Below are 57,541 nucleotides of genomic sequence, written 5' to 3'. Positions count from 1 at the left end.
AATCCCAGCACTTCGGGAGGCTGAGGCGGGCAGATCATTTGAGATCAGGAGTTCTAGACCAGTCTGACCAACATGGTGAAATCCCATCTCTACTAAAAATACAAAAAAATTGGCCAGGCGTGATGGTGCATGCCTGTAGTCCCAGCTACTTAGGAGGCTGAAGCAGGAGAATCGCTTGAACCCAAGAGGCGGAGGTTGCAGTGAGCCGAGATCGCACCACTGCACTCCAGCCTGGGCGACAGAGCGAGACTCCATCTCAAAAAAAAAAAAAAGAAAGAAAGAAAAAAATCGCTGGCTAGGATCTCAGCTTGTCTCCTCCCCCCACACCTCCCATCCTCTCAATCCCTCAATTCCCTCCCAGCCCACCCCCTGGGGTCCTGGACTGGGACGGATGAGTCACAAGGACCTAGGAGCTGGCAGCGCCACGCTTAGGGCAGGCTAGTCTGGAGGGACAAAGGAGCGATATTTCCGGGATACGGAAACAAGGGCGAGAGATGGTCACCGCAGGAAGCGCTCTGCTGGGGCTCTGCCAAGACAGAGTAGGGGGGTCAGCCCGGCCAGACCGCCCAGACGGGCTGAGCTGGAGGCCCCAAGGAAGCGGGGACATCCCTGCCCCTAAGCCTACTGCCCAGACAGCCCAGAGTCCTTAGAGGGAGATATTGATGCCAGTCAGTCCTAACCATCCCCAGAAGACCTGATTTAGGATTTCAGAGCCAAACATCCCCGGGTTTGAATCTTGGCTCAGTCAATCCCAGCCTCCATTTTCTCATCCAAGCATTGGGTGTAATAATAATAATTCTAAGGCCAGACATTGTTTTTGTTAAATAAAGTTGTATTAGGGCTGGGCACAGTGGCTCATGGCTATTATCTCAGCGCTTTGGGGGGTCGAGATAGGAGGATCGCTTGAGTCCAGCCTGGGAAATTTAGCAAGACCCTATGTGTACCAAAAATTTAAAAATTAGCTGGGCATGGTGGTGCGTACCTTTGGTCCCAGCTACTTGGGGGGCTGAGGCAGGAGAATCACTTGAGTCCAGGAGTTGGAGGCTGCAGTGAGCTAGGATTGCACCACTGTACTCCAGCTGAGGCGACAGAGCAAGACCCTATCTCTAAAATAATAATAGTAATAATTCTAAACTCTCTAGACACATGGGCACAGGCCTCTGGTCCTTTGTCTGTTTTGCCTTCCAGAGCATTCCAGGAGCCATCATCCCTCTAATCGACCCCAGTGACCTGGCCCTGGCTCAGCCCCTGTACACTTGCACCTCAGCCGCTGCCTCTGGTATGGCTCCTGTGCTGGTCCAGAGGAGTCTTTCCATTACAGACTCTGTCCAAGGCCCTCTCCTGCTCACACACCCTCCATGGCTCCCTATTACCCTTAGAACAAAGTCTAACTCCTTAGCACATCTGTGACTCCCCTTTTGCCTCCTGCTATCCTGGACTTTTTAATTCTTTGTAAAAGACTCAACATGCATTAATTTGTGCTGTGCCCTTGGATTAGAAAGCCTTTTCCATGTCTAATGAACCCTTCTTCCTCTGAAGCCCAGCTCCAGAGACCCCCTCCTCCAGGCAGCCTTTCTTGATGTCCCAGATATAGCCCTTGCTTCCCCTTTTGGAAACCTCCCTCCCAGCCTCATCCCTCCCTCTTTCCAGCCCTGACCCTAAAGCTCTGACTGTCCCAGGCTGGTGGTTCCTCAGGAACCGGGTGGGGGCAGAATACAGGGGGGTGGGGGTCGAGCAATTGGCGGATCAGGCCCCCTTCCTGACCCTGAGGTCCAACCGCCCGGCAAGTCTCAGACTCTTTGGGGATTTCCTGCAGCCTCTATAAATAACCCCCATGGCTGCTTCCCACAAACCACCTCACCCTTCTTGGAAAAAAGGGAATGTAGCCAAGGACCTCAGGCCAGCTGTGTGCCAGGGCCCCGGGGAAGGCAGGCGGGGCCCCAGCATCCTGTCCAAAGAGCATCTCCAACCCCACCCAGGCACAGGCCCAGCTCACCCCTCCTGGGAGCCTTCAGGACCCTCCCCACTTCAAGCCCACCCCTCACCCGCAGATCCACATTATTGCTTTTCTTCTCTGGGCATCGGTTTGGTTTCCTGATGGGGGCAATAGTAACATCTGTGGACTCAGCTCATGGTGTGATCCCTCCCACTCTGGCCACCGCCCCTCCAGCCCCAATTTGTTGATTTGGTTGAACAAGCAAGGAAATGAACAAATAGTGACATATTGCCAGGAACCCTGTAAATAAAATCAGGCCTGGGTCTCCTCTAGCTGGGTGGTCGGGAAACTCTGGTGGCCTCTTTAGGCCCTTGTCATGCCCTCTGTCTGCCCGGGATGTCTCCCAGGCTCTGTGTCCCCTGAAACCAGAGAGTTTCTATCTTCAACCACTGGAGGTGGAGATCTTTTTCTTTTCTTTTTTTTTTTTTTAATGTGAGGTGGAGTCTCACTCTGTTTCCCAGGCTGGAGTGTAGTGGCACCATCTTGGCTCACTGCAACCTCCGCCTCCCAGGTTCAAGCGATTCTCCTGCCTCAGCCTCCTGAATAGCTAGGATTACAGATGTGCACCACCACGCCCGGCTAACTTTTGTATTTTTAGTAGAGATGGGGTTTCACTACGTTGGCCAGGCTGGTCTCCTGACCTCAGGTGATCCACTCACCTTGGCCTCCCAAAGTGCCGGGATTACAGGCGTGAGCCACCGTGCCCGGCCCTGAGGTCTCCTTTAGTTGGGTAGTCGGGAAACTCTGCGGGCCTCCTTAGGCCCTTTTCGTGCCCTCTGTCTGCCGCGGACGCCTCCCAGGCTCTGTGTCCGCTGAAACCAGAAAGTTTGTATATTCAACCACTGGAGGTGGAGATCTTTTTCTGATTCCAGAAAAGACCCTGATTCTCTTCGCGACTCAGTTTCCACCCCCTGTCAGGGGAAGTTAACCATTCACATGCCACCAGGTGAGTGCGGGAGGCCTAGATCCGCTGAGGGTGGGGCACCGGGAGCGTTGATGGGAGGATTGCTGGGGACCGCCTCTGTTAGCGCGACGCGCCCTCTGCTGGTCGGTCCCCGCCACGTCAGGCTCCCCCAAGAATCTCAGACGAACCTCTGCCTATCAGACCCCTCCATCCCTTCTCCAATGGTCTCCCTCGTCTCTCTCCTCCCTTCCTCTGCTCCAGCCACTCTGACCACCTCTGGCTGGGCGCGGTGGCTCTCGCCTGTAATCCCAGCACTTTGGGAGGCCGAGGCGGACAGATCACTTGAGGTCAGGAGTTTGAGACCAACCTGGGCAACATAGCAAGATCCTGTCTCCATGAAAAAATTAAAAAATTAGCCAGGCATGGTGGTTGTGGTCCTAGCTATTCAGGAGGCTGAGGTGGAAGGACCAGCTGAGCCCAGGAGGTTGAAGATTACAGTGAGCCGTGATTGTGCCACTGCATTCCAGCCTGGGTGACAGAGTGAGACCCCCCCAACCCCCCCCACAAAAAAAGGCCACGCATAGTAGCTCACACCTGTAATCCCAGCACTTTGGGAAGCCAAGGCAGGAAGATCGCTTGAGCCCAAAAGCTTAAAACCAGCTTGGGCAACATAGTGAGAACTCATCTCTAAAAGAAATTTAAAAATTAGCTGGGCGTGGTGGCGCATGCCTATAGTCCTAGTCCTAGCTATTCAGGAGGCTGAGGTGGGAGGATCACTTGAGCCCAGAAGATGGAAGCTACAGTGAGCCATGATTGAGCCACTGCAGTCCAGCCTGGGTGAAAGGGAGAGGGCTTGTCTAAAAAAAAAAGGTCGGGCGTGGTGGCACACACCTGTAATCCCAGCTACTTGGGAGGCTGAGGCAGGAGAATTGCTTGAACCTGGAAGGCGGAGGTCGCAGTGAGCCACAATCACACCACCACACTCCAGCCTGGGCGACAGAACAAGACCCTGTCTCAAAAAAAAAAAAAAAAAAAAAAAAGGCAAACAAACCAACAAAAAACCTGACCATCTCACTATTCCTTGAACACACCGTGAAGTTCCTGCATCAGTGGGATATGTAATCCAGTGAACTATGTGTCAGTGGGATATGCATATGAAGGGATTTGCATATTCAGTGCCCTCTGCCTGGGGTGCCCTCCCCAGCCTCCTCCATCTGGCATCCTTACCATTCAGATCTCAACACTCATCACCTCTGCCAGGCAGCCCACTTTAAGTTGCCTGACTAGGTCACGTCTCCTCTTTATGAGCTCCAAAGCAGCCATCAGGCCAGGCACGGTGGCTCACACATGTGATCCCAGCACTTTGGGAGGCTGAGGTCTCAGGATCACCAGAGGCCAAGAGTTTGAGACCAGCCTGGGCAACACCGCAAGACCCGCATCTTTACTTAAAGAAAAAAAAAAAAAAGGCTGGGCACGGTGGCTCATGCCTGTAATGCCAGCACTTTGGGAGGCTGAGGCAAGTGGATCACTTGTGGTCAGGTATTTGAGACCAGCCTGGCCAACATGGTGAAACCCGTCTCTACTAAAAATACAAAAATTAGCCAGGCGTGGTGGCACACGCCTGTAGTCCCAGCTGCTCGGGAGGCTGAGGCAGGAGAGTCGCTTGAACCTGGGAGGCAGAGGTTGCAGTGAGCCGAGATCGTGCCACTCCACCCTGGGCAAAAGAGCAAAGACTCTATCTCAAATAAAAAAAAAAAAGCAGCCATCAGGCCTCACTGTAATGACCTCTTGTCTCTTCTTTTCGTTGTTGTTTTGAGACAGAGTCTCGCTCTGTCGCCCAGGCTGGAGTGCAGTGACGTGATCTCCGCTCACTGCAACCTCTGCCTCCGGGGTTCAAGTGACTCTCTTGTCTCACCCTCCCGAGTAGCTGGGACCACAGACGTGTGCCACCATGCTTGGCTAATTTTTGTATTTTTTGTAGAGATGGGGTTTCACCACGTTGGCCAGGCTGGTCTCAAACTCCAGGCCTCAAGTGATCTGCCCACCTTGGCTTCCGAAAGTGCTGGGATTACAGGCATGAGCCACCACACCTGGCCTCTTGTCACTTCTTTAATGTGAACAGGGACCAAGCCTGTTGCTCCCCTCTGTGACCCCAACATACTGCCTGCTGCACAGGAGGCCCTCAGCAAACTCAGATTTGGAGTCAAACAGACCTGTGTTCAAACCCCAAAGCTGGGGAAACTCCAGGAAGTAACTATTCCCGTGAGCCTCAGTTTTCTCATCTGTAAAACTGGAAGAAAATAGCCACAACATCGTGCTGTGGTGAAGATTCAATAAAATGATGTGTACGATGCTGGATGCAGGAGTTTGATGAATATTCATGGAGTGAGTGAATGAATGAATGAATATTCAGCTTATAGAAGGAGAAAGGCCCCTCGGTTTTGCCAGTCAGATTTTTGTTTGTTTGTTTTGAGACGGAGTCAGAGTCTCCTTTTGTCACCCAGGCTGGAGTGCAGTGGCATGATCTCAGCTCACTGCAACCTCTGCTTCCCAGGTTCAAGCAATTCTCCTGACTCAGCCTCCCGATAGCTGGGACTATAGGCACGTGCCACCATGCCCAGCTAATTTTTTGTATTTTTAGTAGAGATGGGGTTTCACCATGTTAGGCAGGCTGGTCTCGATCTCCTGACCTCGTGATCCGCCCACCTATGGCCTCCCAAAGTGCTGGGATTATCGGCATGAGCCACTGCGTCTGGCCTTGCCAGTCATTTTTAAGATACAAGAGGTTGTCCTGGTGTGGTGGCTCACACCTGTAATCTCAGCAGTTTGGGAGGCTGGGGTGGGAGGATCGCTTGAGTCCACGAGTTCAAGGCCAGCCTGGGCAACATAGGGAGACCCCATCTCTATAAAAAATAAGAAATTAGCCAGACATGGGACACGGTAGTGCATGTCTGTGGTCCCAACTACTCGAGGGGCCAAGGCAGGAGGATCCCTTGAGGCTAAGAGTTCGAGGCTGCAGTGAGCCCTGAATGCGGCACTATACTCCAGTATGGGCAACAGAGTGAGACCCTATCTCAAAAATCATTAATTAATTAATTAATAATTGAACTAATTAAAGAAATTTTTAAAGATACAAGAGGCAAGGTTGGGTGCTGTGCCATGTGCATGCAATCCCAGTGCTTTGGGAGGCCAAGGCGGGCGGATCACGAGGTCAGGACATCAAGACTATCCTGGCTAACACAGTGAAACCCTGTCTCTACTAAAAATACAAAAAATTAGCCAGGCATGGTGGTGGGCGCCTGTAGTTCCAGCTACTCGGAGGCTGAGGCAGGAGAATGGCGTGAACCTGGGAAGTGAGCTTGCAATGAGCCGAGATCGCGCCACTGCACTCCAGCCTGGGCGACAGAGTGAGACTTCATCTTAAAAAAAAAAAAAAAAAAAGTGGGTATGATGGCTCACGCCTGTAACCCCAGCACTTTGGGAGGACAAGATGGGCAGATCTTTTGAGGCCAGGAGCTCGAGACCAGCCTGGGCAACATGACAAATATCCCATCTCTACTAAAAATACAAAAGTTAGCCAGGTATGGTAGGGTACACCTATGATCTCAGCTGCTTGGGAGGCTGAGGCACGAGAATGGCTTGAGCTCAGGAGGCAGAGGCTGCAGTGAGCTGAGATGGCACCACTGCACTTCAGTCTGGGCAACAGAGCGAGATTCTGTCACACACACACACACACACACACACACACACACACACACAGAAAAAAAAAAAGAAAGAAGACTAAAGACTAAAAAAGGAATGAGGCCAGGCACAGTGGCTCACACCTGTAATCCCAGCACTTTGGGAGGCCAAGACAGCAGGATGGCTTGAGTCCAAGAGCTCAAGACCAGCCTGGGCAACATAGTGAGACCCCCCATCTCCATAATTCTGTTTTTTTAAAAAGAAATGACAATTTGTAGAGCAATGAACACAATACCATTTATATATGATACACAAGACAAACATATTTGAAAGGCACATCCACAAGTATGCAAACATTCAAAGTTCTGGAAAGACACACATTAAGCCATGACAACTGGAGAAGTGCTAAGGAAAATTTCCATGTTGAAACACTTCTGGGGCCAGGCGTGGTAGCTCACGCCTGTGATCCCAGCACTTTGGGAGGCCGAGGTAGGCAGATTACCTGAGGTCAAGGAGCTCAAGACCAGCCTGGTCAACATGGTGAAACCCTGTCTCTACTAAAAATATAAAAATTAGCTGGGCATGGTGGTGCATGCCTGTAGTTCCAGCTACTCAAGAGGCTGAGGCAGGAGAATCGCTTGAACCCGGGAGGCGGAGGTTGCAGTAAGCCGAGGTCGCACCTCTGAACTCCAGCCTGGGTGACAGAGCAAGACTCTGTCTCAAAAAAAAAAAAATTAGCCAGGCATGCTGGCACATGCCTGTAATCCCAGCTACTCAGGAGGCTGAGGCAGGAGAGCCGGGGAGATGGAGGTTGCAGTGAGCCAAGGTCACACCACTGCACTCCAGCCTGGGCAATAGACAGAGGAGGGAAGGGTAGGGGAAGGGGAAAGGGAAAGGGAAGGGGAAGGGGAAAGGGAAGGGGAAGGGGAAAGGGAAGGGGAAAGGGAAGGGGAAGGGGAAAGGGAAGGGGAAAAGGAAAGGGAAAGGGAATGGGAAGGGAAGAAAATAAACACTTCTAGATCACCTGAGGTTTTTTTACATTCCTTTGGTATTTGCAAAATAAATTAAAAACTACGAAACAAATATACTGAGATCCTCCTATCTCCATCCCAACCCGGATGCCACAGCATCAAGGGTCAAACGGGACCTCCATTCAGCCCCATTCCAGGGCCTGAATCTCCAGGGAGTCCCTGCAGGGCTCTCACTACCTCTCAGCTGTGTTGCTTCACTGTTTGAGAATCAACAAGTTCTTTCCCAGGTGAATGAGAATCCCAATTGGCCTAAACTGTTTCCAGATCCCCTTAGGCTCCTGGGTCTCCACGCAGCTTGGGTGCGACTTCCCTGGATCCTGTCACTTGCCCACACAGAAGTCCCGGAAGATGATGTCCAGGATCTCCTCAGTACCCCCTCCACCTGTGAGCCGGGTCAGGTGACCCCGGGCCACCCGCAGCGCCTCTGCCGCCAGGGCCAGGTCTTTTGACTGCTTGTAGTGGCCGAGGGCATTCAGGCAACCCTGGAGGTGGTGCTGGTGCCTTGCTCGGGTCAGCAGCGGGGGATCTGTGGACGGGTCCCCACACCTGGAAGAGACAACAGACATGGTCTCTCCCGACCTTTTACGACCATCCCTTGAAGGGGAAATGGTTGTACCCATTTTGTAGGTACAGAAATTGAAGTTGAGGGAACCACAGTTAAACTGTGGGTCAGGGGAGGCTGGGAGTGGGAGGGGGGCTCACACGGCAGCTAGCTCCTTCCTCAGCGCCTCCAGGAGGCCGTCCAGCCCCTCTCCCGTCAGACAGGACAGCAGCAGGTGCGGGGGCAGGTCAGGACCGGGACCTGGGCCCTCCGGGGACAGCAGGTCCGACTTGTTCAGTACCAGGAGGAGGCGCTGGCTGCTGTCACTGGGGCTCTGGGTTCCCACAGAGGCTACGACGGTGGCCAGGAAGTTGCAACTGGAGGGAGAGGCCAGGTCAGAGGCGTCCAGCATGGCCAGAATGAGGTCAGCCTGCTCCAGCCTACGGGAGCAAGGTCAACTGAGCGGGGATCCCAAGTTGAGCAACTGAAGAAGGCACTGGGTGGAGGGACAGTGAGAGGGGCCAGGCAGAGCACTGGGGGAGCTGCAAAGCGTGAGGTGGGGAGGGAGGAGTAGAGTACCAGGGGACCGCAGAATGTTGGGGGCCCAAGCCAAGCACAGGAGGTGGGGCAGAGCAAGAGGGGCGGGGCACAGTGCAGGGGGCAGGGCAGAGCAAGAGGAGCAGTCACGGTGCGGGGGCGGGACACAGCAGGAGGGGCTGGGCACAGCGCAGTGAGTAGGGCAGGGCAGGAGGGGCGGGGCACAGCACAGGAAGGCGGAGCAGAGCAAGAGGGGCGGGGCACAGCACAGGAGGCGGGACAGAGCAAGAGAGGCAAAGCACTGTGCAGGGGGAAGAGCAGAGCAAGAGGGACAGGGCACAGCACAGGGGTTGGGACAGAGCAAAAGGGGCCGGGTACAGCACTGGAGTGGGGCGACCATGAGTGGCTGGGCAGAGCAAGAACGACCAGACACACCACAGGGGACGGGGTAGAGAGCACGAGGGGCGGGACAGAATGTAGGGGGTGGACAGAGCACAGGGGATGGGATAGACCGCAAGGAGCAGAGCAGAGTGCCAGGGCGGGACAGAGCACGAGAGGGCGGGGCAGAACGTGAGGGCTGGGCGGAGCGCTTAGGGATGAGAAACATGTCCGGAGGGCTGGGGGCAGGACTTAATCAGAAACAAATCACTGGCCGGGCACAGTGGCTAACGCCTGTAATCCCAGCACTTTGGGAGGCCGAGGCAGGTGGGTCACCTGAGATCAGGAGTTCGAGACCAGCCTGGACAACATGGTGAAACCCCTATCTCTACTAAAAACACAAAAAATTGGCCTGGCATTGTGGTGGGCACCTCTAATCCCAGCTACTCGGGAGGCCGAGGCAGAAGAATCGCTTGAACCCGGGAGGCGGAGGTTGCAGTGAGCCGAGATCTTACCACTGCACACTCCAGCCTGGGCAACAAGAGCAAAACTCCGTCTCAAAAAAAAAAAAAAAAAAAAAAAAAAAAACCAGGCCAGGTGCGGTGGCTCACAACACTTTGGGAGGCCGAGGCTCAGGAGTTAGAGACCAACCTGGCCAACATAGTGAAACCTCATCTCTACTAAAAATACAAAAAAAAAAAAAAAAAAAATAGCTCGGCGTGGTCGCTCCCGCCTGTAATCCCAGCTACTTGGAAGGCTGAGGCAGGAGAATTGTTTGAACCCGGAAGACAGAGCTTGCAGTGAGCTGAGATCCCGCCACTGCACTCCAGCCTGGGCGACAGAGCAAGACTCGGTCTCAGGGGGAAAAAAAAAAAAAGAACCAAATCCCTGAGATCCATGCTTGATAGGGCTTAGCAGGTTCTCTGATTCAGGAAGAACGAAAAGTAAACGCAACAGGGAGAAAAGGCAGAGAAAGGGCCCCGCGTTCCCCTCCCATCACCACCCTGTCCGCCCACCTCTCCTGGGCGCGCCGCACGCCCTCCTGCTCCACGGGCCCCACGCCCTCCCGCAACCCAGCCGTGTCGCTCAACAGCACAGGAAATCCGGCCAGGTCGACCGGGGTCTCCAGCACGTCACGGGTGGTCCCTGGCTCCGGGGACACGATGGACACGGGTTTCCGACCTGGGGGAGGGTCAGAAGAAGAGGAGAGGGTGGAGACAAGGGAGCTCCTCCCCCAGGTTCTACCCCACGTCTGGAGGGATCTTTAGACCTGACAACTCAATTACCCAGCTCTTGGCCCCGCCCCTGGCACTAGGCCCCGCCCCCTTCCCGCTTCCTACTCACTGAGCAGGTTCACCAGGCTGCTCTTGCCCGCATTGGGGGGTCCAGTGACCACTACGTGCGCCCCTGAGCGGAGCCTCTGCCCGCGCCTGGCATCTCGTAGATGTGCACCCAGGGCCACCTCCAGTGCCCGTACTTCGATGTCGGCTGTGGGTGAGAGAAGGCAGGCAGAGAGAAACAGTGAGGGGAGCCTTTGAGGGCTGATACGAGGTGTCTTCCTCCCCCACCACCAGGTAGACCCACCTTGCTCCAGGACCCCCTCCTCCAGGTTGTCATCCTCGCCGAAATCGATATAGGCCTCCACGTGGGCAAGAGCCTGGCGGGGCAGGGAGACCAGAGGTGGTGTGTGCACCCAGAAACCCACCTTCCCACAACCTATTTGTCCAGCCCGACTTCAGGGGCCAGATTGGCGGCTCATAGGCCGGAAGCTTTCACGCAGGGAATGAATGCGGGATTGAAGGGGTGTCTCATGCAGGGGTTGCACAGATGGGGTCTCTGAGGGAGAGAATGGACAAATGGGGGACTTGCTTTGGTGAGGGTCTCGGCCCAGCCACGGCAGAGGTGGCCCAGCTCCCCGTCCAGCTGCCTGAGGGCCTGCCGCCGCTGCGCCTCGGTTTCTGCGTGGATAAGGTCCGCCAGCCCCTCCACTTCGGTCAGGTTCAGCTTCCCATTGGCGAACGCCCGCCTGGTGAACTCGCCTGCCTCCGCCGGTCGAAGCCCTGGCACGCTGCCTGCAGGAAGGTCCCAGTCTGACACCCCCTGGTCCCCACCCAGGCCCATTGGGAGGACCAAGCATCTCACCCAAGGCTGCAACTCACCCAAGGCCTGCAGGACGCCGCTCACCACTGCCGGGCCTCCATGCACGTGGAACTCCACGCAGTCCTCACCAGTGAAACTCTGGGGACCTAATGTGGCAGACAGCTGACAGTCAGGAGGACAGCACAGCCAGTGCAAACCCTTGGAAGGGGGAAACTGAGTCATGGGACCTATAGGAGGCTCGGAACCTGGGGACCCTCACCTGGGAACCAGAGTACCAGTGCGCGGTCCAGAGGCTCCCCGGAGCGGGGGTCTCTGAGGAGGCGCAGGCTGGCGTGGCGAGCAGGGGGCAGGTCTCGGGGTGCCGTGAGAATTCGGAGGGCGTGGCCGCTGGCGGAGCCGCTGGTCCGGATCACCGCGATGCCGCAGCGGCCTTGGCCAGAGCTTAGCGCGAAGATGGTGGCGCCGGAGCCGGGGGCTGGTGCGCCGCTGCTCCGGCGAGTGCACAATCTGGAACCGGAGGGGAGGCGAATCAGCGCACCTGGGAGGCTCAGCCTCATTGTCAAGTAGACCGAGGGCTCGATGATCGCGAGATGCCCCAGGTGGGGGGGTTCTGCGGCTGGGGGATGCACAAATTGGATGTTCTGAAGGCCGAAGGGTGACCGGATTAGAGACTGTGAGGCCAGAAGGAGACCCAGATATGGGCTCTGCGGCAAGGGTCATGGACGATTGAGGCACGGAAGAACGCGAATGATTGCTCTGCCGCAGGGAATTGGGCCCCTAAAACCCAGGGAGTGGGTCTGGGGTCCAAGCAGCACCCCAAGCTGTCACACCCCTTCCCCTGTAGCCCCACCTGCGAGGCCCACGTGCCGCTTGGGCCGCCAGGGTCCAAAGCCCCCGCCACATGGATTTACAACCTGCGACCCGCCTGCCCGACCTGCCTGTGTGGCTTCAAGTCTGGGCAGGAGGCCCCGCCCACTCCGCGGCTTGACTAGGAAAGTGCTCAACTATTCTCGACCATCATTGGGTATTTTAGGATACGTCCCGCCCACCGTCTGAAAATCCTCGCTTCCACTGGCTGATGCAAGGGAGAGACGGAGCGGGAGGCGCTATGGGGGTAGGTGTAGCGAAATGTTGTTCCCCGGGCAACATGAGACCAAATTTTTAGGGTCCTAGAGCAGCGAGGCTGACAATAGGAATAAGGAATGGAAGAAAGGACAGAGCTTGGCACAGGGCAGTGCAAATTACAGCGAGGGGAGGTTTTGAGTCCCGCATTTTCCATCTGCTCACTCCGCAGCCTTAGGCGTGGCAAGTACGTATGTGCGTTCAGTTTTCCCGTTCAAGAAAGGAGGGACTACACCTCTTTATGTTCAGGTTCAGACCGGAAACTCAGAGCATCTCAGTGACCGGGAGGGACGAGTACTGGAGAACCCACGCCCTGGTCCAGGGAAAATCTTGCCCAAACTTCTGGAAAGAGTCCTACTTGCTTTTTCTGGAACTCTCCAGATTGTCTCCCCTCCCCAGCGTTCCCTCCTGCCGTTCCCTCGGCTTCGGATGCCCTTCCTCATTTGACAAACTCGTCTTCAAGGCCTAGCTCCAAGATCCCCTCCTCCAGGAAGTCTTCCTGGAACCCCCAGCACAGCCCTCTCTCCACTGTGGACTTCCTTGGCTCTCTCTCTCTCTGGCCCAGGTCTGCACCTGCAGAGCCAAGTGTCCGGTCAGTCTCTGGCTCCCCGAAAGCCAGAAAGGGGAGCCTCGGAGATTGCTTTCAGGTTAACCCAGGACAGCACTGAAACTCGGAATAAAGCGCTGATGGTGGAATTCCAGGCACTGGCTGGGCGGGGTCTCCGGGAGCGCCTTCGCATGGCGGATTATCTGGTTCTGGATCAGAGCGGGCGGGCGGCGCACTTGCGTGTTAAGAAAAATCTGTCGGACGGAATAGAGTTCTAATACCCCCTTACCTCGCCCTGCTCAATATTTTTATTTACTTTATTATTTTATTTTATTTTTGAGACAGGGTCTCACTCTGTCGCCCAGGCTGGAGTGCAGTGGCGCGATCACGGCTCTTGCAACCTCCAACTTTTGGGCTCAAGGGATCCGCCCGCCTCAGCCTCCTGAGTAGCTGGAACCACAGGCGCAAGCCACCACGCCAGGCTAATTTTTTGGTGGTTTTTTTTGTTTGTTGTTTTTGTTTGTTTGTTTTGTTTTTGTTTTTTTGGTAGAGACGGGGATCTCACTACGTTGCCCAGGCTTTTTTTTTTTTTTTTTTTTTTTGAGACGGAGTCTCGCTTGGTCGCCCAGGCTGGAGTATAGTGGCACGATCTATACTCATTGCAACCTCCGCCTCCCAGGTTCAAGCGATTCTCCTGCCTCAGACTCCCGAGTAGCTGGGACTACAGGCGTGCGCCACCATGCCTGGCTAATTTTTTGTATTTTTAATAGAGACAGGGTTTGGCCATGTTGGTCAGGCTGGTCTCGAACTCCTTGCCTCAGGTGATCTACCCGCCTTGGCCTCCCAAAGCGCTGGGATTACAGGCGTGAGCCACTGCGCCCGGCCGAGGCTTTAATATTTTAAGTTGTAAAATAGGAACAAATGATGACATATTTATATTTCATCTGCCATTCTCTAGTTGTTACATCTGTGACAAGTATACAGCAAGTGCCTACTGTGTGCTCGCATTGAGAACCAGACCTGGCCCCTCGTTCCTACCCTCGCTGGGCTTTCAGTCTAACAGACTGAGCTACTCAGGATGGTCAGGGGTTGGCCAAATGCCAGGTAAAACCCAGGTTGCCCAGCTAAATATGAATTTCAAATAAACAATGAATAATTTTTTAGTACTACTATGTCTCATGTAGACATAGGACATAGAAACATTTATGTATGTATGTATATATGTATGTATTTGAGAGAGGGTCTCCTGTCGCCCAGGATGCAGTGCAGTGGGTGTGATCTCAGCTCACTGCAGCCTTGACCTCCTGAGCACAAGCGATTCTCCTGCCTCAGCCTCCCAAGTAGCTGGGATTACAGGTGCGCCCCGCCCAGCTAACATTTATTCTTTTATCTGAAATTTACATTTAACTAGACGGCCTGTATTTTTATTTGCTAAACTTGACAGCTGTATGGGATCCTCTCCGAGGTTACATCCTGAAGGGAGTCGGTGTTAACCAGACGAAGAGTGCATGAGGAGTGTTCTAGGCAGCTAAATGGTGCGTGCAAAGTTCCTAAGCAGGGCTTGCTGTAATTATCTATCACAGCCCTACTGGGGTGGTTGAAGTTATTGTCACCAGGAATCTTCCCCAACCAGCCTGCCCCTCCCATGTCCTCCCTTAGTCAAATTACTCCCATCTCACATTCCAAACAGCGTCTCCAGCGTCCGGAGTTTGCAGATGGGGAAACTGAGGCTCCGAGGCGGGGACCAGAAGAAAGCATGGGTGGGGACAAGTTGGAGAATGCACCATCAGTGCGGGCGGGGACCAGCAGCAGGGAGCGAGGTAGGCGGGCGAGAAGGAAACCCGGAAAACAACACGGGCGGAGACGCGAACCAAAGAACTAGGCGGGCGAACTCAGCTGAGAACCCGAGAGTGACGTGCATCGGGCCGGGAAGGAGAATCGAGGTTTGGCTCGGGCGGGGACGAGAAGCAGCGCTCGGGCAAGCCAGGACCGCGGCCGGCGCGGGCGGGCGCGGCCTTTGTCTCCTCCTCCCGCGCGCTCGGCGGCTGCACCGGCCCCATGAGCCCGCGGCCCCCCGTCGCCCGGGCCGTCTGTAGCCCCTGACCTGACCTCGCCATGGCCGAGGCCGCCTCCGGCGCCGGGGGCACGTCCCTGGAGGGCGAGCGTGGCAAGAGGCCCCCGCCGGAGGGCGAGCCTGCAGCCCCGGCGTCCGGAGTTCTGGGTATGTGTGCGGCTGCTGGACCAGACAGGGTTGCAGGTGCCTGGGGAGCCCGCGTCAACTACACGGGGAGGAGGATCAGGGTGAAACGTAACCTGGCGTGGTGTCTGGACGAGGGGCCGCCTCCTCCCGGCACTGCGGCTGCGGCCCGGCGGGCGGGGCTGGGACGGTGCTTCGGGCTGGGGTCCCGGCGCGGAGACGCGGACACGCCCCTCCGAGAGCCCCAGGCTTGGGCTGCGCCCTGCCACCCCCGGGCTGCGGGATCGCGGCGGGCCAGGGATGTGCTTGAGAGAGCCTCTCCGCGAAGAATACAAAATCATACGGTCCTGGGTTCAAATCCCAGCTTGACTGTGTGACCTTGGGCGCGTGACTTAAACGCTCCGGGCCTCAGTTTCTCACCTGTGAAATGGGGGTAAGAACCGCACCTAGTTCCTGGGGCTGCTGCAAGGACGGCGCTGTCATAATGTGGTGAAGCGCTCAGGGCTGCTAGTGAGCGCCCCATCGATTGTGGTTTTGGAGGCGGAGCTGGGCCTCAAGAATGAGTAAGATTTGTAAGGGAGGATCTGGGGGAAGGGCATTTCTGGAGGAAGGCCTGGCTGGTACAAGGACGTGGAGGGAGGAAAATAAGCCAAGCCCAGAGCTCCCGGGGCCTTGAATGCCAGGCGGAGTGGTGAGGAGCCCTGGCGGGGGCCGGAGGAGCCACGATTGGAGGCTGGGTCCGGATCCCAGAGTGGCCTGACCCGGGCCTGCTACGCCGCCCCCTAGATAAGCTTTTCGGGAAGCGGCTCCTGCAGGCGGGTCGCTACCTGGTGTCCCACAAGGCGTGGATGAAGACGGTGCCTACAGAGAACTGCGACGTGCTGATGACCTTCCCAGGTACCCACGCCCGCCCGCCCGCCCAGTGCCCAGATGCGGCTCTCCTGAGCTCGGCTTCCCAGAGCGGGAATATATAGGAGGCCTTGGGCCCCCTCGTGGCAGGAGCCATCGGTCCCTGTGCCCCTTGGCAGACACGACCGATGACCACACGCTGCTATGGCTGCTGAACCACATCCGCGTGGGCATCCCCGAGCTCATCGTGCAAGTCCGCCACCACCGCCACACGCGTGCCTACGCCTTCTTTGTCACCGCCACGTATGAGAGGCGAGTCCCCTGTCCCTGGCCTCTCGCTGAGCCTGCCACCCGGCTCCCCGCTCTACCAAGTGCCAACCATGCTATGCAGCCGCCCTGCGTTTGTCCCAAAGGCTGCCAGGTGCACCATCCTCAGCTCCAGGATGGTGGGCCAGGGCCTCCCTGTGAGCCCACCTCCTCTGCCTTCTTCACAGCCTACTCCGAGGGGCCGACGAGCTGGGTCTGCGCAAGGCGGTGAAGGCCGAATTTGGCGGGGGCACCCGCGGCTTCTCCTGCGAGGAGGACTTTATCTATGAGAATGTGGAGAGCGAGCTACGCTTCTTCACCTCCCAGGTGAGGCCGGCTCTGGGCCCCCACATGCATCCTGTGCCTATGAGTTCCCTGAGCTCACGCCCTCTTCCTCGCAGGAACGCCAGAGCATCATCCGCTTCTGGCTGCAGAATTTGCGTGCCAAGCAGGGAGAGGCACTCCACAACGTGCGCTTCCTGGAGGACCAGCCAATCAGTGAGCAGGGCGGGGCCAACACCAATCACAGGCAGAGAGTTGGGTGGAGCTCTTCAAAGACAGCTTATCGGAGCAGGAGGGCGGGGGCCAGATCCAACCAGTCAGGGGTTGGCAAAGAGTTAGGAAACCAATGAGCTAAAGGGGCGTGTCCTTAGCAAAAGGGTGGAGCTTATCTCGAGTTGGGTGGAGTTCTGAGAGGACAGCTTATCAGGGCAGGAGGGCAGGGCTTATGTCCAGCCAGTTAGGGGGTTGGCAAAGAGTTGGGAACCAATGAGCTGAGGGGGCGTGGCTTTGACCAAAGGGTGGGGCTTATTTCTGGGAGGTGGGTCCAGGAGAGGCCCTTTTCTGGGTTTGGGATAAGGTGGAGGCGGGGACCATGGACAGCACTCCACTTACAGAATGGTGCGGCTCTGGGCGCTGGATTCCCTTCCAGGAAACTAGCAACCCAAGTTCACCTTCCTACAGCAAGTTTTTACCATTCCTCAGACGTTCGGGTCCACAAACTGAGCTTTATTTAAAGCAGGGGAACAGGCGCAGTGGCTCCTAGTACTTTGGGAGGTCGAGGCGGTAGCATCACTTGAGCCCAGGAGTTCGAGGTTGCAGTGAGCCATGGTAGCGTCACTGCACTCTGTCCAGCCTGGGTGACAGAGTGAGACCCTGTCTCAAAATAAACAAATAAATAAATAAAGTAAAAAATAAAGCCGGGCGCGGTGGCTGACGCCTGTAATCTCAGCACTTTGGGAGGCTGAAGCGGGCGTATCACGAGGTCAGGAGATCGAGACCATCCTGGCCAACATGGTGAAACCCCCATCTCTACTAAAAATACAAAAATTAGTCAAGTGTGGTGGCGCGCGCCTGTAGTCCCAGCTACTCGGGAGGCTGAGGCAGGAGAATCGCTTGAACCCGGGAGGCAGAAGTTGCAGTGAGCTGAGATCGCACCACTGCACTCCAGCCTGGTGACACAGCTAGACCCCATCTAAAAAAAAAAAAAAAAAAAAAAGCCGGGCGCGGTGGCTCACACCTCTAATCTCAGCACTTTGAGAGGCCGAGGCAGGTGGATCACTTGAGGTCAGGAGTTCAAGACCAGCCTGGCCAACGTGGTGAAACCCCGTCTCTACTAAAATACAAAAATTAGCTGGGCGTGGTGGTGGGCGCCTGTAATCCCAGCTACTCCGGAGGCTGAGACACGAGAATCGCTTGAAGGTTGCAGTGAGCGGAGATCATGCCACTGCACTCCAGCCTGGGCGACAGAGTGAGACTGTCTCAAAAAAAAAAACATGGTTCCTCACCAGGACCCCACTCTCCCAGTTACTTTACATTCTCCCCACCTGCCCCTGCACCTACAATTTCTGAAGGAGAATCAGATCTTCTATCCGTCTATAACTTCTTCCCTGGAAAGAGCTCTAGAGGTTTAAGAGCAGGCAAAAAGCTGTGATTTGGGTTTCAGACAAAGAGGGGCTAGCCAGGCTAGGCACAGGTGGAGGGGCGGGGATCACCTGTGCTCCTCCCTCCACAGTCCCCGAGCTGGCAGCACGTGGGATCATCCAGCAGGTGTTCCCTGTCCACGAGCAGCGTATTCTGAACCGCCTCATGAAGTCATGGGTGCAGGCCGTGTGTGAAAACCAGCCTCTAGGTGCTGCCTCGGCTGGGGGGTGGGAGGGAGTCCCAGCAGACAGGCAGGGGGTGACTGAGACCCACTTGTCCCCTGACAGATGACATCTGTGATTACTTTGGTGTGAAAATTGCCATGTACTTCGCCTGGCTGGGCTTCTACACGTCGGCTATGGTATACCCAGCTGTCTTTGGGTCTGTCCTGTACACATTCACAGAGGCTGATCAGGTACTGGGCAGGGACCCTGAAAGGTCTGGGGGATCCAGAGGCGCCCTCCTTTCTGGACTGGCACAAACAATGACTCAACTCTTCTCTGCCACTCACAGACAAGCCGGGATGTTTCCTGCGTGGTCTTTGCCCTCTTCAACGTGATCTGGTCAACGCTGTTCCTAGAGGAATGGAAGCGGAGGGGGGCTGAGCTGGCATACAAGTGGGGGACGCTGGACTCACCTGGGGAAGCCGTGGAGGAGCCACGCCCCCAGTTCAGGGTCAGTTGGGGGCTGGGTCCAGGGTCATGGATACAGGGCAAAGGTAAATGGTGGGGGGCACTGCAGGAGCAAAGGCAGAGAGGTGTGAAACAGGGTTGTTCCATCAAAGAGGGTATGCCAAACTGAGGCAGGCTCTGTGTGCTCCTCAGGGGGAGGGGTGGAAGTTGGATTTGAGGGACTGGGAACAGTGCCCTAGGTGGGTGACCTGAGAGGGTCACCTCCGCATGATGGAGGGAAATTGAGTTCTGAGGATAGGGAGGGGTGCAGGAGGCAGAGGTGGCCCCTCTGAGCTCATGCTGGGCCTGGCCCTTGCCCACCATCAGGGTGTGCGACGTATCAGCCCCATCACGCGGGCCGAGGAGTTCTACTACCCACCCTGGAAGCGGCTGCTCTTCCAGCTGCTTGTGAGCCTCCCCCTGTGCCTGGCGTGCCTCGTCTGTGTCTTCTTGCTCATGCTTGGCTGCTTCCAGCTGCAGGTGACCCCCCATACCCCCACCCGCCCTGTCCTTGGTGCCCAGCTCCACCTTGGGCTGAGCCCTGCAGCTGGGATGAGCCCTGAACCCCCTTCTCCCGCAGGAGCTGGTGCTGAGCGTGAAGGGGTTGCCCCGTCTCGCCCGATTCCTACCTAAGGTCATGCTGGCCCTGCTTGTCAGTGTGAGTGCCGAGGGCTACAAGAAGCTAGCCATCTGGCTCAATGACATGGGTACGGCCTGCCAGGGGGTCTCTGGGAGGAAGGTCTCCACTGCCCCTTGGGATCCCTGCCACCCTTGGGGGACCGCGGCTGCTCCCTCACTCTCCCCCTTGGCCCCTAGAAAATTACCGGCTGGAGAGCGCCTATGAGAAGCACCTCATCATCAAAGTTGTCCTGGTGAGTCACCACCATCCGGCAGGCAGGGAGACAACGGGGAAGCTGTGGGGTCTGTATGGGGCACAAGGAAGGCTCCAAGGAGTGGGGTGGGGGTGCAGGGTGACCACCGCCTGCCTCCTTCCTGCAGTTCCAGTTTGTCAACTCGTACCTGAGCCTCTTCTACATCGGTTTCTACCTCAAGGACATGGAGCGCTTGAAAGAGGTGAGACCCCCGCCCCAGCGGCAGTCCCCCCTGCCCCCATGGCGGCCAGCGAGGGGCCAGACCCGGCACAAGGGGTCCAAGGGCTCTCCAGCCCCTCCCTCCCCTCCTCCATCCTTCTCTCCTGTCTGTCCGTCCGTTGTCCGTCGTCTGTGCGTCCTCTCTCTGCCTGTCGTCCCCCCATCTGTCCGTCCATCTGTCCGTCGGTCCCTTCACAGCTCCTGCTCGTCCTGTCCCTGTCCCAGAGCCTCGAGCGGCAGCTGCGGGCGGTGCTGGTCCCGCTCGCGGCCCTGCGGTTCCGCCTGCTCCTCCTCTCCCTCCGGGGCCTCCTGCTCGCGGCCCGGGCCAAAGTACGGGCAGGTGGCGAGCCCGTGGGGCCTCGCCGGGGTGGGCAGCGTGGCTGTGCTGGGGGCCTGGCGCGCCGAGCTGAGGGCGCATGCGCGGAGGGAATCTGGGGTCGGGGGCAGCCAGCAAGCAGGTGCAGGCGGCGGGGGTGCACGCGGCCCAGTGCACCGACAGAGCCCGCGGTGGGGTGGAGATGCGCTGGGCCTGCCTGTGAGGTGGGCGAGGAGCGCTGCGCGTGCCAGGCTGTAGTTTGTGGCTGAGCGCTGGGGGCCTCGCGTCGAGGCGCGTCCAAAGCAGCGGAGTTAGGAACCGGATTCGGCGTGTGTCTGGGCACGGTGCTCCGGCGGGGCGCCCAGGGAGGGTGAGTTCCCCGATCCCGGCGCCCCGCTTGCCCCCCACGCGCCTCTCTCCTTCCCCTTCCTGCCCCCAGATGCTGGCCACGCTGCTGATCACCCGCCAGTTCCTCCAGAACGTGCGCGAGGTCCTGCAGCCGCACCTGTACCGGCGCCTGGGCCGCGGCGAGCTGGGCCTGCGGGCCGTCTGGGAGCTGGCCCGAGCCCTGCTTGGCCTCCTGAGCCTCCGGCGCCCTGCGCCCCGCCGCCTCGAACCCCAGGCGGATGAGGGCGGGGGCGGGGGCGGCGGCAGCGGGGCCGGGGGCCGCAGGTGCCTCAGCGGGGGCTGCGGGGCGCCGGAGGAGGAGGAGGAGGCGGTGCTGGTGGAGCGGCGGCGGGCGGGGGAAGGCGGGGAGGAGGAGGACGGGCCTCCAGGGGGCAAGGAGGAGGACGAGGACGACGAGGAGGAGGAGGACGAGGAGGAAGAGGAGGACGAGGAGGAGGGCGAGGAAGGGGGCCTCCTGGACTGCGGGCTCCGGCTGAAGAAGGTCAGCTTCGCTGAGCGCGGCGCGGGGCGGCGTCGGCCCGGCCCAAGCCCGGAGGCCCTCCTGGAGGAGGGGAGCCCCACTATGGTGGAGAAGGGGCTGGAGCCGGGAGTGTTCACCCTGGCCGAGGAGGACGACGAGGCGGAGGGGGCTCCCGGCAGCCCCGAACGGGAGCCCCCGGCCATCTTGCTCCGCCGGGCCGGGGGCGAGGGCCGAGACCAGGGGCCCGACGGGGGCCCGGACCCGGAACCCGGCTCCAACAGCGATTCGACCCGTAGGCAGAGACGGCAGAACCGGTCGTCTTGGATTGACCCGCCAGAGGAGGAACACTCGCCCCAACTCACCCAGGCGGAGCTGGAGAGCTGTATGAAGAAGTACGAGGTGAGAAGGGGGCGGGGCCCCGCAGGGGGCGGGACACACCGGCCTAGGGTGAAGGCCGTGGGGGTGGGAGTGGTGATAACCGGGCCATTGGTGTTGGGATGCTGCAGGAGAGGAAGGCCTAGTCAGATAGGGGAAGCCTCTGAACTGGCTGAGGATGGGGCCAGGCCCTGGGTCCATATGGGATAATCTGAGGGAGGCGTGCTCAATGGGAGAAAGATTGTCCGAGGGAAGAGGCTTCTAGGTCTGAGGCCCGCCCACTCGCAGGACACGTTCCAGGACTACCAGGAGATGTTCGTGCAGTTCGGCTACGTCGTGCTCTTCTCGTCCGCCTTCCCCCTGGCGGCGCTGTGCGCCCTGGTCAACAACCTCATTGAGATCCGCAGCGACGCCTTCAAGCTGTGCACCGGGCTGCAGCGGCCCTTCGGCCAGCGCGTGGAAAGCATCGGCCAGTGGCAGGTGGGGGAAAGCCAAGAGCTCCGAGCTGAGGCCCAGAGGGAGCCCAGGTGCAGCTGGGAGGAGCCTGGGGTCTGGGGAGGCCGGCTGGACCCCGCCTGAGCCCTCCTGCCGCCCTGCAGAAGGTGATGGAGGCCATGGGTGTCCTAGCGATTGTGGTCAACTGCTACTTAATCGGCCAGTGCGGGCAGCTGCAGCGCCTCTTCCCCTGGCTGAGCCCGGAGGCAGCCATCGTGTCCGTGGTAGTGCTCGAGGTGGGGCCGGCGACAGGGGCGGGGGCAGCTGGGAGGCGAGAGGGCAGCCCCAGCGTCTGCAGCCTGCAGCCTCCTCTCTGCCACCCCTGCAGCACTTCGCTCTGCTCCTCAAGTACCTCATCCACGTGGCCATCCCCGATATCCCGGGCTGGGTGGCCGAGGAAATGGCCAAGCTGGAGTACCAGCGCCGCGAGGCCTTTAAGGTAGGGGGGCCAGGCTGGGCTCGGTGTTCTCATTGGTGGGGCTGCTGGTGGATCTCTGATCTTGGTGGCCAATTCCTTAGCTTGAGGGCAAATGCAGAGACTGCACAGAGCTGGGTATAATAATTAGTGCTCCCTGGCTGGGTGCAGTGACTCGCTCCTATGATCCCAGCGCTTTGGGAGGCCAAGGTGGGAGGATCGCTTGAGCCCAGGAGTTTGAGGCTGCAGTGAGCTATGATCGCGCCACTGCACTCCAGCCTGGGTGATGGAGCAAGACCCCGTCTCTAAAAAGAGTAATAATAAGCAACAATAACTAGTGCTCACAACGGGTCCAGTCGCTTCTGGAATCCTGGCAGCATCCAGCACCAGGCTGGCCCTTCAGAACCTTCAGCCATCCACCAGCTTGCCCGATTGCATCCTGTTAGGGGGCCAGGGACATAGCGGAGGCTTCCTAGAAGTGCAGCTTCTTCCACATTCCTCAGAAAGCTACAGAATGGGCCAAGGAGCTCCCCAGTGCCTGCACAGGAAACATTCCTCGAGGATGACAATATTCTTTGTCTGCACTGTCCCTGCAGCCTTTAGCTACAGGTGATAAGTGAGCACGTTGAAGTGGGGCTGCTACGACGGAGAAACTGAATTTTTATTTTATTGAACAGAGCCTCGCGTGGCTACCTGGGTATAGGGGTATAGTCTGCTGCAGCCATAGTCCTTTTTTTTTTTTGGAGACAGAATCTCTCTCACTCTGTCATCCAGGCTGGAGTGCATGGAGTGCAGTGGCACAATCTCGGCTCACTGCAATCTCCACCTCCCAGGTTTAAGCAATTCTCATGCCTCCCAAATAGCTGGGATTACCACGCCTGGCTAATTTTTCTATGTTTAATAGAGATGGGGTTTCACCATGTTGGCCAGGCTGGTCTCCAATTCCTGATCTCAAGCAATCTGCCCACCTCCCAAAGTGTTGGGATTATAGGTGTGAGCCACCGCACCCAGCCTGCAGCCACAGTTCTGTCTCTTGCCTGTTCTCTGGGAAGCAGGGGATCAGTTGAGGCTCAGGATTGGTTTCCACTTTACCAATTCCTAAGACGCTGTCTGGCACACAGCCGGGGACAGAGTTGATGGCCAGTGAATGTTTGTTTTCTTTTCAATTCCCAGAAAGTACCGGCGTGGGTCCAGGGATTCATTCAGTTACACCCAATAAGCCTTGGAATCTCTCTCCAGTTCCCCAGAGAACCTCAGTGTGGGCCCAGAGATGAAGTTGGCGCCCAATACGCTTTTTTTTTTTTTTTCTCTTTTTTGAGACAGTCTCACTTTGTCCCCAGGCTGGAGTGCAATGGCACAATCTCAGCTCACTGCAACCTCCGTCTCCTGGGTTCAAGCGATTCTCCTGCCTCAGCCTTCCAAGTAGCTGGAATTACAGGCGTGTGCCACCATGCTCAGCTAATTTTTATATTTTTGGTAGAGACGGGGTTTTGCCATGTTGTCCAGGCTGGTCTCGAACTCCTGGCCTCAAGTGATCTGCCCACCTCAGCCTCCCAAAGTGCTGGGATTACAGGCGCAAGCCACTGCGCCCAGCCCCAGTAAGCATTTAAGCCTCCCTCATTTCCACAGAGAGGCTGATCATGTACCTGGCAATGCAGTTGGCACCCAGTAAGTGATTGGCTCTCTCCCACTTCTGCAGGGAGCCCCCATTGTGGGTGCAGGGATACAGTTGGAGCCTAGTAAGCATTTAAGTCTCCCCCACTTTTGCAGAGAGCCCTGGCATGCACCAGCCTCAGCTGGCACCCACTAACACCCTTTCTTCTTAGTCCTGTAACGGCTTGGCTCTACCTGCAGAGACACGAGCGCCAGGCCCAGCATCGCTACCAGCAGCAGCAGCGCAGGCGGCGGGAGGAGGAGGAGCGACAGCGCCATGCGGAGCACCATGCCCGGCGGGAGCATGATTCTGGTGGCCGGGAGGAGGCGAGGGCCGAGGGCTCTGGGCTGGACCCTGCCACCTCCTCCGAGAAGGCCTCTGCCAAGGCCAAGGGCAGCACTGCGGTTGGCCATGGGCCTGAACGGCCCAAGCGCCCAGGGTCCCTGCTGGCACCCAACAACGTCATGAAGTTGAAGCAGATCATCCCACTGCAGGGCAAATTCCTCTCGTCGGGGGCAACATCCTCACTGGCTGCTGCAGGGGCTGGAGCCACCACCCGGCCTCCCCCTGCCCAGTCACCCATGGGCAGCGACACCCGCCTGCCTGCCTTCCTCAGCTTCAAGTTCCTCAAGTCACCAGAGACCCGGCGGGACTCTGAGCGCAGCCACTCACCGCCCAAAGCCTTCCACGCTGGCAAGCTCTTCCCCTTTGGTGGCACCCGGGCTGAGCCTGGGTCCAACGGGGCGGGCGGGCAGGCCCGGCCAGACGGGACCCCCAGCAGTGGCAGCAGCCGGGTTCAGAGGAGTGGGCCAGTGGACGAGGCCCTGGCTGAGGAGCTGGAAGCCCCCCGGCCCGAAGAGGAAGGCTCAGGTCACAAGCTTTAACTCAGGGGTGGGGACGCCGGGCCGGCTTTGGGGATAGGGTAGGGTGGCCAGGCCTTGGGAGAGGGGCTGAAGGGGACAGGGGAAGCCCGGTCTTGGGTCCTGGTGGGGACCTGGGTCAGTGGTACGTGGAGCCTCTCAGTTAAAGCCTGCTTAGTATCTCCAGGGCCTTTGTTAGCCTGGAGCCCCGTGCCTGACCCTCCCCAGGGAGGGATGCCAAAGCCCCTTGTTCCAGGACTGCACCCAGGGACCCCCCACCATGCTCCGGTGCCAGGAGAGATGAGGGAGGCCTGTTTCCCAACCAGCCCACCCTTCTCCTGCTCCAGCTCACTCTTGGGGGGGACTTGACCCCCCAGGCCTCTATGCAAATCCACACCCTACAGCCCAGCTGTTCAGGAAGGCCTTCCTCCAGGTGCGGCTGGGGCTGCCCACCCAGGGAGCTCCCACATGTGCTGAGCAGAGGTGCAGGCCTCACCCCTACCCTCCCACCCCCACCACCTCCCCTACCCCAATCCCAGCCTGGGCTCCAGCAACCCCGTCCCCAGGGAGCCCAACAGGTGGCAGCTGCAGCACAAGGGCCATAGGTCAGAAGCCAGAGGGACTTCCTCAAACTGTCCTCCCCCTGTGACCGGCAGGGGCCGTGCCCAGAGGCAGGGTATGCACCGGAAGCCGCCCAGGGAGCCGCCCCACCTCAGTCTCTGATCAGAAGCAATAAGGCCTTTATGTGCCTGGATGCCCGGGAGGGAGTGCGGGCAGGGTCGCCAGCCCGGCGGGGTCCGGCGGGGTCCGGCGGGGGCGGCATCCCCCCGGAACGGCCCCTCTCGCCTCCGCAGGGACAGCGCTGGCCCCCGTGGGCGCCCCTGCCCTCCGCACCCGCCGCAGCCGGAGCCCCGCGCCGCCGCCGCCAATGCCGCTGCCCCGGCCCCCGACACCGCCCGCCGGCTGCTGGCAGTGGGACGGGCCCTGGGGCTGCGGGGGCGAGGGTGCCGCCCCCCGCCAGGCCCTGGCCGCTGCCGAGTGCCCACCCTGTGCCATGGCCGGGCCCCCACCCGCCCCCCAGCCCCTGCCGGGGGACGCCAGCTTTTACAGCCTCCCGCCCCCACTGCTGCCGCCCACCTCGGATCCCCTCGAGACCCCAGCGCCCTCCCCTAGCCCCAGCCCCAGCCCCCAGGCCGTGTGCTGGCCCAGCGGCTGGCATTAGCTCTACCCACCCTGCCTTCTCTTCTCATATGCAATATCAGTCATTCACAGGGGCGGCCAGTCCCCAAAATGCAAGATGCGCTTCAGCCCCCGACGGCCCCCAGTATTGGCCGGCGCCCCCCATCTGCCGTTTTCCTTTCCAAACGAAAGGAAACCCACAAAACCAACAGAAAACACACACACACACACACACACACGCAGAATAGGCGATTATTTATTTGTTTTTAATTTATTTTGTCATATTTTTGTAAAACGGCAGAAATGCAATAAAAACTATATTTCAACAGTGCCCGAGATCAGAGCAGTGGAAAAGGGAGTGGGGGTGGGGGAGTCTGGGTGGCTGGGGCCTGGGTTGGGAACCCCCCTCCCCCCATCCTGGTACAGGCTGGCTTGACCCGTGGAGGCCTCCTCCCAAAAACTGGGTCTCGGCCACAGATGGAAAACTCCAGGCCGCGCTGCCTCTGAGACGGCCCAGATTTGGAGGCCAACTTCAGCCCTGGCTTCAGCCACTAGACAAAGGAAGGAATCTCTAAGTGCTGAAAAGAGGCGACAATGTGTGCACAGGCCCCAGTCCTGAGTAAGACTCCTTCTCAAAGAGGACAGCGCGGTGGTTTGCAAGACGTGGCCCCTTCTGGCACACCCGCCTCCTGGAACATCGTCTGGGGAGCCAGAGACAGTGGGAAGAGCTTGTGGCATGAACATCAGAAGGCACCTGGCACCTGAGCCTCCTGCAGTCCCCGACTTGTGATACTGAGAGAATGGCACATTTGGGTGTCCCCAGGACACGGGGTGGCATTGGGACACAGCAGGGATGTCTCACTGTGGAACGGACATCAGACCCAAGTCACTGGGACTCTGTCGTATGACTCAGGAACAGGAACGTGGCTTCTCAGACCCTCACGTTTTTCAGGAAGAAGAGGACAAATGTGTCCACATCCAAAGGCTTAATTAAGGCTCAGAGACCAACATAGCCATGCTGCAGGGCTGGGCCAGAGGGCCTGGCTGGGGCCAGTGTGAGCAAGGGGCCCTTCGGGAGGCTGTGGTGAAGTCAGAGTTCACTGGAGGCAGGAGAACGGCCTGAGCAAAGGTGGAGAAGGTGGAAGGCAGTTTGGGGGAACAGTGGGGTAAGGGGGACCCCAAAGGCAGGAGGGGTAGGCAGAGGCCGGCTCAGGGGCCCAGCGTCCTCCCACAGGCAGTGGGAGCCACACAGGGTATGTTGCCAGGTGGGGCATGTCCCGACAGACCCAGAGGTTCTAGGGGGAGGCCACAGGGAGGCAAGCTGGGGCACAGCCCTCAGACCCCATCGGAGGGAGCTGAGGCAGGGGAGGGGAAGGAGGTGCCCGCCCAGCAGCCCTGCAGAGCCACGGGCAGACAGCACAGGCAGGAGACAGCCCCCAGCCACTCAAAGCAGAAACCGGGGACCGGAAAGGTCTAGACGGGCTAAGGGGAAAGGCGGGAGTGCCCCCTGCTCCCACTCTGGCCCCTGGCCTTGGAAGCTGAAGTCCCACCATCTCAGTCAGTCACAGATGGGACACCGCAGGCCTGCCCAGGTCACACCAACCCTGGGGACTGGGACTCCCCAGATGGCCTGGGAGCCTCCAGGGCATTCAGCCGGACCCGGCACCACCGACTGCAGTCAAGTGTGCATTTCCTGACCACCGGCCCTGTGACCACATGGACCCTACAGCACCATCACTATGGTATAGACACTGCTGGGAGCTGGGAGGCACAGCTGGGTGGCTGTGCTGTGCCTGGGCCTCGTCAGCCACTCCTTGTGTAGGACGGGAGCCCACCCTGGCACTGTCCGTCCTTGGGAGAGACGGGCCACCTAGGCCCGAAGGTCTGACACAGGCAGGGCCCTCCACAGTGGAATCTGGGGCAGGCGGACCCTCCATGGCCCGGAGTCTCTGCTAGCTCTGTGGCCCAATCCGACACCATCCCAACGCCCTCAGACTCAGCTCTCAAAATGGAGACCTCTGCCAGGCACGGTGGCTCACGTCTGTAACCCCAGCACTTTGGGAGGCTGAGGAAGGCGGATGACTTGAGCCCAGGAGTTTGAGACCAGCCTGGGCAACATGGCAAAACCCTGTCTCTACGAAAAATTTTAAAAATATTAGCCAGGCAGCCGGGCACAGTCACAGCACTTTGGGAGGCCGAGGCAGGTGAAGCACCTGAGGTCAGGAGTTCGAGACCAGCCTGGCCAACATGACAAAACGCCATCTCCACTAAAAATAGAAAAATTAGCTGGGTGTAGGGGTGCACACGTGTAATCCCAGCTACTCAGGAGGCTGAGGTAGGAGAATCGCTTGAACCTGGGAGGCGGAGGTTGTAGTGAGCTGAGATCTTGCCACTGCACTCCAGCCTGGGAGACACAGCGAGACTCCATCTCGAAAAAAATAATAATAATTAGCCAGGCATGATGGTGCGTGCCTGTGGTCCCAGCGATTTGGAAGGCTGAGGTGGGAGGAATGCTTGAGGTCGAGGTTGCAGTGGGCTGTGATTACACCACTGCACTCCAGCCTGGGCAACAGTGCAAGACCTCAACTCAAAAAAACAAACAAAACCAAACAAACAAAAGAAAACTGAGACCCCCACCACCGCCAGTGGGGACGGTAAGGGGAGAAGCGGTGTTCCCCCAGCCCCAGGCTTAGTGGTCAGGGCCACAAACCTTCTGCCCAGAGCCCGAACACCCCCTACATACCCAAGCTCAGCCCCAAACCCAGCCCAGCTGGTGGAGGAGGGGTCCCCATGAGTGGCCATGGCACATGCCAACGGCCAGGTGCCAACCTTCTGTACAGCTCCTCTATGACCCAGCAAGGGTGAGGCCACCACCTAGGACAGCAAGACCGGCCAGATGCCGTCTGTACTGTTACCATGCCTCAGGGGAGCGGCAGAGGCCGGAGACCCCAGGCCCCCAGGTGAGGCCGGCCATCTCTGCGGTGGCTGACAGGTGCGCTGCCCTGCTTGGTGGTATCCCAGGCAGGGGGCTGATCCCGCTCCATCCTTGGCACCATGGACCCGTCTCTCAGGAATGACCTGTCCTTGGGGTCACCTTGACAGGAGAGGTAGAGGGGATGGTCCAGGCAGGTCTTGGCCTTGAACATGGTGGCCTCAGCAAGCCCATGAGAGAATCCAGCAGGTCCTGGGGCCCCTGGCGTGGGGGGCCCTTCTCACTCCTCTTGGTGACAACAGGGATGACTCCCAGGGGCTCCGTCCTCTGCAGCCAAGGTGTGTGGAGCAAAGACGCGAGGTCAAGTAGGAAAGACCCTTTTATTGGGGTGGACACGGAGCACGCACTAGTCCATGATAAAAATAAAATGACTCAAGAGAAAGATCCCAAGGGCCGACTTCTCCCCAACGTGCGCACACGCTGAGTGAGGTCTGGGCATGGGAGAGTTCCGGGCGAAGCGTGGGACAAGACCGAGTCTCAATGGCCTGGACCGGTGTTGGGGGGGAGAAGGCCACTCAGCTGTCCCGGTGGGTCAGGCCGCCCCGGGCCCGCCCCTGTCGCCCCGCCACAGTAAAGCCCCCGCTAGAGACCCTCACAGACACGCTCTGGTTCTCTGGAGAACTGGGGGCAGGAATCGGGGAACTGGCCCGATGGAAGGCAGGGGTCGGGGGGACAATGTTGTTTTTTCTAAAAAGCATCTACCAACATCACACTACTGGGTCTGATGTCCCCTTTAACCAACGCTTGATACAGGTTACAGCATAAATAAAAACTCAAGGAAAATAAATACATCGGCTCCTATGAGGTTGAAAGTGGTGTGGACGCAGGGTGTGGATGGGCCGGCAGGGAGGCGGGCGGGCGGGGTGCTTACACATGGCGGGCAGGCAGGTGGGCGACCGAGGAGCAGACCTGGCAGGAGGCGCCTGTGGAGTTGAGAGTCTTAAGTGTCCTCGTGCATGTCTGGGCTGTCGGTCCGCGCCACCTTGCGGGGAGGTGCGGAGCTCTCGCCTTCCAGCTCCACTTGCTCCTGGTCTCTCTTCTTGGCAGCGTTCTGGGGCACAGGGAAAAGAGAGGGGCTGTGAGTCTTTTTTTTTTTTGGACAGCCTCAACCTTCCGGGCTCAAGCAATCCTCCCAGCTCAGCCTCTGGAGTAGCTAGGACTACAGGCACATACCACCACACTTAATATTTTCACTTTTGGTAGACATGGGGGTTTCACTATGTTGCCCAGCTGGAGGCTGTGAGTCTTCACGTGGGTGAAGCTCCCAGAGTCATAATGCCAGCCCAGGCCCCTGCAGCAGCATCACATTGGTAGGCCTGGAGTACAGTGGGGGGCCCCGGGGTCCCTGGCTAGGCAGCCCCTCCTACCACCAGGACCTGCCCCGCTAAGCCCTGCCCAGAGCACTTCCTGGACCCATGGCTGGTGATAGACAGGTGTTTCCTGGCACCCGGAGGAGCCACCCCCACCACGTGCAATGACCCACACAGGGCTGGTTTCTCAAGCACTCAGAGGAGCAATCCACCCAGCCTGGGAATAGAGGGCCTTTGGAAGCCACTGGGGATGCCGCACATCAACCCAAGAGAGAAGCACACGTCTCCTTCCCCGCTGTGGAAACCAAGGCCTGGGGGGCAGGAGAAGGGGTGGGGGTGGGCCCAGCAGCTTGGATTTTCAGAAGCAGTCACTTTGCCACAGAGTCCCCCGACCTTCCAACTTTGCCCAGAGTAGGTAGCCACCCACTGTTCAATGTTAGGTTAAAAAAAAAAAACAAACTTGCCGGGCGTGGTGGCTCATCCTGTGATCCCAGCTACTCTGGAGGCTGAGGCAGGAGAATTGCTTGAACCCAAGAGGCGAAGGTTGCAGTGAGCTGAGATCACGCCACTGCACTCACTCCAGCCTGGGCAATAGAGAGACTCCGTCTCCAAAAAAAAAAAAAAAAAAAAAAAAAGAAGGCCGGGCGCGGTGGCTCACACCTGTAATCCCAGCACTTTGGGAGGCCGAGGTGGGTGGATCACTTGAAGTCAGGAGTTCGAGACTAGCCTGGCCAACATGGAGAAACACCGTCTCTACTAAAAATACGAAACTTAGGCCAGGCATGGTGGCTCACACCTGTAATCCCAGCATTTTGGGAGGCCAAGGCGGGTGGATCACCTGAGGTTGGGAGTTCAAGACAAGTCTGACCAACATGGAGAAACCCCGCCTCTACTAAAAATACAAAATTAATCAGGCATGGTGGCACATGCCTGTAATCCCAGCTACTCGGGAGGCTGAGGCAGGAGAATCGCTTGAACCCAGGAGGCAGAGATTACAGTGAGCCAAGATCACGCCATTGCACACCAGCCTGGGCAACAAGAGCAAACCTCCATCTCAAAAAAATAAATAAATAAAATAAAATAAATTAGCTGGGCATGGTGGCGCATGCCTGTAATCCCAGCTACTCAGGAGTCTGAGGCAGGAGAATTGCTTGAACTTGGAGAGTGGAGCCTGGGAGGAGGAGGATGCAGTGAGCCGAGATCATGCCACTGCACTCCAGCCTGGGCAACTCCAGCCTGGGTGACAGAGCAAGATCTCATCTAGGAAAGGAAAAAGAGGGAAAAAAAAAGGGAAAAAGGGGGGAAGGGCAGGGCAAAAGAAAAAGAAAAAGAAGAAAAAATGTCCCGTGTGCAGAGGCAGCCTTTGGGAAGGGAGTTGGGGCACCAGAAGCGGGAGGCAGATGACTCTTCACTGCAACTACATCCTCTTATTTTTATTTTTTACAGACAGAGTCTGGCTCTGTTGCCCAGGCTGGAGTGCAATGGCACGATCATGGTTCACTGCAGTCTCAACCTCCTGAGCTCAAGCGATCCTCCCACCTCAGACTCCTGAATAGCTGGGATTACAGGAACATGCTACAGCCAGCTAATTTGTTGTTTTGTTTTTTTTTTTAGTGACCGGGTTTTGCTATGTTGCCTAGGCTGGTCTCAAACTCCTGGCCTCAAGCCATCTGCTCGCCTCAGCCTCTCAGGCAGTTCCAGGTGTGAATCACCACACCCAGCCACACCCTCTCATGTTGCCTAGATTTCTTTTTTTCTTTCTTTTTTTTTTTTTTCTTTTTTTTTTGATATGGAGTCTCGCTCTATCGCCCAGGCTGGAGTGCAGTGGTGCGATCTCGGCTCACTGCAAGTTCCGCCTCCCGGGTTCACACCATTCTCCCGCCTCAGCCTCCCAAGTAGCTGGGACTACAAGCACCCGCCACCACGCCCGGCTAATTTTTTGCATTTTTAGTAGAGACGGGGTTTCACTGTGTGAGCCAGGATGGTCTCGAGCTCCTGACCTCGTGATCCGCCTGACTCGGCCTCCAAAGTGCTGGGCTTACAGGCATGAGCCACCACGCCCGGTCTAGATTTCTTTTTTTCTTGAGACTGCCCAGGCTGCAGTGCAGTGGCATGATCTCGGCTCACTGCAATCTCTGCCTCCCAGGTTCAAGCAATTCTTCTGCCTTGGCCTCCGGAGTAGCTGGGATTACAGGCGCGCGCCACCACGCCCAGCTAATTTTTGTATTATTTTAGAGATGGGGTTTCACCATGCTGGCCAGGCTGGTCTCAAATTTCTGACCTCGTGATCCACCTGCCTAGGCCTCCCAAAGCGCTGGGATTACACATGTGAGCCACCACGCCTGGCCTAGATTTTTAATCATGTGTACACATTTCACCATTCAGAAAAGATTTTTTGTTTTTTTAGACGGAGTCTCACTCTGTTGCCCAGGCTGGAATGTAGTGGCCCTATCTCAGCTCACTGCAAGCTCTGCCTCCCGGGTTCACGCCATTCTCCTGCCTCAGCCTCCCGAGAAGCTGGGACTACAGGCGCCCACCAGCATGCCTGGCTAATTTTTTTTTGTATTTTTCAGTAGAGACAGGGTTTTACTGTGTTAGCCAGGATGGTCTCGATCTCCTGACCTCATGATCTGCCCACCTTGGCCTCCCAAAGTGCTGGGATTACAGCCGTGAGCCACCTCACCCAGCCTTTTTTTATTTTTTTGAGACAGTCTTGCTCTGTCACAAGGCTGGAGTGCAGTGGTGCGATCTCGGCTCACTGCAATCTCCGCCTCCCTGGTTCAAGCGATTGTCCTGCCTCAGCCTCCCGAGTAGCTGGGATTACAGTCACACGCCACCACGCCCAGCTAATTTTTGTATTTTTAGTAGAGACGGGATTTCCCCATGTTGGCCAGGATGGTCTCAATCTCCTGACCTCGTGATCCGCTTGCCTCGGCCTCCCAAAGTGCTGGGACTACAGGCATGAGTCACCATGCTCGGCCTCAGAAAATATTCTATCTAGTTCATACCAATACAGTCTACCCAATGCCAGGGCCATGGAAAGCTGGGCCTGGCGGCTGCTTGGGCCTGGCCTCCAGCCTCCTGAGCACTGGTGTCCTGTGGCCTCTGCACAGCGGTTCCCTCCACTGGAATGCTCTTTGCTCTCCTGGATCGCCCAGGGCGCTCCTACCCAGCCCTCAAGGCCCTGCTCCAATCATTAGAGTCCTTCCTGTGCTCAGAAGCCCCTGTCAGGTGCCCCGTCTCTGTCCACCCACAATCCCCGCACCTGAGCCCTGTGGGCCTCACCTTTTTGTCCCATTGCTGATGCAGGTAGCGCAGGAGGATGTTTGTCTTTTCTGTCACGATGACTAAGGAGGAAAGATAGAGAAAGTCGCAGATGCCTCCCCTCCCCAGGCTCCTCCCCTGACACTGCCCTGGGAGGTCTTTTTGGGGCTGGAACTCAGTACCCCCAACTCCAGAGATCTCTAAAAGTCCCATGTTTTTGCTTCTGAGCACACTCGCAGCCACTCCCAGAGGCCTGAGCCAGCTGCTTTCAGGGTCCCGGCTCCCTGCAAGGGAATCCACCCTTGGGTGGGGGACCAAGCCCCACCACTGAGACTCTCATGCCTATGTTTCTCCCAGGCTGACTAGGAGCACATACCGCATATCTGCGCCCAGTGACCACACAGTCCCACCCCACAGGCTCCAGATGGATAAATGCTTTAAGAGCAGGGTCTCACTCTGTCATCCAGGCTGGAATAATCATACCTTACTGCAGCCTGGAGCTCCTGGGCTCAACTGATTTTCCCACCTGGGACTATAGACGCATGCCACCACGCCCGGCTAATATATATATATGGTTTTTGGTGAAACGGGGTCTCACTATGTTGCTCAAGCTGGTCTCGAACTCCTGGCCTCAAGCAATCCTCCTGCCTCAGCCTCCCAAAGTGCTGGGATTACAGGCGGGAGCTACCCAACCTGTGTGGAGTCTTTTTGAATAGTTAAACTAAGACAGCAGGACCAAGTCCTCCTGTGCTGTGGGCCCCTTCGCCTGGACCCCCTTCCCGTCACTGCCACCCAGGCTTGGCTGGATCCCCAGCCCAGGCCCCTGTAGCCCTCTGCTGCCTCTCTGCCCGATAGTACTTGTCTTAGAACCAGAGTTCTCGCTTGACCTCATCTGACAGGGAGGGGAAGGGGCCAGTGAGTGGCAGATGAGGGACAACTTGGGGGCCCCTTTGGGCTGGCTGTGAATCCCAGTGTATCCCAATCAAGAGATACCTGGGGAAAGCTGTTTCTGGCTGTCCCCAGGGGCTGGGAGTGGACAGGCATCCACGTGTGCATCCCCAGGCTGAAGCCCCCAAGTTTCCCCTCCTGCACCTCCCTGGAGGCCCTTCCTGACTTAACTGGATTCAGGAGCCAGCGTGTGAACCCAAGCCAAGTCTATGGCCTGGGCCGGGGTTGAAGATAACCTCCTCGTGCCACGCTGCAGTCACCAAACCCCGCCCCTCAGCAGCCACAATGGGAAAGACTGACAGCGGCCACTTACTCTGTTCAGACGGGTATTCTCGGGTGGGCAGGTAGACTGAGGGCCGTCGGTTCTGCAGGAGGGTTGACAAGGGGTGGGTTAGGAGAGTGCATGGGCCTGGGGTCTCCTCAGCCCTCCACTCAGCATCCACCCTTCAGTGCAGATTGGAAAACACTCAAGAATGTGGATGGGGCTGGGCTTGAAGATCGGCCTCTGTTCCAGCCAAGACCCCAATCGGGGGACACAAGCTGCCCCCAGGCCCCCTGGAAGCGCCCAATCCCTCCCAGCCCTAGGAAGACACACTCACCGAGGCTTTGCACACGGAGTCCGCGTGAAATCGACTAAAATTGCTTTTGTTGTAGACAGGCAGTCCTTTCAAAAAATCTGCCTAGAAGACATGGAAGATGGTACATGAGAAACCAGGCAAGGGCCGGCTCATCCCTGGAGCACCTGCAGGGTGATTGCTGGGTTCCTTCTTCCCACTATTCTTTGTAGTTCAAGTTTTCCAGAACACACCCTTGAGCTGGCTGCTGGATACACTGCCGGGACCAGAAAAAAGTAACCAAGCCAGGCTATGTGCACGTCCCCCACGGGATCCTCATGACAGCCCCCTAACTAGGCAAGAGGTGGGGAAATTGAGGCTGCAAGAGAACAGGCCACTGGTTAAAAGTCATACCGCAGTGGGCTCATGCCTGTAATCCCAGCACTTTGGGAGGCCGAGGCGGGCAGATCATCTGCGGTCAGGAGTTTGAGACCAGCCTGGCCAACATGGTAAAACTTCATCTCTACTAAAAATATAAAAATTAGCCGGGCGTGGTGGTGCACGCCTATGATCCCAGCTACTTGGGAGGCTGAGGCTGGGGAATCGCTTGAACTCGGGAGGCAGAGGTTGCAGTGAGCCGAAATCATGCCCCTGTACTCCAGCCTGGGCAACAGAACCAGATTCTGTCACACACACACAAAAAAAAGCCATTTTCAATCCAAGTCTGTGAGTGAGGTCTGGAGTGGGCCAGTGGTGGGACTGTCTGCTGCGAGTCTCCCCACATGGCTTGCCCTGAACGGGGCCCTCCTGAGCTCACTATGTATAATCTCCTGACTCAACGAGGCAGAAGGTAGTGTCTCCCTATCAAAGGCAAGGACACCGAGGCAGAGAGGTCACCCAGTCTCAGTCAGAAAGCCAGGGGGCTGATTTGAACCCACATGTACCCCCCCACAGAAGCCAAGCTCCTTCTCTTCATCACACGCCTGAAAAGCAAGGGCCAGAGCCCCTGCAGGCTACAGAGCTGGAAGGGAGGGCCATCCCCTGATGCCTGAGGCCCAAGAGAGCTGCCCTGGGAGAAGCTGCTGTTCAGACAATTTCCCACCACCCTCTGGGACAGGCAGGAGCAGCAGTGTCCCCAATTCTATGACATCTGGCCCCTCCTCTGCTGGTCCCTCTCGGGAAGCCGGAATGTGGCTGGGTGGGCCTCCCCCTCCCACCCGGGAGGCAGCTGTCATATCTGGATGACCTACTGCCCCAGGACCAGTTCAAAGTCCCTCAAACCTGCCTCCCCCTCCCACCCTAGGATGCCAGCCTCAGCTAAGCACCCGGCTCTGGGGCCAGCTTCATTCATTCAGCAAGGTCTTCTGGGGCCCTAGCAGGCACCAGGGCACTGGACTCAGCCACCATGGACGCACGCCTGGCCTTGGGATGGTGTGGGGCAAAGAGGTGCACAGTGCACAGGAAGCGGCTGCAGGACAGGGTGCCTCGAGGGCCCAGTGTGAGGTGTAAGGCAGAGCTCTGGCCCATTTGGGGGATAAGGGAGGGCTGCCCAGACGAAGGGATGCAGGCACTGAGACCTGAAGGGTGAGGAGGTGTCCCTGTCCCCCTTCGCAGCCCTGGCCCAGCTTGCCCCTGCTGGACTCCCATCACACACACCCTCTGCCACACACACCCTCTAGGAATGCCCCTCATGCCTCCATGTGGCGAATACCTGCTAACCTCCCCACGAGCTCCAACCCCCTCCCCGGCCCCTTTGTTCCCCCAACACCTCGGGAGCCTCTCCCAGAGCCTCCCTCACACCCCGGCGAGGTCATCTGTTTACAGGTCCACCTCCCTGGCTGGACTGGTACTTCCTCGAGGGCAGAGGACAGGACAGGGCTGACTCAACCCTGGCCGGGCTCGCATGGGGCCCGGTGGCTGAGTGGCGAGAGGTGCATTCTGCTCTCAATCCTGGCTCAGCCCGTCCCTGGTTGTGTGACCTGGGACGAGGGACCTCCAAGCCTCTGGGCCTCCCTGTGAAGAGAGGCATTCCAACAGGGTCACCTCCCAGGGTTACTCTGAGTCATAAGACAACAAGGGGAATGCTTTGCATGGAGCTCCCTCGGGGGCAGCCTTTAGGATCAACATGCCTGCATTGGACAAATGAATGAAGGCAGGGTACGTGCAGCCTTCCTGTCATGCTAAGCTGGAAAACAAGGCCTTGAGACATGGGAGGCAGGGGGTGGGGGAGGCCTCATCCCAGACAAATGCCAGCCACGGCTGGGCCCTCACAGGTGCCTCAGCAGACACGCACTGGACACCTGTGTGCCAGTCCCACTGCAGGTAGCCTGCCAGGGACCCAACAAAGAGATGAGAAAGAGAAGCACTGCACTAACAGCAGAGAACTGGGGGCCCCCCAAAGTCACGAATGGCCTCGATCACAGGAGGAAGAGTGTTCTGAGCAGAAAGAGCAGCAGGTGTAAAGGCCCTGGGGTAGCAGGAACCTGGAGTGTGAGGAAGTGAAAACAAGGCCAGGGTGGCTGAAGCTCACAGACAGAGTGGAGAAGAGAGTGGAGATAAGGTCATAGAGGTGGCCAGGGGCCTCAAGGTGAGGAGGGGAGCCGCCAGGGTTCCTGGAGCATTTTATTGGCTGGAAAGTGGTATCATTTGATGCACATCTTTAAAAGCTCCTTCTGGCCGGGCGCAGTGGCTCACACCTGTACTCCCAGCACTTTGGGAGGCCGAAGCAGGTGGATCACAAGGTCAGGAGTTCAAGACCAGCCTGGCCAATATGGTGAAACCCTGTCTCCACTAAAAATACAAAAATTAGCCGGGCATGGTGGTGGGTGCCTGTAGTCCCAGCTACTTGGGAGGCTGAGGCAGGAGAATGGCTTGAACCCAGGAGGCGGAGGTTGCAGTGAGCTGAGATCATGCCACTGCATTCCAGCCTGGGCGACTCCAGCCAGCCTGAGCAAGACTCCATCTCAAAAAAAAAAAAAAAAAAGCTCCTTCTCAGGCCCCATGCAGTGCCTCACACCTGTAATACCAGCACTTTGGGAGGCTGAGGCAGGATCACTTGAGCCCAAGAGTTTGAGACCAGCCTGGGCAACATAGGGAATCCCCATCTCTCCAAAAAGTACAAAAATGTGCCAGGTGGGAGGATCTCGAGCCTGGGAAGTGGAGATTGCAGTGAGCTGTCATCACACACTGCACTCCAGCCTGGGCGCCAGAGTGAGACCCTGCCTCCAAAAAACAAGTTCCTTCTGGTTCAGGTGAATTATGAACTGCCAAAGGGGTGAGAGCAAGGCTAGGAGACCAGGGAAGAGGCTGGGACAGGTATGCAGGTGGGAAGTGGCAGTACCTGCAACAGGGTGTGAAGCCATGGATGAATTCAGGTGTGTTCGGAAGGCAGAGACAATCTAATCCACTTATGATTGGCTGTAGGGATGAGACTGTACCAAGGTATCAAGGACAACACCCAGGCTTGGGGACCCGCACACTAGGAACCCACCTTCCCATTTCCTTCCTGAAAGGGAGTCTTCCTTTCATCCCCACCACATCCCAAGGACTGTGGATTGTGGCTGGGACTCTGGGTCAGGGGACAAAGGAGACTTGAGGTATCTTGACCAAGCTTCCCATCACCCTTCCCAGCCCTGAAGACGCCAACTAGTGGGGGTTGGGGAGAGGCTTTAGCTCCACTCTGAGAGTGGGTCACCATCCCACTTTTCAGGTGGGGAGACTGAACCCCGGAAAACCACCAGACTCAAATTCCAGGATGACTGAGGAACCCTGAAGGAATTTCAACCTTCCAACAGCCAGGTGGGGACGATCCACACTTCATGATGAGGGGACAGCTAGAAGAGAACGTCACTAGCCTCGAGTCACCCAGCTCATCTGTTGAGCATTCACTATCCTGAGTCCTTTACGACGTCAGTTACCTAAATTGTCACTACCCTAAGAGGTTCAGACTACTGCTACCCTCATTTCACAGGGACAATCCATGCGGATCGGAGATAAAAGTTTTTCATTCTTAGAGGCGGGTAAGGGCTCAGAATGGCGGAGGTGGGGTCATGGCCCGGGGGACCGGGACAGTCGGTGATGTCGCACTTCCTTTGGCGACAAAGCCCTGCATATCGCGGTGCCAAGCCCCCTCCCCCGCCCCGGGGCCCAGGCCGGCCTCCCAAATCCTCCTGAACTGAAGAGATCCAGGCCCGGCGCGCTGAGAACGAGGCCAGACCAGGGGGTCTTACGGAACCCCATCCCCACCCCAGACGATTTCCGGGGGGACCCGCAACCCGGAAATGAATGAGTTGTCAGGGCCTGGTATCCTGGATGGGGTCAGGGGTCGGAGGAGTGGCAGTGGGATCAGCAGGAAGCTCTCGGTAGGGTCCGGGGGTCGAAGGTCACAGGTGAGTGGGAGGGGCGGGCCGGGCCTGAGGGGACCGGGCAGAACGGAGAGGGGCCTAGGGGGATACTAGAGGTGGGTGGGACCACGGCGCCATTTTGTCGAGCAGAGAGGGAGTACCGGCTTGGAAGCCATCCTCACCATCTTCTGTTTCCTCCGTCGCCGCCTCGGCCGCCGCCTCAGCCTCCACCGCCGCCACCAGAGCCGCCTTCCTAGCCGCCGCCTCACAGTAACTTCCAGCCACGGCACAGCCCACACTGATGGCGCCACCACCTCCCCGTCATTGGTGCGCAGTCTATCCCCGCCCCCACATATGAGCGCTTTACACGCTTCCATTGGCCGCATACAGCTAACTCATGCGCCCATTGGTTGCCACGCCTCCTCCCATTGTGGTCAAGTTCGGTTGACGAAGCAAAGCACCGCCCGGTACTTGGAAGCAATGAAAGTGAGATCCGGAAGTGGGCGGAGGCCTCGGCCGCGAAATCTCTTGGGAGCTGTAGTTTACAACTCCGCGAGGCTCTCTAGAGCTTTTGTGTGTCTGTGTGTTTTTAAGATGCGCGGCTCGGCCAGGTGCGGTGGCTCACTCCTGTAATCCTAGCACTTTGGGAGGCCGAGGCGGGTAGATCGCCTGAGGTCAGCAGTTCGAGACCAGCCTGGCCAGCATGGTGCAACCCCATCTCTGCGCCTGTAATTCCAGCTACTCTTGGAGGCTGAGGCAGGAGAATCGCTTAAAACCAGAAGGCGGAGGTGTCAGTCAGCCGAGATTAAGCCACTACAGTCCGGCCTGGGCAACAAGAGCTAAACTCCCCCTCAAAACAAACAAACAAAAAAGACACAGGGGTCTCGCTGTTTCCCAAGCTGGTCTCGAACTTCTGGCCTCAAGCAATCCTCCAGACTTGGCTTCCCAAAGTTCTGGGAACCATCGTGCCGGCATCTTCTTGTGTTTATTACGTTTAGAAGATAAGAACCATAACACTCCCTATCTCCTCCTCGAGACCGTCTTGCTCAAACACCTCCTGTAACTCCCTAGTATTCAATCCCACCTCCTTGACCCCATTTATGGGCACCTGCGGTCTTCATTGCCCACCTGTGTCCTCACCTCTAACCAATTCCTTCTATGTCTGGGCTCTCCCAGACCTTGCCATTTCCTCCAAGACTTCCCTGACTGCATTCTTCAAAAAGGCAAGTCAGGTAACTTCCCTGAGGTCCTACAGCCCTCACAATCCCCTTCCCAGCCCTGATACCTCTGTGTCCAAACTGCCTTCCTGACTTCCAGGGCAAAGAATGGGCACCCAGCACACAGCAATTGCACAGTGAAGTTGCTAAGTGGAAGCTACTAAGTATTATTACTCCAACAGCAACAGAGCAGAGGAGAAACCAGCACTGCATTTTATAGGCGACAAATGCACCTCACAGTGCTAAATTCTTGCTTAAAATCAAACATCCCCAAGGGACAGGTGGAAGATTCAAACTCCTTATGGGCTGGAGTTTGAGACCAGCCTGGCCAACATGGTGAAACTCCCCTCTACTAAAAATACATAAATTAGCTGGGCGTGGTGGCACGCGCCTGTAATCCCAGCTACTTGGGAGGCTGAGGCACCAGAATTGCTTGAACCCAGGAGGCAGAGGTTGCAGTGAGCAGGGATCCAACAACTGCACTCCAGCCTGGGTGACAGAGTGAGACCCTGTTTCAAAAACAAACACCCCCCCTCCACACACACACAGTTTTCCACCAGCCTTCCTAGACCTGTAAAATTTATGACACAGGCTGGGCATGACGGCTCACACCTGTAATCCCAGCACTTTGTGGGGCCGAGGCAGGCAGATCACCTGAGGTCAAGAGTTCGAGACCAGCCTGGCCAACATGGTTGAAACCCCGTCTCTACTAAAAATACAAAAATTAGCCGGGTGTGGTGGTGGGCGCCTATAATCCCAGCTACTCGGGAGGCTGAGGCAGGAGATTGCTTGAACCTGGGAGAGGGAGTTTGCAGTGAGCCAAGATCGTGCCACTGCACTCCAGCCTGGGGGACAGAGCGTGGTGGCTCCTGCCTGTAATCCCAGCTCTTTGGGAGGCAGAGGAGGGTGGATCACCTGAGGTCGGGAATTTGAGACCAGCCTGACCAACATGGAGAAACCCCATCTCTACTAAAAATACAAAATTAGCCGGGCGTGGTGGCGCATGCCTGTAATCCCCGCTACTCGGGAGGCTGAGGCACGAGAATCGCTTGAACCCAGGAGGCGGAGGTTGCAATGAGCCGAGATTGCACCATTGCACTCCAGCCTGCCTGGGCAACAAGAATGAAACTCCGTTTCAAAAAAAAAAAAAGGCGGGCACGGTGGCTCATGCCTGTAATCCCAGCACTTTGGGAGGCTGAGGCAGGTGGATCATCACCTGAGGTCAGGAGTTTGAGACCAGCCTGGTCCACATGCTGAAACCCCATCTCTACTAAAAACACAAAAATTAGGCCAGGCTCAGTGGCTCACGCCTGTAATCCCAGCACTTTTTGAGAGGCCGAGGCAGGCAGATCACCTAAGGTCGGGAGTTCGAGACCAGCCTGACCAACATGGAGAAACCCCTCTCTATTAAAAATACAAAATTAGCCGGGCATGGTGGCACATGCCTGTAATCCCAGCTATTCGGGAGGCTGAGGCAGGAGAATCGCTTGAACCCGCAAGGCGGAGGTTTTAATGAGCCGAAATCCCCCATTGCACTCCAACCTGGGCAACAAAAGGGAAACTCTGTCTCAAAAAAAAAAGAGTTATTACACATATAAGGCAAGTGGAACTTTGAACATTTATTACACGTTTAATAATATTTCAAAATTATTGATAATTCTTTTGGATGTGATAAGCTTTGTAATTATCTTTTAATGAGCTTTCATCTTAGAGCGATACATTCTGAAATATTTACAGAAGAAATAATCCGATGCCTGAGATCGGCTTCAAAAGAACTCAGGATGGGGCAGGGACGGGTTGTAGGTCGTCGGTAGTCAGGGCTGTGTACTGGGTACACGGATGTTCGTCGTACTGTGCTTTGGTCTGTTGCGCAGGTTCGAAATGCTTCCTAATTCAAAAGCCTAAAAAGTGACTTGGCAAGCTCCTATCCAGACTTCAACCCCACAATATGGAGAGCACTCAAGTCCGAAGCGTTCCTGCTCCCCAGCTCCCTGCAAAAATAGCGCCAGGCAAGGTCCGAGGCGAGGGCGATGCTTCTATGGGGGTCCCGCCGACTGCGTCGCGATCCTCAATGGCTCAGCGACTTGCGGCCCTTGAGCATTCGGCGAAGGATGACCTGGACGCCGGCCGGCGTGCTCAGGCGCCGGACCCAGCCGTGCTTGTTCTTGCGTTTGATGTTGCTCGGCTGATACTCATTCCCGCGAGCCTTGCCCCGGGCCTGCTGCGGGGTGGGGAGGCCCCAGGCGTCCGGGAACCCCAGCCAGGCCCGGGGCTGGAGCCACCTGCGTGGGTAGAGGGACGGCGAGAAAGGTCAGACGGGGCACTGGGTGACCTCGGCGCTCAACCTCTCTGAGCCTCGGCTCCCGGAGACAGAGCCTGGCTGCAAAATGCGCAAGGCACTGGCAGGTCACGCGGGCAGTGAACAGTGGCGCCAGCCTCCGAAGCCACCCTTATTGCCAGATTTGGGGAAGGGTCCCCCTGAAGACTTACCTGCCACCCAGCAACGCTGCCGACCTACTCGTGGGGCCCAACAGGGATCCAGCCAAGAGAGCCATGTCCGCAGTGGGTCCCGCAGTACCGGCCGCGGGCGATTCCGGAGCCCAGAGGCGCACCAGCCCTGGAACAAAGGATTATGGGAAATGTAGTTTCTCCTAACGTGTAAAAACAGGCCGTTGGAGAAAACCCTAAAGTTGTAGTTCTGCGCCTGCGCAACAGAGGCGCGCCAGTGTATATCCGCAGGGTTGTTCTTCATACAAACCAACAGGTAGCCGGCGAACGGCGCCTTCTCAGCACGCGCGTGCGCACAAGGCATTATCTCCCGCGGTCAGCTGGGAGCTGAGCTGTAGTTCTCTCTCCCATTGACCGGCAGAGGGTGCCCCGCGGTGGCCGGGCGCAGCTGGTGGCAGCTGCAGGAAGCGGCTGGTTGGTCTTCCCACCCCCAGCGGGAGCTGGGCAGATGGCACACAGCTGGCTGGCAGCTTGTCCTGGCTGCAGCCAAGTCTCCGCCTCTTGGCAGGAAGCCGAGGAAGCCTGAGTTCAAGCTGGCTGGGTGTCCTTGGGGTGGTCCTTGCGCCTCTCTGGGCTTTCTCAATCTGTAAACTCATGGATTGCAAGCTTGTCTTTGGCAATCTTGCCCCCATTTTGGGCCCTAGAAGAATTCTCCTCTGTTGTTAGAACCAAAAAAAAAAAAAAAAGGAAGAAAAATTTTCTGATACTCACATCTGAACCCCTCCCCTACTCACACACTATCCTTGGCTCCCCAGTTCCCCAGGTTAAACCTGCTCAGCCCTTCCATCAGGCATGCAAAACCCTCTACACACACCATCTTACATTTCAGCCACACCCTCCTCTCTGCCTGGTGTTCCCCTATCCGCCTTTTAAAAATCCTTTCCTCTCCTCCAAGGGCTGAGTGAGGTGTGGCTCATGCCTGTAATTCCAGCATTTTGGGAGGCTGAGGAGGGAGGATCCCTTGGGGCCAGGAGTTTGAGACCAGCCTGGGGACATGGTAGCAACCACCTATAGTCTCAAGTACTTGAAGGTGAGGTGGGAGGATTCCCTGAACCCAGGAGATCCAGGCTGTAGTGAGCAATGATAGCGCCAATGCACTGCAGCCTGGGCAACGGAGTGAGATCCTTTCTCAAGAAAAAAAAAAAAAAAGGAGTCGTCTTCTCTCAACCGCTGTCCATTCTTCTGGCCCAACTGCCTTCCCTTGACTCTCCCCCAAGTTCAAGGGCTCCTCAAGGGCCAGGGGCCTGGGGCTGTATCCCTACAAGTGCCAGCTTGGGGTTCATACAGAGAGGTGTTTGCTAAATGAATAAACTGTATAGTCTCCCTGAAGTGCCCTCAGTGGGCAAGAGTAGGTGTCTGGATGGAATCCAGCTCTGGCAGCAAATTCCAGGGGATGGGAGTGGCCAAGCAGCAAGGCGCATTTAACCCCTCGTCCTCCGAAGCCCATCCTATCTGTAGCATCGTTTAGCAAAACATCACCACTATAATAATGCCCATAATATATGGAGCATTTGTTATATGCATGACACTATGATGAGTGCTTTACCTGCGTAGCAAACTTACGAGAGGATTAATTTCATAGAGAAATAAACGGAGGCTCAGGAAAGTGAAGTAACTTGCCCAAGGTCACACATCAGCAAAGGGCAGAGGCTGGATTTGAGACCTGAGCTCTCCTGAGGGCCTACTATGGCCCCGCCGGTACCACAGAGCTGGGATGCCTGCCTCTTGCTATCAGCCCTCCTCAGAACCATGGCAGCATAGGTTAAATCGGCTGATTATGAAATTCAAACTCTGTAATTACCCACAGCTCCAAGACTTTCCTTGAAAGCTTTAGAGAAGCCCGTCACGATGGCTCACGCCAGTGATCTCAGCCCTTTGGGAGGCCGTAGGCGAGAGGATTGTTTGATGCCCAGAGTTCGAGACCAGTCTGGGCAAGAGAGCGAGACCTCGTCCCTACCAAAAAAAAAGGGGGGGCAGGGGGTGTGGGTGGGGGAGGTTAGCAAATAATGGTTCCCAGGGCTTGGAATCACACAGCCTTGGGTTCAAGTCCCAGCTTTGCTCTTTGCTTGATTTATGCTCTTGTGCCCTTTATGAGCCTCAGTTTCCCCACCGGAGATTGGAAAAAGATCTTGGAGTCTCTGCTTCTAGAATGGAAAGGTCGATACAGAGAGAAGAGTATGGGGGCCTCGTTTGGAGAGGAACAGGGCAATTGGGAGGCAGGGGCTGGGGGGCAGGGGCTTGGGAGACCCATTTGCAGAGAGAGGGCCCCGGCCGCACACTCCCTGGCGTCCCGCAGACCCTAGACTGCAACCCCCTTCTCCGCCTTGAGCCAGGCCCCATCCCTCCCCCAACCTCGGTGAACCCCCAAAAGGGGCGGGGCTGTTGCTCCCAGAGCCCGCCTCCACTACGGAATTGCCGCCTCTGATTGGGCTCCTAACTAGGCCAGGTCAGTCCGCAGCTGCGATAGGCCGAAATGCCCGCCCGTCGGCACGTGGCTCCGCCTACTCGGGGGAGGAACTTAAAGGGCCGGCTGTTTCGGCGGCCGCGGGATGCCCCTGCGCTGACCGCCAGGGGCAGGTGCCCGCCCGCGTAGACGCACCCGGCCTGACCCCGCGCCACCATGTAAACGACGCCAGCAGGCGGACGCTGGCTTCTCCGCCTGGGACCCCTCCGCCCCGACCCGGGCCCCGCGGCCCTCGATGAGGTGAGCGGGGAACGGGCCCCAAAAGGAGAGATCGAAGCCCCGGGGCCTCCACTTCGGAGGAGTGGTGTCCACCAACCCCGCGTTTGGGCTCTTAGGAAGCCACGGAGCCCCAGTGGGCTCGACCCCGCTACAGGGATGACGAACACCTGGAAGGCGGGGGCCGGGGGCGGGGAAGTGGGGCTGGGGTGGCGCCTGTGCGTTGCCCTCCGCAATCCGGGATTAGGGCCCCACTCGAGGTGGGGGGCATGGCCTGCTTCCCCTCCAGTATGTCTGGGGCCACTGCAGGCTCAGTCTCGGGCGTGCGTTACCTTAGCGTCGCCCAACCTGGGGTAGGGGGCAGGCAGGCAGTTGGCCCCATCTCCTGGCCCTAGACACCTAGACAATGGGGGTGCACTGCTCGGGTATCCCCCCTTAGGTTATGTAACCGCCTGTGGTTACCATGGACACGGGGGCGGGGGTGGCCCAAGGAGTGGGATGGAGGCTTGGAGGCCCCCAGCCAGGGCCTTGCCTCTCCCATCCTCTTCTCCACCTCCGGGGACTTGTATAGCAGATCCCCAGAATCCAGGGTGCCAAGGAGGAAGTTCAGAGTCTAGCTTCCTCTCAGAGTGTCTGGGCCTCAGCTTGGCCCTCTATGAAGCAGACCCCGGCTCACCCCGTGAGCAAGGCTTTCTGTGGCTCAGTCACCATCCCCCTCTCCTAGGGCCTCACCTTTCAGGAGTCAAATTCAGAGCCAGGAGCCTCACTGGGGGCTCACCAAAGATTTGCACATTTTAGATGCCTTAGGAGGCCCTGGGGATATGTGAGTTAGTGAGTGCATACCTGGATGAGTTACTGAGTGTATATCTGAATGAATGAGTTAGTGTATACCTCAATGAATGAGTTAGGAGGCCATAAATGGTATAAACTCCAGCTGGGGGGAGGGGGTGTCTTCCGGCTGGTCCACATTTGCCACAATGTCCCCTTCTCCAGGAACATCCCCCCACAAGACCCCACCACCTTCCCTGTGGACACCCTGTGGGGTAAGCCATAGCCAAGTCTTTCTCTCTGAGGATAGACTAGGGTGGCCCAGGAGGGTGACTACCACAAAGGCACTGCCCAGACAAAACATGTCAGTGCACGGTGGCTCACACCTGTAATCCCAGCACTTTGGGAGGCCGAAGCAGGAGGAAAATTTGAGGTCAGGAGTTCAAGACCAGCCTGGCCAACATGGTGAAACCCCATCTCTACAAAAAACACAAAAATTAGCTAGACATGGTGGCGCCTGCCTGTAATCCCAGCTACTCAGGAGGCTGAGGCGGGAGAATCGCTTGAACCCAGGAGGGGGAGGTTGCAGTAAGCCGAAATCCTGCCACTGCACTCCAGCCTGGATGACAAAGCGAGACTGTCTCAAAAACACACACACATACACACACACACAAACAAAAAAATCTCAGTGCCGTGGCTCACTTGATCTGGCGCTCCCCAAACTGGAGTCTAAAACGGTTCTCCCAAGGCTCAGGGAGTGCCTGCTGCACGGTGGAGGGTTCTCATTGAGACAGCACCTGAACTGGCTGCTGTCCCCACTCACAGGACACACCATGCTGACCGGGGTGACCGACGGTATCTTCTGTTGCCTGCTGGGCACGCCCCCCAACGCCGTGGGGCCACTGGAGAGCGTCGAGTCCAGCGATGGCTACACCTTTGTAGAGGTCAAGCCTGGCCGCGTGCTGCGGGTGAAGCATGCAGGACCCGCCCCGGCTGCTGCTCCACCTCCACCATCATCCGCATCCTCGGATGCAGCCCAGGGGGACCTCTCCGGCTTGGTCCGCTGTCAGCGCCGGATCACCGTGTACCGCAATGGGCGATTGCTGGTGGAAAACCTGGGCCGAGCCCCTCGAGCCGACCTCCTGCACGGGCAGAATGGCTCTGGGGAGCCGCCGGCCGCCCTGGAGGTGGAGCTGGCAGATCCGGCGGGCAGCGATGGCCGCTTGGCCCCCGGCAGCGCAGGCAGCGGCAGCGGCAGTGGCAGTGGTGGGCGGCGGCGGCGAGCCAGGCGCCCCAAGAGGACCATCCATATTGACTGTGAGAAGCGCATCACTAGCTGCAAAGGCGCCCAGGCCGACGTGGTACTCTTTTTCATCCATGGTGTCGGCGGTTCCCTGGCCATCTGGAAGGAGCAGCTGGACTTCTTTGTGCGCCTAGGCTATGAGGTGGTGGCTCCTGACCTGGCCGGCCACGGGGCCAGCTCTGCGCCCCAGGTGGCCGCAGCCTACACCTTCTATGCGCTGGCTGAGGACATGCGAGCAATCTTCAAGCGCTATGCCAAGAAGCGAAACGTGCTCATTGGCCATTCCTACGGGTAAGTGAACCCTGGCATGTGGGGTGGGGGTGAGGGATGGGGTCAGCAGGGACTGACAGTCACAAAATACTGAGTTTTTGGCTGAGCCCCGTGGCTCACGCCTGTAATCCCAGCACTTTGGGAGTCCGAGGCAGGCGGATCACCTGAGGTTGGGAGTTCGGGAACAGTCTGGCCAAGGTGGTGAAACCCCGTCTCTACCAAAAATACAAAAATTAGCCAGACGTGGTGGCACGCGCCTGTAGTCCCAGCTACTCGGGAGGCTGAGGCAGGAGAATCGCTTGAACCGAGGAGGTGGAGGTTGCAGTGAGCCAAGACTGTGCCACTGCCCTCCAGCCTGGGCGACAGAGGGAGACTCTGAGATGCCGCTGACACCTGTAATCCCAGTGCTTTCGGGGGCCAAGGCGGGAGGATATCTTAAGGCAAGGAGTTGGAGACCAGCCTGGGCAACATAGGGAGATTCCCTAGCTCTACAAAAAGTACAAAAATTAGCTAGGTGAGGAGGTGCACGCATATAGTTCCACCTACTTAAGGGCTGAGGCAGGAGATTGCTTGAGTCTGGGAGGTCGAGGCTGCAGTGAACTGTGATCACACCACTGCACTCCAGCCTGGGCAACATGGCAAGACCCTGTCTCTCTTTAAAAAAGAAAAAAAAGTACGAGCGCGGTGGCTCACCCCTGTAATCCCAGCACTTTGGAAGGCCGAGGCGGGCGGATCACGAGGTCAGAAGATTGAGACCATCCTGGCTAACACGGTGAAACCCTGTCTCTACTAAAAATACAAAAAATAAGGCGGGTGTGGTGGTGTGCACCTATAATCCCAGCTACTCGGGAGGCTGAGGCAGGAGAATGGCGTGAACACGGGAGACGGAGCTTGCAGTGAGCCGAGATCGTATTGTGCCACTGTACTCCAGCCTGGGCAACAGAAGGAGACTCCGTCACAAAAAAAAAAAAAAAAAAGAAAAAAAAAAAAAAGAAAAAGGGCCACTGCGCGCAGTGGTGCATACTTGTAATCCCAGCACTTTGTGGATGGATCATTGGAGATGAGCTTGGACAACATGGCAAAACCTTATCTCTTAAAACAAAACAAAGCAAACAAAAATCCTAATTTTTCTCCTTGAAAAAATCCCATTTTTCAATTTAATTTTTACATTTTTGAAACTTTTTTTTCTTTTAAATAGAGATGGTGTCTCACTATGTTGCCCAAGATGTTCTTTAACTCCTGGGCTCAAGTGATCCTCGCACCTCAGCCTCCCAAAGTGCTAGGACTACAGGTGTGAGTCATTGTGCTCAGCCTTAATTTTTTTTTTGAGATGGAGTCTCGCTCTGTCCCCCAGACTGGAGTGCAGTGGCATGATCCTGGCTCACTGCAAGCTCCACCTCCACCTCCACCTCATGCCATTCTCCTGCCTCAGCCTCTCAAGTAGCTGGGACTACAGGCACCCGCTACCACGCCCGGCTAATTTTTTGTCTTTTTAGTACAGATGGGGTTTCACCGTGTTAGCCAGGATGGTCTCGATCTCCTGACCTTGTGATTCACCCTCCTTGGCCTCCCAAAGTGCTGGGATTACAGACGCGAGCCAACGCACCAGGCCAATTTTCAAGTTTTAAAAAAATTATATAGAGATGGGAGGTCTCATTATGTTGCCCAGGCTGGTCTTGAACTCCTGGGCTCAAGCCATCCTCCCTCCTTGGCCTCCCGATGTGGTGGGGTAACAGGCATGAGCCACTACACCAGGCTGAAAACTCCCATTAACATATGTAATCAGACAGGGATTTCCATCATCACTGATATTATTTCACATTGTTCTAAAGCAGTGTTGCTTTAGAACACTGCTTTAGAACACTCAGGCCAGGTGCAGTGGCTTACGCCTGTAATCCTAGCACTTTAGGAAGCCAAAGCAGGCAGATAACTTGAGGTCAGGAGTTCAACACCAGCTTGGCCAACATGGTGAAACCCCGTCTCTACTAAAAGTACAAAAAATTAGCCAGGCATGATGGCGTGTGCCTGTAATCCCAGCTACTCGGGAGTGTGAGGCAGGAGAATCACTTGAACCTGGGAGGCAGAGGTTGCAGTGAGCCGAGATCACACCACCGCACTCCAGCCTGAGCAACAGAGTGAGACTCTGCCCAGAAAAAAAAAAAAAAAAAAAAAGCAGTGTTGTTCAATCCCAGCACTAATGTTTTTGTTGGCCGGGTTATTTTTTTTTTCTGTGAGGGGCTATAGGATGTTTAGCAGCATCCCTGGCTTCTGCCCACTTGATGCAACTACACAATCTAGTGTTGATCATGACAGTCAAAAATGTCTTCAGTAGTTGCCAAACGAGCCCTGGTGGGCAGAATTACCCCGGCTGAGAACCACTGCCTTAGACTAAGTTAAAAAATCAACTGCCCTGGAGAACACTGTGCTTTCAGGAAGGGCTCATTGGAATCCTGTAAATTCTCGGAATTTACAAAGGCATGGGTTACTGTAATTCACTCCTGCTTAAAGGGCAGGTAATACAACCTAAAACTTACCAAGAACCCCTCCATGGAAGGCTTGGTCCCCAGGGCTTGACCACTACCAAGTGGCCTCATTCTCTCCTTTATCCAGGAAGAAAGGCAAGATTGGAACAGGCAGGCGAGTTGAGTACCACTGTTTTAGAGATTCTAGCCTATGCAATTAGATAAGAAAAAAAGGCTGGGTGTGGTGGCTGACACCTGTAATCCCAGAAATTTGGGAGGCCGAGGCGGGTGGATCACGAGGTCAGGAGATCAAGACCATCCTGGCTAACACGGTGAAACCCCATCTCTACTAAATAATACAAAAAAAAATTAGCCAGGCGTGGTGGCAGGCGCCTGTAGTCCCAGCTACTCAGGAGGTTGAGGCAGGAGAATGGCGTGAACCCAGGAGGTGGAGCTTGCAGTGAGCCGAGATTGTGCCACTGCCCTCCAGCCTGGGCGACAGAGTGAGACTCCATCTCAAAAATAAAAATAAAAATAAAAATAAATAAGTGGCCAGGTGTGGTGGCTTACACCTATAATCCCAACACTTTAGGAGGCTGAGGTGGGAGGACTACTATAGCTGAGGAGTTCAAGACCAACTTGGGCAACATAAGCAAGATCTCATCTCTACAAAAAACTAAAAAGTAAAAAAAAAAAAAAAGAAAACAAAGAAGTTACATAAGTATCTAAAAGAAAGGAATCTAGACTGAGAGGTAACAGCCCTTATTTGTTTATATTTCTTTATATAACATACTCAAAAGTTGATGTTTATGAGAAATGATTCCTCTAATTAAATGAGCACCCACCTGCTGGGCACAGTGGCTCACACCTGTAATCCCAGAACTTTTGGAGGCCGAGGCAGGCAGATCACAAGGTCAGGAGTTCAAGACCAGCCTGGCCAAAATGGTGAAACCCCGTCTGTAATAAAAATACAAAAATTAGCTGGGGGTGGTGGCAGGTGCCTGTAATCCCAGCTACTTGGGAGGCTGAGGCAGGATAATCATTTGAACCCATGAGGTGGAGGTTGCAGTGAGCCGAGATCGCACCATTGCACTCCAGCCTGAGTGACAGAGCAAGACTCTGTCTCGAGAAAAAAAAAAAAACACAACAAAAAAACACCCACCTATAATAGTTCCCATGACCCCATAACAGTGCTATGAGGTCAGCACATTTACAACTTCAGGAATGTGGAGGCTGAAGCTCAGAGAGCTGAAGCAACCTGCCCAACAGCATACAGGAAGTCCCTGACACAATCAGGTCTGCCTGACTCCTGTCTGTATCCTTTCCTCATTACAGCAGGGGCTGGCAAACATTTCCTTAAAGGGTCGGATAGCAAATATTTTAGGTTTGCAGGCCATACAGTCACTGCTGGAACTTCTGAAAAAACTTTATTTAGGAAACATTTTTTGGCCAGGCACGGTGGCTCATGCCTCTAATCCCAGCACTTTGAGAGGCCGAGGTGGGCAGATCACCTGAGGTCGGGAGTTCGAGACCAGCCTGACTAACACGGTGAAACCCCGTCTCTACTAAAAATACAAAAATTAGGCGGGCATAGTGGCAGATGCCTGTAATCCCAGCTATTTGGGAGGCTGAGGCAGGAGAATCGCTTGAACTTGGGAGGCGGAGGTTGCAGTGAGCCAAGATCACGCCACTGTGCTCCAGCGTGGGCGACAGAGCAGGACTCCATCTCAAAAAACAAACAAACAAACAAACAAAATCTTATTTAGGAAACATTTTTCAAATCTCCAAAAGTGTAAACTGTATTTACAAAAGCAAATGACTAGCCCACAGGCCGTACATAGTTTGCTGACTCCTGCTTTTGTAGGAATGAGGAGCTCAGCTTTGGGGGCTCCTCAGGCAGTGCCCTTCCATCTTGTATAAGGAAGACAGATATGTCATGCCCAGAGGCAGGTGGCAGAACATCCTGAAAGGGAAGGGATAGTAGGAAACAGTGACCTCCCCTGGGCAGCCGGAAGCATTTGTTTAATCAGATTGCTTTCCTAACACTTGCTGATGAGTAATTCTTACTGCTTTTGGGTTATGGTGGCTGGAAGAATCTGATGAGGGCCAGGCGCAGTGGCTCATATCTATAATCTCAACACTTTGGAAGGCCAAGGTGGAAGGATCACTTGAGCCCAGGAGTTCAAGACCAGCCTGGGCAACATAGTGAGACCCCCCCATCTCTACAAAAATTTTAAAAAATTAAAATAAAAAGTCTGGTGAAACTTCTGGATCCAGATTCTCTCTTCAAAATAAGTTCCATCCTCAACACTCAATCTCACACTTCCACGGTATTTGAGAGGCCGCACTCATCCCTCACCCCTTCAGGTGTCCATGGACCCCAGGGGAAGAATCTTGGCTTCCAAGGACCTGCCTTCTGGGTAAGGGGAGGACATGAACCCCCTCACCAGGCCAGGTGTCACGGGTCACGCCTGTAATCCCAGCACTTTGGGAGGCTAAGGCCAGAGGATCACTTGAGCCTAGGAGTTCAAGACCAGCCTGGGCAACATAAGGAGACCCTGTCTTTATAAAAAAAATTTTAAAAATTAGCTGAGCATGGTGGCACATGCCTGTAGTCCCAGCTGTTCAGAAGGCTGAGGTGGGAGGATCTCTTGAGCCCAGGAAGTCAAGGCTGCAGGGAGCTATGATTATGCCACTGCACCACTCCAGCCTAGGCGACGGCGAAACCTTGTCTCAAAAACAAAAACAAAACAGGCCAGCCCAGTGGCTCATGCCTGTAATCCCAGCACTTTGGGAAGCCAAGGTGGGTGGATCACTTGAGGTCAGGAGTTCTCGACCAGCCTGAGCAACATGTTGAAACCCTGTGTCTACTAAAAAATACAAAAATTAGCCAGGTGTGGTGGTGCATGCCTGTACTCCCAGCTACTCAGGAGGCTGAGGAAGGAGAATCAGTTTAACCCGGGAGGTAGAGGTTGCAGTGAGCTGAGATTGCATCACTGTACTCCAACCTGGGCAACAGAGTGAGACTCTGTCTCAAAAACAAAAACAAACCATGCCAGGCGCAGTGGCTCAGGCCTGTAATCCCAACACTTTGGGAGGCCGAGGCGGATGGATCACTTGAGGTCAGGAATTCGAGACCAGCCCGACCAACATGGTGAAACCCCATCTCTACTAAAAATACAAAAATTACCTGGGTGTGGTGGTGTGCGCCTGCAGTCCCAGCTACTCGGGAGACTGAGGCAGAAGAATCGCTTGAACCTGGGAGGCAGAGGTTGCAGTGAGCCAAGATCCAGCCACTGCACTCCAGGCTGGGGGACAGAGTAAAACTGTCTCAAACAAAAACAAAAACAAAACAAAACAAAATGGTCACTGCTTGTATCCTGCTGACCGCCTCCCTTCAATCCTCCCATTACCCTACCCGTTCCGGGCAGTGTCTCTTTCTGCACATTCCTGGCACATGAGTACCCAGACCTAGTGCACAAGGTGATCATGATCAATGGCGGGGGCCCTACGGCGCTGGAGCCCAGCTTCTGCTCAATCTTCAACATGCCCACCTGCGTCCTGCACTGCTTGTCGCCCTGCCTGGCCTGGAGCTTCCTCAAGTGAGTGCCCCCACCCCAAAGACCGTGATCCTGGCCCTTGAGAACCCAGGCATCTGCTTGAGTTGGATGGGAGGGGGGACTGTACCGCTGGGACTAGGGCTGGCATCGGGGGCACCCCGCGGCAGTCGGCCTGGCATAAGGGGCTTAGCGGTGCCTCCACCACCACCAGGGCCGGCTTCGCCCGCCAAGGAGCGAAGGAGAAGCAGCTGTTAAAGGAGGGCAACGCTTTCAACGTGTCATCCTTCGTACTCCGGGCCATGATGAGCGGCCAGTACTGGCCAGAGGGCGACGAGGTCTACCACGCCGAGCTCACCGTGCCCGTCCTGCTTGTCCACGGCATGCACGATAAGTTTGTGCCTGTGGAGGAAGACCAGCGCATGGCCGAGGTAGAGGCGGGCACCTGGGGCGCCACAGCTACAAATCTCCAGGCAGCTCGGGAGGGGCGTGGCCTCTGCGGGGGGCGTGGCAGCGCTTGGTGGGCGTGCTTTCTACCCGAAGGGGCGTGGCTACCGGGTGGGCGTGGTCTATAGATGCTGTATCTTGTTCTGACCCCAGGCAAACAGGAGCATTAGGTCTGGCATCAAAAGTAGAATCTAGAAAGCCGGGCTGCCCTGGACAGGTGTTAGCAATTACGCACTGTCCCCACCGCTGTAAGAAGGCTCTCCTCACAGCGGAGGATTTGTATAAGAGACCGGTGACCTATATAATTCTAGGAGACCGGCACCAGGGGATCTTTAGATTAGAAACTCTAATTAGCGAGTTCAGATTAGAAAGGGTCTGGGGATCCTTAGCACTTAGAATAGGCCTGGATACTAGCCCGGCGAGGTGGTGGTTCACGCCGATAATCGCTGCAACTTGGGAGGCTGAGTGGGGCGGATCGCTTGAACCCAGGAGTTCAAGGCTGTGGTGAGCCATGCTCGCACCACTGCACTCCAGCCTGAGCGACAGAGCAAGACCCCGTTTCTAAAAAACAAAAACAAAAACCATTAAAGTATAGCTCTGGACTGGTGGTTCTTAACTAAGGAGGATTCTGCCCCCAAGGAACACGTGGAAATGCATGGAGACACTTTTAGGTGTCACGACTGAGGGGGAGGGGGTACTACCGGCATCTGGTGGGTGGAGGCCAGGGATGCTGCTCAACACCCTACAAATGCACAAGATAGCAGCCCCCACACCAGTTACCCGCCCCTTTCCCGCCCCGCCCCGCCCCCCCCAGCAAAGAATGATCCAGCTCCTAATGTTGGTAGAGTTGAAGTTGACAAAATCCTCCTCCAGGCCGGGCGCGGTGGCTCACGCCTGTAATCCCAGCACTTTGGGAGACCGAGGCGGGCAGATCACCTGAGGTCAGGAGTTGGAGATCAGCCTGACCAACATGGCGAAACCCCATCTGTACTAAAAATACAAAAATTAGCCGGGTGTGGTAGCGCGTGCCTATAATCCCAGCTGCTCGGGAGGCTGAGGCAGGAAAATCGCTTGAACCCGGGAGGCGGAGGTTAGAGTGAGCCGAGATTGCGCCACTGCACTCCAGCCTGGGTGACAGAGCAAGACTCTGTCTCCAAAAAAAAAAAAAAAAAGGAAGAAAATCCTTCTCCTGGCATACTGTAGACACTTAATAAATGCTGGATGCCTGAATACTAGTTGGGCTCCAGCAGGGCTGCAGGCCATCCTCCAGCTCCCCCTTGAGTGGAAGTGGAGAGATGCAGGGTAGACGGGAGGAGGGACTTTTGGATGCTGCGGGCCATGTGTGGATGGCGGAGTCCCAGGGAAGCCTGGCCTCTCGCTCCACCCTCCCGCCCCCGCCTACCTTGAGCCCCGCGTCTTCTGCAGATCCTGCTCCTGGCATTCCTGAAGCTCATCGACGAGGGCAGCCACATGGTGATGCTGGAATGCCCCGAGACGGTCAACACGCTGCTCCACGAATTCCTGCTCTGGGAGCCCGAGCCCTCGCCCAAGGCTCTGCCCGAGCCACTGCCGGCGCCTCCAGAAGACAAGAAGTAGCCGCTGGGCCGGCGGGGCATCAATTGGTGAGCACAGCCGCAGCAGGAGGAGGCCGGAGCCTGCGCCGGGTCTGCAGCGCAGACCACCTGGGCGGGCCGTTCGCTCCGGTGGGCGGGGCCAGGTCAGGGAGACGCCCCCCAGGCTGCCTGAGCGGGGCGTGGCATCCGAGGGAGCCCAGCGGACACTCCGCTCTCTGCTTCCGTCCCGCGGGGCCCATCCGCGTTTCGGGGCCGCAGCCGGGACCCTCGCGGAAGATGACCTTGTACAGAAGCTCTCCCTCACCTTCCCCCCAACGCCACGGCCAAGGCAGGCCCCCCACCCCGCTCTCTGTCTTCCGTGTCAGCCGTGCTTGATCCTGGGACCCACGAGCCCCACAGGGACCCTCGGGGCCCCATTCCGTTACCCGAGACCCTCCCTACCCCCCATTCCTCGGCGCTGGGAGCTATTTTTGCCCAAGGGGGGAGGGATGGGGGGGCTGGCGCCACCGAACCTGCACATCTCAACTTGTAACTCAATAAACAGAAGTGACAATCGGAGTCTCCGGACCTGTGCTAGGTGACCACATGGCAGGGTGTTCACCGCCTGGAGCCTCAGTTTTCCCGTCTGCAGACTGGGCTCAGGCTGGTACCTCGCGCTGAGGATCGACTTCGACAATGTCCGGGGTCCACGTTAGCTTCCTGAATTTCCCCTCGCACCTCAGAAGGCTGAGGCTCCTTGGATAGTATCCCCCAGGGCAGGAGGCAACTTATCAAGAGGTGAGCCCGGCCGGACGTGGTGGCTGACGCCTGTAATCCCAGCACTTTGGGAGGCCGAGGTGGGAGGATCGCCTGAGGTCAGGAGTTTGAGAACAGCCTGGCCAAAATGGTGAAACCCCGTCTCTATTTAAAAATGCAAAGACGGGCCAGGTGCGGTGGCTCATGCCTGTAATCCCAGCACTTTGGGAGGCAGAAGCGGGGGGATCACGAGATCGGAAGATCGAGACTATCCTGGCTAACACAGTGAAACCCCGTCTCTAGTAAAAATACAAAAAATTAGCCGGGCGTGGTGGCTGGCGCCTGTAGTCCCAGCTACTCGGGAGGCTGAGGCAGTAGAATGGCGTGAACCCGGGAGGCGGAGGTTGCAGTGAGCCGAGATCATGCCACTGCACTCCAGCCTAGGCGACAGAGCGAGACTCCATCTAAAACAAACAACAACAACAACAACAACAAAAAAAAACAAAGACGAGCCAGGAATGGTGGCGCGCGCCTGTAGTCCCAGCTACTCGGGGAGCCTGAGGCGGGAGAATC

The 57,541-nt window shown here is 56.8% G+C and overlaps 5 protein-coding genes and 1 long non-coding RNA gene across 13 annotated transcripts; 3 read left to right on the top strand and 3 right to left on the bottom strand.

The window, feature by feature from the left end:
- Window positions 1-6,852: 6,852 nt before the first annotated feature.
- On the bottom strand, window positions 6,853-12,154 carry GTPBP3 (GTP binding protein 3, mitochondrial). Of its 4 annotated transcripts, none has more exons than XM_054465950.2 (9): window positions 12,019-12,154; window positions 11,428-11,675; window positions 11,228-11,314; window positions 10,938-11,140; window positions 10,653-10,725; window positions 10,413-10,556; window positions 10,085-10,250; window positions 8,315-8,593; window positions 6,853-8,158 (listed from the first exon to the last, which is right to left on the bottom strand). In XM_054465950.2, exons 1-9 carry the CDS (start codon window positions 12,069-12,071, stop codon window positions 7,933-7,935), a joined length of 1,479 nt encoding a protein of 492 aa, XP_054321925.1. In that variant the 5' UTR covers window positions 12,072-12,154; the 3' UTR covers window positions 6,853-7,932. The 4 variants fall into 4 exon arrangements, with proteins under 4 accessions (XP_054321925.1, XP_054321926.1, XP_063514844.1 ...); XM_054465951.2 differs by having other exon boundaries at window positions 8,315-8,530; window positions 12,019-12,143; XM_063658774.1 differs by having other exon boundaries at window positions 11,428-11,784; window positions 12,019-12,138.
- A 1,660-nt stretch (window positions 12,155-13,814) lies between these two features.
- LOC134738871 (uncharacterized) lies at window positions 13,815-14,629 on the top strand. The gene is made up of 3 exons (XR_010125051.1): window positions 13,815-13,941; window positions 14,095-14,372; window positions 14,528-14,629. It is a non-coding gene; the product is annotated as an uncharacterized LOC134738871 (long non-coding RNA).
- A 64-nt stretch (window positions 14,630-14,693) lies between these two features.
- ANO8 (anoctamin 8) lies at window positions 14,694-26,367 on the top strand. 3 transcript variants are annotated; one of them, XM_054465946.2, is made up of 18 exons: window positions 14,694-15,058; window positions 15,821-15,931; window positions 16,063-16,195; window positions 16,378-16,516; window positions 16,591-16,687; window positions 18,204-18,320; window positions 18,400-18,527; window positions 18,626-18,787; window positions 19,111-19,263; window positions 19,364-19,490; window positions 19,600-19,655; window positions 19,783-19,857; window positions 20,630-21,457; window positions 21,722-21,913; window positions 22,033-22,164; window positions 22,257-22,367; window positions 24,198-24,867; window positions 25,712-26,367. In XM_054465946.2, the coding sequence occupies exons 1-18, from the start codon at window positions 14,953-14,955 to the stop codon at window positions 26,077-26,079; spliced, it is 3,705 nt and encodes a 1,234-aa protein (XP_054321921.2). In that variant the 5' UTR covers window positions 14,694-14,952; the 3' UTR covers window positions 26,080-26,367. The 3 variants fall into 3 exon arrangements, 2 of the variants coding, with proteins under 2 accessions (XP_054321921.2, XP_063514842.1); XR_010125050.1 differs by having other exon boundaries at window positions 14,695-15,058; window positions 24,198-25,533; window positions 25,712-25,821; XM_063658772.1 differs by lacking the exon at window positions 14,694-15,058 and adding an exon at window positions 15,075-15,467.
- A 2,962-nt stretch (window positions 26,368-29,329) lies between these two features.
- DDA1 (DET1 and DDB1 associated 1) lies at window positions 29,330-39,879 on the bottom strand. The gene is made up of 5 exons (XM_054465954.2): window positions 39,630-39,879; window positions 35,150-35,230; window positions 34,864-34,915; window positions 33,624-33,685; window positions 29,330-30,079 (listed from the first exon to the last, which is right to left on the bottom strand). The coding sequence occupies exons 1-5, from the start codon at window positions 39,831-39,833 to the stop codon at window positions 29,969-29,971; spliced, it is 510 nt and encodes a 169-aa protein (XP_054321929.1). The 5' UTR covers window positions 39,834-39,879; the 3' UTR covers window positions 29,330-29,968.
- Window positions 39,880-42,262: 2,383 nt separating this feature from the next.
- MRPL34 (mitochondrial ribosomal protein L34) lies at window positions 42,263-51,519 on the bottom strand. 3 transcript variants are annotated; one of them, XM_063658771.1, is made up of 3 exons: window positions 51,501-51,519; window positions 43,155-43,281; window positions 42,263-42,946 (listed from the first exon to the last, which is right to left on the bottom strand). In XM_063658771.1, exons 2-3 carry the CDS (start codon window positions 43,217-43,219, stop codon window positions 42,733-42,735), a joined length of 279 nt encoding a protein of 92 aa, XP_063514841.1. In that variant the 5' UTR covers window positions 43,220-43,281; window positions 51,501-51,519; the 3' UTR covers window positions 42,263-42,732. The 3 variants fall into 3 exon arrangements, with proteins under 3 accessions (XP_063514841.1, XP_063514840.1, XP_054321930.1); XM_063658770.1 differs by lacking the exon at window positions 51,501-51,519 and adding an exon at window positions 47,323-47,341; XM_054465955.2 differs by lacking the exon at window positions 51,501-51,519 and adding an exon at window positions 46,185-46,203.
- On the top strand, window positions 45,199-56,791 carry ABHD8 (abhydrolase domain containing 8). Its single transcript, XM_054465953.2, has 5 exons — window positions 45,199-45,876; window positions 47,446-48,214; window positions 54,087-54,257; window positions 54,427-54,643; window positions 56,085-56,791. The coding sequence occupies exons 2-5, from the start codon at window positions 47,454-47,456 to the stop codon at window positions 56,253-56,255; spliced, it is 1,320 nt and encodes a 439-aa protein (XP_054321928.1). The 5' UTR covers window positions 45,199-45,876; window positions 47,446-47,453; the 3' UTR covers window positions 56,256-56,791.
- Window positions 56,792-57,541: the final 750 nt, after the last annotated feature.

The sequence above is a fragment of the Pongo pygmaeus genome, chromosome 20 (genome assembly GCF_028885625.2).
Source record: "Pongo pygmaeus isolate AG05252 chromosome 20, NHGRI_mPonPyg2-v2.0_pri, whole genome shotgun sequence".
Classification (NCBI taxonomy): Eukaryota; Metazoa; Chordata; class Mammalia; order Primates; family Hominidae; genus Pongo; species Pongo pygmaeus.
The sequence above is the reverse complement of the archived record's forward strand: the minus strand, read 5'-3'. Positions and strand labels throughout refer to the sequence as shown.

Coding starts and splice junctions, on each gene's coding strand:
- GTPBP3 (XM_054465949.2), bottom strand. CDS start 12,071: ATGTGGCGGGGGCTTTGGACCCTGGCGGCCCAAGCGGCACGTGGGCCT. Junction 11,676..12,018: donor GCGGCACGTGGGCCTCGCAG/GTGGGGCTACAG, acceptor CTCCGGTTCCAG/ATTGTGCACTCGCCGGAGCA. Junction 10,726..10,937: donor GGGCCGAGACCCTCACCAAA/GCAAGTCCCCCA, acceptor CTGCCCCGCCAG/GCTCTTGCCCACGTGGAGGC.
- ANO8 (XM_054465946.2), top strand. CDS start 14,953: ATGGCCGAGGCCGCCTCCGGCGCCGGGGGCACGTCCCTGGAGGGCGAG. Junction 16,688..18,203: donor CCTGGAGGACCAGCCAATCA/GTGAGCAGGGCG, acceptor CTCCCTCCACAG/TCCCCGAGCTGGCAGCACGT. Junction 21,914..22,032: donor AAAGCATCGGCCAGTGGCAG/GTGGGGGAAAGC, acceptor GCCGCCCTGCAG/AAGGTGATGGAGGCCATGGG.
- DDA1 (XM_054465954.2), bottom strand. CDS start 39,833: ATGCGGCCAATGGAAGCGTGTAAAGCGCTCATATGTGGGGGCGGGGAT. Junction 34,916..35,149: donor ACTCCGTGTGCAAAGCCTCG/GTGAGTGTGTCT, acceptor ACCCTCCTGCAG/AACCGACGGCCCTCAGTCTA. Junction 33,686..34,863: donor AGAATACCCGTCTGAACAGA/GTAAGTGGCCGC, acceptor TTTCCTCCTTAG/TCATCGTGACAGAAAAGACA.
- MRPL34 (XM_063658771.1), bottom strand. CDS start 43,219: ATGGCTCTCTTGGCTGGATCCCTGTTGGGCCCCACGAGTAGGTCGGCA. Junction 42,947..43,154: donor GCAGCGTTGCTGGGTGGCAG/GTAAGTCTTCAG, acceptor CTACCCACGCAG/GTGGCTCCAGCCCCGGGCCT.
- ABHD8 (XM_054465953.2), top strand. CDS start 47,454: ATGCTGACCGGGGTGACCGACGGTATCTTCTGTTGCCTGCTGGGCACG. Junction 54,258..54,426: donor CTGGCCTGGAGCTTCCTCAA/GTGAGTGCCCCC, acceptor CACCACCACCAG/GGCCGGCTTCGCCCGCCAAG. Junction 54,644..56,084: donor AAGACCAGCGCATGGCCGAG/GTAGAGGCGGGC, acceptor CGTCTTCTGCAG/ATCCTGCTCCTGGCATTCCT.